Here is a 60,948-nt window from a genome sequence, read left to right as displayed (position 1 = left end):
TATGACAAAAGCTTTAGTATTAATAGTTGCCTGAATTCTGCACATTTTACTACTACAGTTGTGAACAAGAAGTCCAGAACTGCCTGAATTCTTCTCCTGAAGATCCACCGCAATGCGAAATTGAACCTGCAGAAAACGAATGGGGAACTGATTGGTACAGTACTTAATAGAGAGGGTTTATAATAAATAATCTTGACCAAAATACAACCATATCCCCCACAGAAGATGACAGGGTTAGATTTCTTGTTTCAGGAACAGTCCAACGCCGTTCGCTGTAATCTGCTCGCGTCCAAATTAATCCAGGAGGATGAGAGTGTGAGACAGACGACACATATAGATGGCCATGCAGCCCGTGGCCCGCTGCTCCGGCCCAAAGCCCGCTATTTTGGCCTGGTCCTAGCATGGCACGGTTCCCAGCGGGCTCGGGCCAGCCTGACCCAATGCTTAGGGCCGTGCCTGGGCTACTCCTTAGGCACGTCGGGTGACCCTGCCCGGCCCGCTAAATTTACTTAGGCCCGGTGTAGACCCACATCCCCTATCAAATAATATACACACCAGCTACAACTTACCCAGCAGAGTAGACCGACAGCCGCTCACGCTCCTAAAAAATACGAACACTCTTTCTTTATTGGTGGGGACCACCAGAACCTTATCACCTCACGTCTTCACCTCTTTTTTTTCTGCTGGGTCCAATAACCTTATCACTTCGGATTCAATGGCCTCACAGTTCAGTTCCAGTTCTTTCCATCCTTCCACCGCACTAGCACGTCTCTCATTTTCTCTCCTTTGATTTCTCTCAGATCCGAGCAAACCATGGACGAGCACTTGAGCAGCCAGGGGCAACCTCAACAGTGGTGTGCGGCCCTGCGGAGAAGTCGCGGAGGAGGAGGTTGGAGCCACACGCGGCCACACGGGCATGGCCTTGCGCTGCTGCGGCGCGTCCATGGCGTCGCCGCCTGCGGCGAGGAGGCGGTGGCGTGCGGCCCTAACGCGGTCGGCATGTGACAAGGAGGCACCGGTCGAAGGCTTCTCAGGGGTGAGCGCGCCGCTGCCGCGCGCCTCTCGCGGCTTGCATAGCTGTCCCTACCTCCCCTTCCCTGATCTCTCTCTCTCTGTTAGCATTATGTGGGCCTCGGGCTGGCCTGGCCCGTTGGCCGTGGCGTGCTTTTCGGGCCAGCCCGGTACGAAAAGTGGCCCGACAGGTTGTGTCTGGGCCGTTGGGCAGGCACGAAGCCTAGCAGCTTGTTCGGTTGGCTGGTTCGTGAAGAAGTACTGCTGGCTGATTTGTGTGAGAGAAAAATACTGTTCCAGCTGAAAATTTATGATCGTTTACGACAAGCCACAGCCAAACGAACAGGCTGTAGGTCGGCACGGTCCGGGAGGCACGACGTGTCGTGCTGGCCCAACCCACTGTGGGCCATGCCTGGCATGGGTCCGTGCCGGGAGGCCGGGCCGGCCCGTTGGACATGTATAACGAGTTAACGACACATGCACACTTGCACAGGGATCACGCCCGGTATATAAACGCGCAGGCGGTCCACCCACCGGCGACGGCGATCCGTGAACAATCGGTCGTCCGAGTTGGCATCTTTGGCCAAACCAGTATGATCGTCCAATCACAGATCTCCTCTCCCTCAGTTCCTCACCCTGTTCGCACACAATAAACAGCATTAGCCGGCTTAGGTGCCTCTCTTTCTAATCCCTCTCTCTTTTTCTCTCCGTCCCATTTCCCACTACCTGCTCCTGCTGCTTGCTTGTGCGGTGGGCGCTGCGGGCGGTGAGGAGCGGAGCGGAGCAGAGAGTTGAAGGGGATGAAGGAGGAGATGGTGGTCGGCCTGTCGGCGCCGGGGCCGGTGGGGAGGTGGGGCGCCGCGCCGCCGCAGGCGATGCTCGAGAGGATGAAGGACTACGGCCAGGAGGGCGCCTTCGCGCTCTGGGACGATCTCTCGCCCGAGGACCGGGAGCTCCTCGTCCGGGACATCGAGGTGAGGCAGCAATGCGCTCTTGGTTCCGGCTGTGCCGGGCCCAAAGATTTGGTTTTTAGTTTCTGCATAAACCTTTTTATTACGGGGTACGAATTCTGCGTAACGGCTTGGTTCTGCGTTGGAGTTCATGCATATAGATTTCGTTCTAAGCTGGAATTCTTTAGGAATGTTTTATTGATTTGGTTTCAAGCAGTTAAGTTAATACTTTTGGATAAGATAACTCGTTGCACTAATAGTTTCGTTATGTGTTTCTGGGCAATCCCCAGTTCCACTAATGTCCTTGAACTGTTTTTTCTTGTTCTGTCGGCAGATGGAAGTCTGCAGCATTTTTCTTCTTTCATCTTAACACTCTGACAGTTGCTAAATCACGCTCTGTGCTGTGTTCTTCAGAGTCTAGACCTTTCAAGGATCGATCGGATCATCCGGCGCTCCCTTGGATCACAAGGTGAGAGGTGGACGAATATTCATTGCTCCAATGTAGAAGGCTTTGTCACGTGAATCTTTAACTGGCATCCTTAGTTAGAGTTATGTGGTGTTCATCCCAATTACAGGCATCCCATTGCCTGCTGTCGAGCCCGTGCCAGAATCTAGCGTCTCCAAGGCGGAGGACAGGTCTCCTGAGGACAAAGAAAGATGGTGGAAGAAGGGGCTGAAAGCCATCTCGGAGGGGAAGCTGGCCGTTGTCCTTTTGGCCGGTGGTCAGGTACTCTGAATTCTGAGAAGTCTTCTTCTGTCTAGTATCTGGTATATATATACTTATGCACTGAATTGGGAAATAATATGTACATGGTATTTCTCCTAATGTTGCGTGCAGGGTACTCGACTGGGAAGCTCAGATCCTAAGGGATGTTTCAGTAAGTTGGTTTAACATGCTGAATCCTTGTATGTTAGTACTTAACTTCATATCTCACATGTGCAGTGTTATGGGTTTTCTTTTCCTATTTTGGAAACACAGAGAGTCAGAGATGCATGCTATTGTTGCTGTGAATTATTTCTTGCTTCATATGCAACATATTTTTTGGTCAACGACGACCACTATATTAGTATATTTCCCATGTTGTCTATTTTGCATCTATTTATGCCGTGGAATTTTATCAAAATGGCAAAAGTTGTATTTGCCTCCTTATCTTTGTTCATCCATTTTATGGTGTAATTGGCGTTTTCCTAAGATGTGATGTTCCATTCTGTATGATGGATAACATAACTTGCATTTTTTTTTTTTTTTGCCTCAGATATTGGACTTCCATCTGGAAAGTCACTTTTCCAACTCCAAGCTGAGCGTATTTTGTGTGTTCAAAAGCTGGCTGCTCAATCTAACGAAAGTAATAGTTTTTAATCCATCATATTTCTAGTTATTTATCTTTTCTTCGCTTCAGATTATATCACACTCAAATTGATAATAACCTGCAGGTCCGAGTAACACTGCGCCGATCCACTGGTATATAATGACAAGCCCCTTTACAGATGCTGCCACTCGCAAATTCTTTGAAACTCGTAGATATTTTGGCTTGGACCCTGACCAAGTAAGTGATACTACAAATTATTTGCCATGCTAACTATTCCATCGTATTTCAACAAAATGCACAAGCCTCCCAATTCATTATTAAGAGGTTTCTTTCCTGATTAGGCTTAAACCTTTTCTTGACAGGTGACATTTTTCCAACAAGGCACACTTCCATGCGTTTCTGCTGATGGTAGATTTATTATGGAGACACCATATAGGGTACAATCTTCTTCGACTTCTAAACTCTGCTTTGACCTTGTATAGTCAGGAGCCATAATTTTTTGTGTTTGCAACTTGATCTACGAGTTTGACTTGTGGAGTCCAATTGTTGAATTCAGATTTCATTTACAATTTTTTTTATACTGACTATTTTCCAATGCTAAGTTGTGACGTTCTTGTTGTCTTTGCTGCGCGTAAAACCAGGTAGCAAAGGCTCCTGATGGCAATGGTGGAGTTTATGCTGGTAATCCCCATAAAAAATGCAACTTCAATTGCATCATTTACTAAACAATTCTTTTAGATGATTAATTTGGCTATCATAACATCTCACAGCGCTGAAGTCCAAAAAGTTGTTGGAAGATACGGCTGCACGGGGTGTGAAATATGTAGATTGCTACGGAGTTGACAACGCACTGGTGAGGACATATGTTTTGAGATAAATCCTTGTGTTTTGTTTTCCTTTTCTTTTTCTGACCAGTGTCATGTTTATAGGTTCGAGTTGCAGATCCTACATTCTTAGGGTACTTCATTGACAAAGGTGTATCTTCTGCCGCCAAAGTGGTTAGGAAGGTACAGTCCAGTCTCATGCTTCAAACTGGTGGGCTACCATTGTCATATATAGCAATGCACCTCATTGATAGTCAATTGAATACTCAACAGGCTTATCCACAAGAGAATGTTGGGGTATTTGTTCAACGAGGTCGTGGTGGACCTCTCTCGGTGGTTGAGTACAGTGAAATGGATGCAGCTATGACTACTGAAATTAATCAATCAACAGGGCGACTTCGTTATTGTTGGAGCAATGTATGATTCTATCCTTCGCTTCTCATTCCCTTTCCTCCTCCCTCCCTCCAAAGTATAACAGTTGCATATTATCTTTTTTCCCCTTTTTGTATAGATCTGTCTGCACATGTTCACTCTGGACTTTTTGAATCAAGTGGCAAACAGCCTTGAGAAGGACAGTGTGTGAGTATTCTCTAGTTTGCCTTCTTTCAAATTTTTTTTTGGAAGGAAGTATTCTTTCAAAATTTTGCAAGTCAGTCCTCAACAATAGAATAGGCAACCGCATTAGTTATCTAGTTCCAAATGATGTTTTGTAACTCTTTCATGAGAGAGTGCCAAACTTAAAGCACACGGTAATTTTATAGAACTCTACTTTGTGGCATTTTAGTAATGTGTAAAAAACATGTCATGGGAAGTAATTTTACCTGGCAAGGATCGTGTCCGAAGGTACATTATATTATATTGTAGCACTAGAACCTGACATTTGTATATCCTGTGACCAGGTATCATCTAGCTGAGAAGAAGATTCCTTCCATCCATGGGTTTACAACAGGCCTGAAGCTTGAACAGTTTATATTCGATGCTTTCACTTATTCCCCATCCACGGCACTTTTTGAGGTTAGAATTTTTATCTAATCATAGTACGCATATTGTCTTATTTTTGTTTCTCATCAGGAGCAGGAAAAAACTTACCGGTGCATTTATGTTAAAATTCAGGTCATGCGGGAGGAGGAATTCGCACCAGTAAAGAATGCCAATGGCGCAACATATGACACCCCTGATAGCTCGAAGCTCATGCTCCTCCGCCTCCATAGCAGATGGGTAGTCGCCGCTGGTGGCTTCTTGACGCATTCTGTGCCCTTGTATATGACAGGTAATTTGCCATATTGGTGATTAAGCACTCTAGTGAACTTGGAAACAACATTGACTTATGCCTGTATCGTTTCTCTGATGATGCTTTCTTGCTTCCACTCATAGGCGTCGAAGTTTCTCCGCTTTCCTCCTACGCCGGAGAGAACCTGGAAGCAATCTGCCGTGGGCGAACATTCCATGCGCCGAGTGAGATATCGTTCTAGGTAGGCCTGTTCATGGCAGCAGCTGAGCAGCAGTTGTGTAACTGTAAAACAAACGGAAAGGATTGCAGGATGCGCATGTTTTCTTCTAGGCGTGAGATGGATGTGGATGGGCAGGTTGTTGTGTACTTGTATGTTCTATGCATGTTGTAATGTAGCATCTCGAACTCCAAGTTCATCTCGAGTTTTCTCCTCATCTCCTTGCAGTTCCATTTTTTGGTTCACCTGTGTTGCTCCTGTGTAGTGTAGATCGTTTCGAGGCCGTGTGGAATCAACGAAGCCTTTGGAATGCCCATATGGTCCATGACTCCGGCCATTCACATGTATCTGCAGACTGCAGTTGAGGCAGTCTTGCACGGAACCTGCAACTCTGGAGTCTGGACTGAAAAACCAATACCGTCCAGGATAGAGAAGCAGCAGCCTGCTCAAAACGGGAAGACCGTTCGTCCAAGCAGGCCACGGACCACGGTCACCAAAGAAGATTTCGTATCGCCAAATTTGATAGGCTGATCCGCAAGTTGCACAAAGTGTATGAGAGGATAGCACATGGCAGATTGGCAGGTACAAATGGTCTTGCGAACTGATCGAGATAAACACCTTTTCCCCTACTCTATTTCAAATATTTCCCATAAATGTATATGCGTCTGCTCTAGGCCTGTTCTAGGCAATGTATAGGTGTACAGATGTACAAATGTAAAGAACCATGAAGCTTCATTCTCAGTTCTCACATGATAGTTTAGGAAGCTGTACCTTCAGGGATATCAGTAGCTTCATTCTCACATACTAGTATAGGAAGCTGTACCTTTAGCGATCATATCAGTTCTGAAAGTCCAACAGAAATGGAAGGTCAATGATTTTACCTTTTTTTCCTCTGAAACAACACCATGGAAGACCCTACATATAAATGATGCAAACTCAAGCATAGAAAGAAATCAGCAATTATGAATTCCCATTTGCACTCACCAGTGCAAGAAAGATTCAGACGAGAGAAAGAAAATCAACAAGAACTCAAAGTAACATGCCTAACAACAGTGATCTACTTGGAAAAACCTCCTCAATGCGAGGAATCAAAACCACGAGACCGATACAGTCCATTTCCATATCTTCAATTATTAGCAACAGGTACACTTGTACAATGGTGTTTCCTCCGTAACGGTTATCACAACTAAGGTACAGTTCCACTTCATTTTGCAAAATTTTTCAAGATTTCCCGTTACATCGAATCTTTAGACGCATGCATGAAACATTAAATATAAATAAAAAATAAAACTAATTACACAGTTTAGACAAAATTCACGAGACGAATCTTTTAATCCTAATTAGACTATGATTGGACACTAATTACCAAATAACAACGAAAGTGTTATAGTACCATTTCGCCAAAAATTTTGCAAACTAAACAAGGCCTAAGAACAACACTAGCATGATTACCAATCCAATTCTGGCCCAATGTTAGTAAAGACGCTACCAGTTCCTTGCCATTTCAGATCACATTTACACTGTCATCACCACTCAACTTAGGCTGATATCAGATATTGTGCGGAACTCATATGCAACCTTCTTTGATTCCCAAGTCCCAATAGCCAAGATAAAGAGCAAGTGGAAGACTTGTATAAGCCAGGAGAACTTGTGGTGAATGTGCCTGCGCAGAAAGAAGTAATTCTAAAAAAAAAGGTAATTGCATTTCTCGAAACTAGAATGCAGTCGCTATTTTTTTAGATAAAAATATCTAATGAGGATTTTTCAAAGTAGTTATATCTTCCAACTGGCATGAGGAAAAAAATAAACAGGACACCTGCAATTGTCGCTAAGATAGGGTTTGTCCCTTCAACACTCGAAAAAAGAGCGAAATTTTTTAGTTTCAAATAAGGTTTTCTACTAAATTTCACAGGCTGGTGACCAATTTCCACAATATGACAGGCACAAATGATCTCCCTAACTGACCAATTAACGAGACAAGATCACACAGCATACAACATAAAGATGACAAACGAAAATATGCCAGGCAGAATTGCAAGAACTTTACGACCTCAGCTCTACTTCAGCAGTTGAGAGAATAATTACTGCCACTGCTTGCCAGACTCCGATGAATGCAGTAGAAACATTGCTAGATAACAATGGTCAACATAGGGCAAAGCATAGGAACACAGCCCAGACACATCAGCTGACATGAAACAATACAGATCTTAGCAAAACTTTGCACGACAAGGTACAATAAATAGTAACATGTTCAGATGATGGGACTTCATTGAGATGGGAACAATCTCCAAACCATAGTCGAAAAGCACCAGCCTAGCAGGGATTTTTTTGAACAAAAAAGACATCATTCTATAGACTACTCATAGAACATAGTCTAAATTCAGGCTGCGGTGAAAGCCTTCTTGCCAGCGGCAGCGGATCCAGCTGGAATGACTTTAACAACATTGAACCTCACAGTTTTTGACAGGGGCCTGTGCACAGACAGAAACATATGCTTCAGCAAAGAATCATGCTTGTTGATGCATAAGATCTTCAACTAAACTCAAAACATTTAGTATGTTCAATACGGTGGCAATTTCGTTTCATTGTTGAATGTAGTAGGATCTTGACAAACCAGGTAAGCTGGACTTGAAAGAGAACAAGTTATCGGACACAAGTATTACCTGCACTGGCCAATGATGACATGGTCACCTTCCTTCACACGGAAGCATGGGGAGATGTGAGCTGGAATGTTGGAGTGCCTCTTCTCATACCTGTAAGCACATGTAACTCATGTTATAGAAACAACGAAGTTCATTTGGAAGACAAAACATGAGTCTAGATTCCACGAACAGTCCACTTACCTCTGGTATTTCTTAACAAAGTGGAGGTAGTTCCTGCGAACAATGATGGTTCTGTTCATCTTAGCACTGTGGCATGTTCCAGCAATAATTCTGCCTCTGATAGAAACGGTTCCAGTGAATGGGCATTTCTTGTCAATGTAGGTCCCTGTGGGCAAAAAAATATTAAAGATGTTACGAATGCAAGAACAATCACTAAGAAATTAATTATTTTCATGTGCCATAGTACTTGGGATCATAACCTCATTGTTTTCAAAATAGGAATTGAAATTTGGAGCCAGACTACCAATTTAATTTAATTATTTAAGACAAAATATACTAAGCAGGAACAAAAAATCATTCAGAACAGGAAAGTAGTAAACAGGAAATGTTATCCTTCACCTTCTAAAACCAGGTACATCATATCAGAAGGAACATGACCTAATCACATGTTGGTGTTTTAAAATGAGGGATTGAAATCTAAGCATTTAGAACTCTAGTTCTTTCAGTATAAAGAGACAACCATTTGTCCTTAATTATCTCAAATAACAATGCCTGCCTTCAAACACTAGGACTTTGAAGATAGAGCTACAGATGAAGGAAACCATTTATACCTTCAATTGCTTCCCTGGGAGTCTTGAAGCCAAGGCCAATGCTCTTCCAGAATCGGTTGCCTCCTTTGCCTGGCTTCTTACCCTTGCCAGATTTCTTTGAGCTATAAAATTAAGAAGAAATCTACTGTCACGAAATGCATATGGAGAATAGAAAGCATGGAAGAAGCAAGAAACTCTCACCTGAGGAAAACCTTAGGCTGCTTGAGGAAAGCCTTCTCAGTCTAGAAACGGGATATAGATAGAAAACATTAGAACTACTCTGCAACTAGCTGGAAACTGCTGGAATTGCTTATACACATGAACAAACAAAAAACTTGGCAAATCCCTGACTACTGCAGTAAGTGCTGTGCTCTGAAATAATCAGAGTGACTATACTTACTGCTATAAATGCATCACATCAAAATGGGATCCCCATCAAAATAGCACATTAAACCTAGAAACTAGAACTGACACTGTATCATCAATAAAGGCTAAAACTGCATACAATGGAACTGCTGCGATAAAGTTTACACCGCAATGTCTCAGAATTCATTGTTGGTCACAAAACATAATTCCATGTACCACAATAATCACGTCCCTCTAATTACCAACTAGCAGAGTCGCAACATTACAAAATGATAAGTGAGATTGACAAGCCCTACCACATCTAGCCCAACTGAAACCTTGAAACCCCCGTCAAGTTCTTGTGTCCTTAACTATAAATCCTGGACAAACGCTTGACGAAGGATGCATCACTAGATTCTACCAATTTGCAGACCCCCACACGCTGACAAATATGCAATAATAAGAGGTCGATAAGATCGAAAACATAGATCCCAACAAACCAAAACTCACTAGCAGGCGCAGGCATCAGTACACGTGAGCAAACCAGATCAGGGACAAACAAACCAATCAACGCGAATGCGCTTCGCATATAAAACTGCCCCGAGCTAGTGACGGCGAGCGGCGAAGCAGAGGTCGTACACGGGAAGTAGCCCAGAAAGAGAACTACCTGTTCCGCCATGGCTGCGCGGTGTGCGTCGAGCGGCGAAGCGGCGGCGGCGGCGGCGCTCGGGGGCTGCGGAGCTGAGACTCGGAAGGAAGTGGCGGCGCGGCGGAAACCCTAGGGAGCAACTTATAGCTGAGCGAGAGGGGTTGGCTCGAAATTTGCAGAAGAGCCCCTGCATTTTCGTGCTACGTGCCCTCATACACCCCTATAGACTATAGAGCAAGTGTGAAGGCTGGCCCAAACGGCCTATTGTTCCCACGGCCCATATTCCCGTGGGCCTGGCCCGCTAAATTTCAGTTACTACAGCGTCCGTTCGCAGTGACGCCATGAATGGAGCCAGTGCAGACCCCGAGCTTTCGCTAGACTGTCCGATCTCACTGGCCGCTTAATCTCATCCGTCCGCTAGGAAGCCAAAGGCCACAAGAGATCTCCCTCCGTTCCCCTCCTGTCCGTCACTGCATATCTCCGGCTCGCCGTCGGCGTTGCCTCCTCTCCTCCTCCTCCTCCTTCGCCCGCTAGAGGCGCCCGAGCGACCTCACCGGTCGGTTTGCTGAAGTGACGTCGTCCAGGGTGGAACTGGTTGTGGCTTCCATTTCTGGTTCGAGCAGCCTTGGCCTCCGCGCCGGCAGTCACGGAGGTAAGTCCAGCGGAGTGAAGATCCACCTGGAATTCAATCGGTTTCTCGGATTGGAGACCTATGAATTCGATTCAGCCGGTTCTTTTCCACCGATTCGTTTTGTGTTGGAGATTTGTGAATAAGTCGTGTGGTGATCGATGTTTCGTTGCAGTCGTGCAGTTGAGTTGAGATGGCGAACATTCCCCCCTCCTTCGCCGGGGTCTCGCCGCCGTCCCCCTCTCCGATGGCTGGCAGCAGCAGCGGACCCGCCGTGGGCCAGGCAGCCAAGGATAAGAAGATGGCGTCGGCGGAGCAGCTGGTCCTGGAGCTCTGCGACCCTGAACTGCGCGAGAACGCGCTGCTTGAGCTCTCCAAGGTTGCCTCCACAGCTGTTGTAGCTCCCGCTCGTGGGGGATGATTTTCGCATAGTGATCTCTACGTTAGCAGTTGGATTTGTGTGTGAATTATCTCTTGTTGATTGTTGATGGAATTTTGTGCAATTCGATTTGTGTGATTTGTGCTTGTGAATTATGGTCGTGCAGGGTTGTGTCATGCTCAGCTGCAGGTCTTCTAGTTGGCAAAACCTTTTCAGACACTGCCAAATATCACTTGGAATCCAACATGCTCACACTGTCTGAATCGGCAAAAGGTTTTTTGAACATGGGTGTTCAGGGAACTGTCATGCCTAGTGTTACTCCATCACGAGCGCGGGTGGAGTCATACTCAGGTGCAGGTGTCCGACTTGGCAAAACACTTTTGGACATGGCCAAATTCACCCATAATCGAAAATGGGTATGGCTGTCCAAATCAGACAATGTTTTCAGGAAATAGGTGTCCGAGTAACTGCCACCCTTAGCGTTACTCCGTTGCAAGTGTAGGGTAGAGCCATACTCATATCCAGATGTCCGACTTGGCAAAACATTTGACATTGCCAAATACCCGTCCGTATCTGACACGTGTATGGCTGTCTGAATCGGACAAGATTTTCAGGACATGGGTGTCCGAGTAACTGCTGCTCTTAGTGTTACTCTGTTACGGGTGGCGATGGAGTCAAACTCAGGTGCCAGTTTATGAATTGGCAAAACACTATTGGACTTGCCAGATTCCACTTGTTCTCCAACACGTGTACAGCTGCCCAACTCGGGGAAGCTTTTATGACATGTGGCCCTCGTGACATTATCCAGTTTTGTCGGCCTAGTTACGTTTGTGCTGTTTTGTAGCCCTAGATACATTATGCTGTTTTGTCGCCCTAGATACGTTATGCTGTTTTGTTACCCTCGTTACGTTATGCTATTTTGTCGTATTCGATTATCCTAGTTTATTAGTGATTTGGTGTAAGAATTATTCCATGCATTGATTATTTTCTGATTGCTTTACTTGATTGAAAGACCTCAATTTTAGCTGTATGTCTTCAATTTTGATAATGGTCTCAGCTTGTAAGCAGTATCTTGGGCAGCAGTCATTCGAGATTTCCATTATGGGGCACATTTATTTATTTTTTGAATGAGCTTGCTTTGATTAGCTTATCCGTACTTCCGTAAATCTTATGTTGCTATTGCAAAATTAGTACCTTAGTTGTTAGACTATGAATGGATGCCCAGATAAGTGGCTTCAAATTTAGAGTACCATTTTGTTCTTAAAACTGAAATTAAATGATTGTATATTTGTACATTCAGTCGTTAACATGAAATAGCATCTTGCAAGGCAGAACTACTTGATATTTAAATGTATCCATTTTTCAGAAAAGGGAGATTTTTCAAGATCTTGCCCCGCTGCTTTGGCACTCGTTTGGCACAATTGCTGCTCTACTCCAGGTATGCATAGTTCCTGGCCCTTCAATAGATATGATTTTAATACCTGTAATGACAAAGGACTAGTAGCTAGGTTTGAGAATACTTTACACTTTTTGTTGTGTCCCCGTGATGAATCTGTTATTATGCTAAGTCATTTTTTGTCTTAATAGAAATCAGCATGGCATTGGTGGCCATAAGTAGTGCAACTTATTTCTGGTTTAACCCAGTCTTTCTAACTTGTTATGCTTGGTGACCTGGAAACATATGCAGGAGATTATATCTATTTACCCGTCACTCTCACCCCCCACACTGTCACCTGGAGCATCAAACCGAGTTTGCAATGCTCTTGCACTTCTGCAGGTGCGCCTTTTCAACTAACAGGAGCATAGCTCAATGTTTTGGCTTCTGGTTGCTGCTACTGTAAGGGTACACGTTTAGGTTTATGGCATACCTTTGTGTTTAACTTTTTTTTATCGATTTCATTAACTATTGCAGTGTGTTGCATCGCACCCTGAGACCAGGATCCTTTTCTTAAATGGTAACAAGCCATGCCCTTGCATAATATTGTTTAAATACACGGAAATGGTGTATTATTAAACCTACCTCCTGCCTCTTCCTCATTGTCTCAATTATGTATATGATAACTATTATTGACAAAATTTAAATTCTTTTCAGCTCATATTCCACTGTACCTGTACCCATTCCTCAACACTACCAGCAAAACGAGACCTTTTGAGTACCTAAGGCTTACTAGCTTGGGGGTCATTGGTGCTCTTGTCAAGGTAATTTTTCATTATTTGAGTACCTAGGTGCGTGCTATGTGATAAACAGATATGCTAGTTTTTCAATACAATTATCAGCGAAGATTCATGCAGTTCTCTTGTGCTGCTATGTGATTAGCACAATACAATGCACTTACCACTTAGTGTATTTGCCTTCAGTTTAATTAAATAATGAAATTGATCATGGAGAATCTGAACATAGCATGATAGCTACATCGTTACCTGAGACAAATCACAAGACGAAATAGCAGCTTTGTTATTTGTTGCATTGAGATGTTCTTTTATTGTCAATTTATCATGCAGCAGTAAGAACATATATGCTACCTTTTGGGCCGTTCCCTTCATTTTGTTAAAAAATACATAATGATATAATCAGTACTTACTTGCTTAGGAGTGTGGGTGTGTGTTGTAAGGGCTCTTGCCCCTTTTTCTTCTTAATACAAAGGTATGCAGCTCTTCTGCGTGTTCGAGAAAAAAAGTACTTACTTGCTCTAAAAATACCATTTCTGTAAATGAAAATTTTCTCTTTTTATTTTGGTAATAATGCAGGTTGACGATACTGAAGTCATCAGTTTTTTGCTGCAAACTGAAATAATTCCTCTGTGCTTGCGAACCATGGAGATGGGTAGTGAGCTATCCAAAACTGTATGTAGCTACCCATCTATTCTCATTCAAATATCAGCATTTATCTCTTCTGCTTAATACTGCAAAGGTGTAATAGGTTTTTTAGTATGTATTTTGTCATCTGAAGTTTATCTGGTGCACTACTACTTTGCTACCATCAGTTATCTCTAGAATATTCTTGGCCTGTACCAGCCTTCTCTCTGATAAGCCTAACTTTGTACAATTAATAAGCCTAAAAGGTGACTCATACAAGGAGCCTAGAAAAATGTTTGTCCATTCAGTGACTGTCCTAGACTTTTATCACTAGAACATACCATTCTGTTGATCCATGGTCGTTTCAGGGCCCCCACTGATGCATATTTGATTACAAGCTCTTTTTATGTGTGCGTGCGCGTGTGTGCGGGGGGTGGGGGGGGGCGGCGGTGGTTAAGCTTCTTTTGGTGGTTGTGATTGGTGTTGAATTTTAAGACTGCAATATGTCTCATGGACCACACAAGCTCTTGTTCACCTACATTTGTAGCCCTCGGTCACTAACTTATCTAAATATGCATATGTGAGTGGCTAGCAACAGGGTGTTGGTGTCTTGGGTTATTTATTCTCTTTTATTGTGTTTGAATGTTTTCCTGCACATTTGCAAAAAACATCTTAGATCTAGATCAATATCTAAATAAGATCAGATGTGAATTGTTAAATTTTCATAGTATCATGTATTGAAACATAGATCACATCAAGTTTCACTTTCATGTCCATGTGTATCAGTGGGGGCTCTTGATGTATTTCGTCAAGAACCAACAACCACACATGCTTGCTTTGGACTGAAAAGGTTTGTTGTTTATGCAGGTGGCAACTTTCATTGTCCAAAAGATTCTTCTAGATGATGTTGGGCTGCGCTACATTTGTGCCACTGCTGAGCGTTTCTTTGCTGTAGGCAGTGTTTTAGCAAACATGGTTGTTTCACTCGCTGATCAGCCCTCCACAAGGCTGCTGAAGCACATCATTCGTTGTTACCTCAGGCTGTCAGATAACCCTAGGTCTGTGCTATCATTCGTATTCTGCGAAGTTATTTTACACATGTGCCCCCAACAATATATGCAATCTGTTTAACTTTCCCTTTCTATGCAGGGCCTGTGCTGCATTGCAGAGCTGCCTTCCAGACATGCTCAAAGATGGGACATTCAATAACTGTCTTAGGGTGAGCCACGCTCTTACATCAGCTATCAGCAACTCAATATTGCAATCTTCCCTAACAAATGCCTGCAAAATTAATTTTTTTGAATAAATACTAAATATACCAACTTACTGGGACAGGATGATCCAGCGACAAGGCGCTGGCTCCAACAGCTCCTGCACAATGTGACAGGCGGAGGCATGGGAGTAGCTCCTCAACCAGGCATGGATCCCATGAACATGGGAATATGATATGCAGTTTAGACGTTGCAATTCACGTCAATAACATAGCACCTCTCAGTGAATTGCAACTAGAGAAGATCTGGCCACTGTCCAGAAGAAACTTAGTATGGTGTAGTCTGACTTTCTACCGGGGTAAAAATAGGAATGTTGTGTGGTATTGTCATAAGCAGTTAAGCTGATGTGCGCCTGTCTTGTAATGCTGTAGAAACAAGCTCAGCAGGCTGCTGCTTTTGTGTTCTTGCACCGGAGCTCTTGTGCGTTGACCCTTCAGAACTTGTGAACAAAGTAGGAAGAACCCGTCCCGTGAAGCTTTCTCGCTGTGCCGATCGGTCGTGATCTAATTGCTTTTGGATGATGTCGTAAGAAAGCATACCGAAAAAAAGAGTACGACGTGTGCTATATTTATCAGCGAGCATAGTGTTTACCAGTTTATGAGTTGCTTTTGTCTTTCTAATTGCGTCGTGTATCAAAGGGGACGGCTCTTAATTACGATCATAAATTTTCAGTTGGAACAGTATTTTTCTCTCACACAAATCAGCCAGCAGTACTTCTTCACGAATCAACAACGAGATGAACCAGCCAACTGAACAGGTTGACAATTGATTAATCGAGTAATTAATTTTTGTTTCCCGGGTACCGAGCAATTAATTAATCGCTCCAGTAATATAATAGTATATTCGTATGCCATTGAAGGGGCATGTTTGGGATGCATGAAGTGAAATAGTCAGGAACTGAATATGTTCAGTAAAATCCTTCGATATCATTACCCTTTTCTTCATTTTGCATCGAAACTTCCAAGTTTTCCTAGTAATCCTCCTAGCTGGATTTCAAGTTTTCAGCTTGAAAGTTGAACATAAAAGGTTCAGGTTAAATCTTAAACCAGAGAATTGTAGTTTGATTATGGTCTCTTTGGTACGGCTTCTAAGATGGCTCCGACTCAAAGAAGCCCTACCAAATAGGATACCAAAAACCGTTTTTTTTTTCTCTCTCAAGCCACCAACGAGCTAGAGCCCTCTTTGAACTAGAAGCCGGAGTCAAAAATTAGCTTTTATTGGCTCCTCTTAAAAATACTCTCTGAAGGCATTTTATCGAATGTTTTTTTTACAAAGTGCTTCAATTTCAATTAAAAAAAACTACTCCATTAGAAGAGCTCGTTTTAAAAGGACCGGAATCCCTGCAATACTGAACCTACAAACAAAAGAAGATGTGGGCTCTTAACTTGAATATAAACGGAAGTCGCACCTGGTGTCCTCAAGAGTAGGCTATCTTCTAAGTTATCTCATCTTCCATGAACTTAACACAATTCTAGCTGAATCTAGACCGATACTCAATGAACTATAATCTTCCCACTCATATATTAGAGGAACTAGCGCCCTGTTCGTTTGGGCTTGTTTGACTGATAAATCATAGCTGAAAGATAAGCCATGGCTGAAAGTACTGTTGGCTGATTTGGTATGAGAGAAAAATAATGTTCGTTGGCTGATAAGTTATGACTTATAAGCCGTAAACGAACATGCTGCTGTAGACTAGTACAGAGTCATTTGGAAAAACTATTCGATGAACTCATCGTTCCTTTAAACTGAACACCCACATAGAAAATGAGATGATAATGTTTCCTTAAGAGCGCAGAGGCACGAGCCAATAAGATTTTCACCATACACGAGGCTAAGATTTGGGCCATAGAGCCTCACCAATGCTACATACTAACTAGTTTATTGGCTTCAGCTAAAAGGAGTAGAATATAGCTCATGAAACTCCCTTGGATCTGGTACAAGTACTCAGGTTTATTTCTTGGGATCAACCTCTCTTTGCTACATGCACTGCAAACAATGCTTCCACTTTTCGATAGATGAAGCCATTGACTCTTGTGCATATGCTGCGAGGCCACTACTCATCACGATATGGATTCCAGGAGAAGATGTGAAGATACGGGTTATAGTCCACGGTGGTGTGTTAGGGCTAACAACGGAATTTGGAAAAGGAGGAAGAAAAACCAGACTACACCACGTCGGACCAGTGACTCACAACTCACAATCTTTCCTCCCACAGGCTTCGCTGCAGCTTTCAGAGCCACTCAAATCCCCTTCCCCTTCTCTACACACACGAACGCAAGCTCCCAAGAACGCATCCCCCATTGGATTTGGAAGCTTCTCCATGGGACACCGAGCCTCGTAGACGAAGCAGAGGAGACCAGAGAAATCGAAGAGCAAGGAAGCAAGAAGCAGGGAGCCATGGCGTTCCTCCTTCCCAAGCTCACAACGCCGTCAGGCCCGTCATGCAAGTTGCCCCCGAGTCCCCTCCTCAAGCCCCAGCTCGCCCAGCCGGGCCACGGCGGCGGCAAGATCCAAGGCTCCGGCTCTGGCGCTGCGCAGGTCGCGGCCCCGGGCCACCTCAGTCTCCTTCTCCTACTCAGCGCCCCGCAGCAGGCAGCAGACCCAGCGTCCAAGTCCACGGCGACCAAGAACCGGGGCAAGGGCGGCGGGGATCCGCAAAGGTCGGATTTTTACCTCAACCTCGGGACGGCGGTGCGCACGCTGCGGGACGACCTGCCCGACGTCTTCGACCGGGAACCCAACTACGATATCTACCGGTGGGTAAAAAGAGCCATTTTCCCTTTTGTGTTGCTATATTTTAGTTAATGTTGGGTTAGGCCTTTGAGAATCGATCACGATTGTTGTATGAATTGGATTAAGTTGGATTAGTATGCTAATTGCTGATCATAGAGAAGTTTCCGTGCTGCTAATTCTAGTTTGGTATTTCGGGGGATTGAGGTCAAACATAGAAATTGAGCAGCTAATGGTCACTTGGTGTTTACATAAATACAGGAGTAGTGGCCATCATGAAACATAATGGTGATTTTTCAGTGATGCCAGTCATAATTCTAGAAATGAAGTACACTAATTGTTTGCTTATTTCACCTAGCCTTCTAATAGAACTGATAATTTGTTATAACTCATGCAATATTTAGAACTGAGAATCAATAGATGAGCAACAAGTTTATTGCTTGGTTCTAAGACTAGGCTGTTATAGGGCAATGAGTGCAACAGTCATCATTTTTTTCATGACCGTCTATCAAGGCACATTTTTCATTAAGAGTGAAGAAGTTTTACAAGTGCTGTTAAGCCATAGCTTACTGCCCAGAGCTGAACAGACACCAACCTAACACCGAAAACAATTACAGACTATATGGCACACTAGTTTGTGGCAATGACAAATTCAGCACATGGGTGGCAATCTAGTCTTAGGATTGAGAGCCATTAGGGTTGTTTATGGCTGTGTCCTTTTTGCAGAGGTCAGAAGTGTGGTCAAGATAATTGTAACTGTATCAACTCTATGTAATGACCTTGAATTAATAAAATCCTTTCTTTGTCAAAACAACGAAGTTCAGCACAAAGGCAGATGCAAGTCATCATCAACGGTTTGCTATTAATTATCTCTGATAAGGACACTAGGCCTGAATTTTGCAATCTCTTGCAAGCTTATTCTTTGTAGGCATGCTTCTACATTCTGTAAAATGGAAACTGAAAATATTTTTTACATCTATTGCAGTGAGGACATCACATTTGTTGACCCACTAAACACTTTTCATGGGCTCGACAACTACAAGACTATCATCTGGGCACTTAGATTCCACGGGCGCCTACTATTCAGAGAAATTGGGCTTGATGTATCACGCATTTGGCAACTGACAGAGACTTCAATAGTTGTCCGGTGGGAGCTGTGGGGCACTCCACGTGTCCCATGGGAATCATATGGCTGCTTCAGTGGGACGTCGAGATACAAGGTTGACAGGAATGGGAAAATTTACGAGCACAAAGTCGACAACTTGGCATTGGACTTCCCACGATCAGTAGCGAAAGTGGGTAGCATTGCTGATATGGTAGTCGCCACACCGAGCCCCAATTTAACGTTTTGGAATGTGGTTGGGACAGGTGATGGTTGCTCATGGACAAAGCTTTATGAAGCCGTGGTGGAAGCTGTGGAACGGGAAGAACATAGTTCCACTGGCATTGGCGTTGGAGGTCTACCTGTCCCCTGCAGCTTCGGCTGCGGCTGTGGCTGCAGTTTTTGAACTGCAAACTACTGTAGCTTGAACTGCTGCAGCCGCAGCCACAGCTGCAGCCAGCTCAAGCGAATAGACCATCACTTGTTCATAGGATGGAATGAGCTCCAGGACTAGTTGCTTGGTGGTTCCTAGGAGAAATGTATAGAATATATATGGGCACATGAATCACGATACTACTAATATCTCTTTGTATATTGTAGCTATAGGGCAGTTAATTTAGATAAAACACATACTAGATGGCTATATTTGATTACCCTTGTGACATTGTCTCATACTGGGCGCTTTCACTGTTTTCTTATGCGATACATGGATTTTGAGTGTGATTTGTTCAATATTAGACACAGTTTAGGATGTAGAGGAAAATCAAACAACATCGGTAATTGAGGGAGGTCAAAATAAGACTTTTTCCCTCTTTAAATGTGTTGTGTTTGGTTGGCCGGAACATAAGTGGGATTTTTCTATCCTCATTAATAGAGGCAACCACGTCGTCTCAAATAAGTCATATTGTTGTTCCTCACAACAAGTGCAAAAGGGCCTATTTGAATAAATCATATTCAGTCTGTTCGCTTGTTAGTTTCAGCCAGGGCTTATCAACCAGACAACAGTGTTTTCCTCTCACAATAAACCAGCATCAGCCAGGCTTATCAACCCAGAAACCAACCAACGAACCGGCCGATTGTTGTTCCTCACAAGTGCAAAAGAACCTATTTGACAAAGCTTTTAGAGCAGTTTCTGGGCTGAATATAGGGAAAGCTATGCCAAACACTTTTTAACATAGAAATTTTTCAGGTTGATCTCATGAAATTATTCTCTAAAATGAATTAGGAGGCTGGAGCTATAAAAAAAACAGTGCCAAACACTTCTTAACAGAGAAGTGACTCATGTTGATTATGTGGAATTATTCTCTAAAATAAATTAGGAGGCTGGAGCTAAAAACAATCTTCTCCTGATTTTAGAGAATCATAGATAACCATTTCCAGTGCAGAATCACTTTTTACACAGAATCAGGAGCTAGATAAGCTCTACCAAACAGGCCTATTATAGCACTAAATACTTAGTCACATCGAAGCTACAGTAAACTCCGTGCACATGAAACGGTCTCAAAAACATTTTAGTAGTTTCTGGCTCGTTCCAGTCATATATGCGCTTAGAGGCAGCTCATTGGCTATCACTTAAAAATTATACTTGCACACTCAAATCATGCCTGCACAAAACACATGGATTGGAAGTCAAACAACAATGGTAGCCAACAGAGCAACAACGGCCAGCAACACTATACCAACAGAGGAGCAACTCTTTATACTCTCAGTGGTCCTCATTTTGCGTTCTCCACCTGCAAGAACTCAGACAGAATGCGGCTAAGTATTTTCAGTTCAAGCTATTGTACCGATACCGCTGTTGACCAATGACCAGCATCAATGGCAATATGGCAAAGCATCGAGTAACAGGCCTCACGGTTCATCCTAGATCACTAGAACTGAAATTTGACACTACAATTAACACTACTAGCTACCAAGCATCAGTACCTTGAGTGAGTTGAAGAGCAGTAATGGTGTTGACACTAAAACACACACCCGTTAGGCTTACCTTCTTTTTTCAGCCGGAACCGTGTTTTTTTCTCACAACAATTCAGTCAGAATAGTATTTTTCAGTCAGTTTCAGTCAAGTTTCAGCAAGCCGAATGGGGTTTGTACGAGCACGCCCACGAGCAGCTCGTAGAGGCGCTCCTTGCAGCATCCTAGCGAAAACCGAACTTCCCGTACGCTATATATCGACCACATTGTATCCTCGGGGCATATTTATAGGGTGGGTTGTTTATCTTCGAGTTAGATTCCAAATACATGAAGATTTACAATTAAAACCGACTCAAACTCGATCTAGACTGTCCAAACCGGACCATTCGGTATATTGTCACGGAGGAAATCTTCCAGCGGTCGTAATTCTTTCACTCGGATTCTAAATTGGACGTTCGATATGCATTTCGATTATTGTCTCGACAAGAGGGACACAACGGTGGAATCCAATCAATGATTTGAATATTCCCTAAACTGAATCATCTGGTATACAATTGGCTCCGTTCGCTGGTCTAAAATTTGGCTGAAACTGGCTGAAAACACGGTTCCGGCTGAATTGTTGTGAGAGAAAAACACTGTTCCGACTGAAAAAAGAAGTCAAACAAACCGAATATGGGGTAAGTCGAACAGGGCCACCCGAAACATCCGGTATTTTCATATTACATACAACTTGTCAATTTTGCTTGCGAACATATACCCTCTTATTTCTTTTTGGCAAGCTTGCATGCCAAAAAATACTCTTCTACGCCTCTATACCTAATACTAAAGAGGCAAAATATCTTGCCACAAAATTTTTCATCCATCACCTAATCTCCGCCGGATTCATGCTTAGATCGTCCACTTGTGATTTCCATGTCCAGGTCATACATCTATCTATCCCTTCCCTAATACTAAAGAGACAAAAATTTCTACCACCGTCCAACCTATTCATTGTGACTCGCGCCTGTTTTTTCCATGAAAGCGAGTTCGTGCCCTAAGCCAGACTGTCAGATTGTTTTTTTCTTTTTTTTCTGCCTGTCCACTAACACCCACGTCCGTTTTTTTTCCCCGTGGGAAGTGTTGCTGTCCACCCATTGTGCCCGGTTGTTTTTTCTTTTTTTCGTTTCCACTCTCCCCACGTTTAGTTCCGTGATTTTTCTTCTTCTTTTTATCTCTTTTTCTATAGATAGAAAAATAATAATAATAATAATAATAGTAGTATGTGTCGTTGATCTCTTTCTCGTTCCTAATTTAAATAGATATTTTCATCACCAATCGATCTAGATCAGCCGATGCTCCAACTAATCAACCTTAATAAATATAATAATTTGTTATCCTGTCTAATATCTATATACATATACTTCTATGCCTAATATATACCTAATATTATTAAAAAAGTCTATACCTAACACTAAAGAGGCAAAAATTTTGCCAATAATAATTTTTTATCCAACCTTCTACAAGATCCGTCACCTGCGATAATCTTTCTTCCGTCTAGTTTTTTCCATGTCCGTTCAGGACTTTTTCTCTTTTTCAATTCACAGCCACGACAACCTCCTCTTCACCGTTGCCTCCCCCTCCCCCCCCACCCCAACAACCTTTTCCTTTTTTGGTCGGCATCTGTTTTTTTTTTGTGTTCGTTCCTTTCTCTCTTTTTCCATTTGTTACTTTTCTTGTTTTTCATGATTTTTGAGCAGGCCTATGCGGCAACGCCTTGTGGTTCCATTTTTTTACTTTTCTTATTTTTCTTTTCCTCTTTCTCATTGCTGCAGTCTGTTTTTTTTCGTGTCCCTTTCATGATTTTTGAGCAGGCCTAGGCGGCAACACCTTGTGGCGGCACAAACTTGCGCACGCGTACGGGAGCAGGCGCGGGCGGCGGCTCCAAGCTATGCATGCTTGCACGCACATGCAAGAGGAGGCGCGGCCTCCTGCTCGAAGCAGAGAGGAGGCGCGGGCTCGCACGGGAGCAAGCACGGATAGTGCATGGGAGCAGGCACAAAGTTCGCAGCGGTGGCCTTAGAAGCCCTACGCGAAGGAGAAAGAGAGGATTTTGTCGTTGGTTCAAGCCACTTGGTCATAGCCGTTGTGGCAGTGTGCGGCTTTGCCGTCCACACTCATGCTGTCGGCAGTATAAAAGATTGTAGTCCTGTTGCAACGCACGGGCATATTTGCTAGTAATAATAAAGAGGCAAAATTTTCGGCCATTTTTTTTCGTCCATTTATTTTTTTCGTCTACTCTCCCCTAACTACCGGTAGTCTGAGAGTTTTCTTCCGTCTAGACTTATATATATAATAACTCGAACTCATACGGTTAGAATAGCTCTTATCTAATGTGATACGGAGTCTGATTCTAAAACATATTGGTCGTATCCTACTCTAATACGGGTCGTCGTTTGAAAAAGGTGCGTGAGCCAAAATTATATTAAGAGATTCATCTGTAGCACCCAAGAGTTCTGTCCGTCTCTCACTACTAATGTAGTATTGGATTGGGCTACGGAAGTTACGAAGAGAAATATACAGCTATAATCAGCTATCCCCTCTGTAACCTCAACGTTCGTTTAGCCTTGCATGTCCATGACGGATTAGAGTAGGCCCGTGCCTTTATAATAAGATTGAGACCAAATCAAAGTCTAGCCTCGAGAGCACATGGAGGCTGGCAACAACGAGGCGTGGTTCAAGAAGAGATGGCAACATACTAAAACAACTATATATGAGCAGCAAAAGGGTTTTTCGAATCATAAAAGAGTCTGTCGTCTTCAAACATTGCCGGATTCAATCGAAAGTCCTCGACGGCTTCACATGTTGTGTGTGTTGCATCCTCGCCACACAGCAGTTGCGGCCGTGCTGCCTCGCCGGCCCCTCTCGTGACAGCTCACAAAGGCACTCGGCGGTGGTGTGCTCTGCGCTGCGCGCCGTCTCTGGTTGAGAGCCATGCCACAGCCCCCTCGTCGCTCCTCCATCTGAAGACCTGGCCAGCCATGCCCGAGCATGGTTGGTGTCTCGCGCAGCCATTGTTTGCCGCGCCGGTCGCCGACAATGCTCATGTGCCGCTCGGCAGACGCGTGTCCTTGCTGGCCATGCCCTTGTAGGGCTGATGCCTCGCACAGACACTGTCCCACGCGTGCGCTCATGACCGCCCCATGGCTTCTCGTGTCCTCTTGCTCGGTGCTCGCTGGCCACGCCGCCCTTGCTGTTGCCTCGCCGGTCGCCCCACGGCTTGCTGTGGCTTGGTGTGCTTTGTGTGTGGATGATCTGGATGTTGACATTGAGCTTTGGGTGTGCAGGTCCATGTGAACGAACTGGATGGGGCCATGGGGGAGAGGGACGACGTACCACAGAAGATAGACAAAGACGGTGCAGTGAATGGACAGAATTTAATAGGGGCTCAGGTAAATAAACTTGCACCGGTGAAGTAGTATATAATATATTCGTCGGAATATTTAGTCTACTCACAGCTGTTAAAATATCACGGATGGCACAAACAAAGAATATGGAGAGATGCTATACCAGCGGCCTTAGCACTTGTGCATTAATACTTACATGCCACTCATGCCTGCTTCACCGTCAACTACTAACGGATTATACTAGACGGGAAATTTTAGTTGCATCAAAGTTGGCAACAAAAATGTGTATTTAAAAGTGGTTTAACCAAAACCAATATAATCTATCAAAAGACACCTACATTTATTGCATGTTTATTATTACTTGTTAAAAAATACATAAAACATACATAGTATATGATTATATGATTGTAGTGTATTCATTTGAATCCACCCGTAGCCAAGCACGGGCATTTTTCCTAGTCTATATCAAATTGAATAAGTGCAATAATGAACATAAGATTGACCACATACGTGATCCATGGATTATATACCAAAAACAAGGTAGCCAAAATAAAGTTTTAACGAACATAGCACTACACGTGTATGAATGAGGTAAATCTTTTTAACACGTTGCATTATGGGTATAATGTTCTATGTATGCAGAGAGAAAGAAGAGACGATGTAAGACACGAACGAAGCTATGGTTCATCGCTTCATGAAAAATGCAAAAACATAAATTTAGTGATGAAGATTAGAGATGATGTATCGTGTTTCCTTTCCTCGTATCGTACTTTTTCTTGAAAGCTGGAAACTGAGTCATAAATCATCTGTTCGCTTTTTTAGGCAATTGGATTATCAAGGGTGTTCAAAACTCAAAGCCAAAAAGTTATTTTTGCCTAGATTCATATTATTTGTATATGTTTACAATATTTCATTTTGTAAATATATTTACTAGTTTTTGTTTTGTTTAAGCTTTTTGCCACTTTAATTTCTCCATCTCTCGCATGGGCATCTCCCGTGGCACACAAGTGACACAACACAACAGTGGCAACGAGGCTCGCCTCCCCGTAGAACGTCCATAGCAATTGCTGTATGCAGACGGCTCATCATCTCTACTATAATCGATCAGTCGAAATTATATCAGGTCTCCTCACAAAAACGTCCCCCGCTGAGAGCCTCCGACCATTGCGCACTCAGAAAAATGCACACAAGAATTCGGCATCATTAAAATCAAGGGCTAATCAAATACCTTAACCAAATCCTCACAAAAACGTCCCCCGCTGAGAGCCTCCGACCATTGCGCACTCAGAAAAATGCACACAAGAATTCGGCATCATTAAAATCAAGGGCTAATCAAATACCTTAACCAAATCCAATGACCATGATTCGACGTGGGATGCTAGGCTTCTCACCCCGCCTTCTCATCCCCGCACCCTGCTCGCACTTCAACGTTGTGTCCGCCATTCAACGCTCCATCGAAACCAATCATCATCACCGAAACAAAAAAAAACGACGTTCGAAACCTTCCTGGCCGCCGCCGCGGAAACCTTCCAATCATCCCGATAGCCCACGCCCACGCCCTTCGGGGTCGGTGCTGCGGAGGAAGCCACGGAGGGGAGGACGAAGCTGCACCGATCGCCCACGACCTTCACGCGTGCGAGTGCGAGCTTCATATTTTCCCCTGCGGTCGGTGTTATTTTTGCATTTTTTTCGCAGTGGGCCTGCGCCCCTTCATATCCCTGCTGTGTTGTTCTTCGTACATACGCATAGCGGCGGCGGCGGCCGGCGGCACTGCGGCAGGCGCTGGACGACGAGAAGCACTACAACAGCACACGTGAGTCAATGACTCCTCTGTAATACGTCTCAAAATCTTCATTTAGGCTGTTCGTTTAGTCATGTTTTTATTTTTGTCTCCCAATCTCTCCTAGCCTCTTAGGGCTAGAGACTCACATCACGCATCAGCTGTGGGTGTGGCTCACGCGTAGGGTGCAGCAAGCAAGCTAACACTCAGTTCGGACCGCCGTAGCAACATCAGGTCCTCATTGGTTCCTGATACTTGTCACCGTCGAGTGGACGGCAGTGGGCGCCCACGACGGCGCGATCCTTCAGCCGTTTGAGCTTGTTTAGCTTATAAGTCATAGCTGAAAGTATTGTTGGCTAGTTTGGTGAGAGAGAAAAAATATTATTCGTTGACTGATAAGTCATGGCTTATAAGCCAAATACGACCAAGCGAACAGGCTGCTTGTCACCGTCGGCGACATTGCCCAGATACTTAATTATAAGTGCAAATCTCTCAGATATCCCATAAATATTAGTCACTAAAATTTACAATAGCATCTTTGGAAATAAAAAAACAGAGATTACATAAAAGCACCGTAACTATTTTTATCGTCTTCATCTGGTATACTTAATTAAAAAATACTAGATGCATATTATTCACAGGTACTAGAGATTACATGGTGCTGAATACCAGCTTTGGCTATCTGTACAAGGGGCAGATCCGTTACATGATACTATCTTGGTATACTTAATTAAAAAAAAACTAGATACGCCAGTGCTATAGCAGGCCACTAGCGTGAGGAAATCCTACAGCCCGCAGCTACTACAAGCTGAAGATCCTCACGGGTACTTCGCAATGTCTACGCCCGAAGATACACACGATGCGCTAAGCGATATCACCAACATCGTAGGTATGCTTTCGGTATGTATTTATACAATACTTTTGGGTGTCTTTGTGATTTCCAATATATATCCAACCGCCCACTTTAGATGATGCCTCGTGGAAGAGGAAAGAAAGAAACATGCGGCAATGGATTCGTCGAGCTGAGATGTCCAATGAACAAAGAGAAGAAATGAACAAAAAAAAAAACATGAATACATGCGTGACTACCAAGCACAGAAGAAAGATGCATCCCAAAATAGTGGCACTTCCTATGCTTTGACTGAAACAATGCCCACAACAACACCCACAGGTACTTAATCTCTTCGATACTTTCTTTTTTCTATATAATATAAAACCAACTTTTGTACAACTGACAAAAAAAATATATGCAGGTACTAATTACTCTGAGATGGACCAAATCACGTCAATTATATTGGACAAGGAAAATATCCCACTAGATGCACATAGGAATGATATACATGTTGGCATTGGTAGAGCGACCACAGACACAGGTATACTTTGAGTTTATTAATTAATTAATTAAGTATTAGTAAATTTTTTTCTATATAATATAAAACCAACTTTTGTACAACTGACAAAAATATATGCAGGTACTAATTACTCTAAGATGGACCAAATCACACCAATTATACTGGACAATGAAAATATCCCACCAGATGCACACGGGAATCATAAGTTCATAACCATGTTGGCATTGGCACCACGACCACAACAAGCAGTGCACTATCTGTGGCCAACGGTAAAGACCACCTAGGTAACTTCAAGTTTATTGTATAAAAATAACTTATTTTAATCTCTACTATAATATATGCCTGGCCCCACAAACGAGACTTGCAGACATAGCTAATGATAAGATGGACGAAAGGAACGCACAACAACGGAAACGAAGGGAAGAGAGTAAAAGGAGACACCTGGAGTACCAACGTCAATACCGAGCACGAAAGAAGGCTGAATTGCAAAATATTAGCACCACAGCTGTTGTGGCTCAAATAGGGCTGACATCCTCACCCGCAGGTGAGAAATATCTACAACCTATGCATTTCATCCCTATGCATTTCGTCCACCGCCTAATATATCATGAACCTCCGTTCATATGTCAAGGTGCGAATTTTAGAACTGAATTATCGACTATAGTGGAAAATGATGAGTCAGCAGAGCCCATAGATTAGCTACATAGAAATGATAATTATGTGCCAAGGCATAGAGGCCCACGTACGGATCTTTCTCGACCATTACCTACTTCCGGCGAGGCAGGTCAGCGCATCAACCACATCCTTGATTTTTTTCTCTATTAAATAAAACTATCGTCATATTTTTTATTGTGCTTATATATATTATATAATATTATATATCTATGCAGAATTTCATTTGCATCAGCTGCATGGCAACCATGTAAGTGGCGACAACAAGGGGGGGGGGGGTGAATTCGACCCTGAACTATTCGAACCAACATATAATGGAGAAGACGGTGATAAAGCTGGCATGGACGCCAGCCATGGATTGCACAACGAACTTATACGATGATGATGGAAACATTCATCGACATATACGTAAGGTACCACAACGACATCTATATGTCATCTCTAATTTCTTGAGTGATTATATACGTCTTTACATGAAGCATATATTTATCTCTATTATATAGCAAAAGTGCTCGAGTGCTGGCCTAACATGGAGTACAAAATTAAAGATTGCAACAATGTAGTACTCCTTTATATTTTATATTATATTTTATTTAGCACTTATAGTCTGTGTCTATGTTTTTGGATTCTACTGTCATATTATCGAGATGGACTATACACTTTATTCATAATGGACATGCAAAAAAACTGCACATTATGGATCCACTCCCAGATGATGTATGTTACAAGGGTTATGATCAAATCATGCCATATATAACCACATTTCACACTATTACTAAAAGGTTCAGTCTCGCCATGAAACTGACAAATTCTAAGTGGAATGTGAATATTTATTATTGGAAGCGAAAATTCCCGGCATGTGTTACAAAAGTTTCAAAAAATAAAGGCGGATAATCACTTATAATAAGTTTCATCTTTCTTATCATAAAATAGTTATTTGATTTATGTACAATAAATAAACAAATGCTCTTCTCTAGGAAATTAAGAGTCTTCCTTGTATACAATTTCATGAAGTTATGGGATGGAGTAAGATTGTCACCGATCAACACTGTAAGCATATATTCTCTAACTATATTCAGTACACTACATAAAAAATTAATAATTTAACTTATTATCTACCATGCACAGCTATCAATTTCATTGAGGATGGAACTCTTGGCGGACATTCTGAAGAGCCGTGCAAACGAATGTTTTGACAGCTTCTCTAAAGATCTCTAAGTCATGATTAAGGACTAGACAGAATGTAACTTAGATAGTTAATATGAGAAATAACTTTACTATGCCTTCTTATGCAAAAGTGTTTCCGGGATTGTATACATGCTCAAATACAATTGTGTAAAAATTTGCTCAAATACAATTGTGTAAAAATTAAACTATGAAAAAAAAACATTGGTTGTTTTCATGTACATCCTCAAGATAAAACCGTGGCGTTAGCACGTATATTATACTAGTGGGCTTTAGCGCCATAATCGGGTGTTTAAATCCAGGAGCTAAAGTTTATAGGTGTCACATCGAGTATCACATAGAAGAGTTTGGATAGTAATAATAAAACAAATTACATAAGTCCTTGGTAATTCATTAGACGAATTTATTAAGCCTAATTAATTCGTCATTAGCAAATATTTACCGTAGCACCACATTGTCAAATCATGAACTAATGAGGTTTAAAAAATTCGTCTCGTAAATTGGTCGTAATATGTTCAATTAGTTATTTTTAATCTATATTTAATACTCCATATATATATCTAAACATTCAATGTGATATGAACTGAGGTGGAAACAAACAAATCTAAATGGGTCGAAGAGGGTCCAAAATGGTCATGGAAACCTGTGAAGGCCCACTGCTCTTCACCAAGACGCAAGAACTCGCCGCTGCTGCCAGTCTCCAGGACGCTGCGGCGCCGCCAATCCCCTGCGTGTTGCCCTCTCCCGCCGGCGTTTGCAATCTGCGCCATCCTTTCGTCACCACGCCACGAGCTCCTGTCTCTTTTCCTCTGTCACTTGAGACCTGAGTTTGGTAACTCCCTGAGCTCGACCACTGATACACAGTCCCGTCGGAGTTGCTCTGAGTCTAACCTGAGTTTGAGAGTTGGTTAGGATGCTTCCTTTTTCTCGCCTTCGTTTTTGAATCGAGGATAATTCGATTCCGAGACGGATTTTAACCGGTTATATAAACAACTGTGTGACAGAAGAAGAGGAGAGAGAGGAGGGCGGTGATCGAGTCCGACGGGTGAGCAATCGAACATGTCCAAGCGGCCGCGCGACGACGACCACGAACCTGAGAGGCTAGGAGCAGGGAATCGGCCTTCGAATAGGCCTTGCTTGGGTCGCTGCTCTGCCCATCTGTCTGAATCTGCCATGTCGGCGATGCAGCATCTGTACGTTGTGGTGGACGACTGGGAGAGAGGCTACAGCGTCCACAGGTTCGACGCGGACCCAAACGCCGGCGGCGGCATGGACGCCGCCCGCCCGGTCGTCCGCATGGAGGCGCTGTTAGCCAAACTGTCGCACAGGATATCATGTAATCTTTTGTTACTTAGTTAAGATATGCATTAGCTAGGATAGTGGGTGGATCTGATTCTTAGGTGTACAAGATCAGATCAGGCCCAGAGTCCATGGTCGACCCGCGTCATGCTGTCCACGGCGTACACGGCGCGCACCGCTGTGCAACGGCGCGGCGCACTTTGTTCGGATGACGCGGGGCGGGTCGTATGTACCCAGGTCTGTATCTAGACACTATATATTCATGAATATAGAGACCAGGCAAGCTGCGTTGCGGGCAGCAACATAATACTTTGTCTTCTCGCGAGTTCATTCGATCTGCTCTAGATCTTGCTCTTGCTGCGGTCACCGCATCGTCGCCGGCGTTCACGTTCAAGCTAGGGAACAACTATCGGTTCCATCAAGTGGCATCAGAGCCGAGAGGTCGTCGGAGGAGCGGTGTTCGTCCGAGAGGAGAAGGAGAGTTCGTTTGGTGGTTGGTCCACCGCATCCGAAGAAGAAGTCGTGAACGCCATCAACCGCCATGGGCAGCAGCGGTGAAAAGAAGGAAGAGCTGATGGAGAGGGCGTGGAATCAGGCGTCAGGAAACCTGGTATGGCTGATGTTAACCCGATCCAATTACCAAGAGTGGTCGGCTCATGTGCAATGCAATCTCGAAGCTATGTACTTGTGGGACGCAGTTGAATCTGACAAGGTCGAGCAACGTCGAGATCGGCTCGCTCTGGGCGCCATGATCCGTGGTGTCCCTCCTGAGATGCACTCAATGTTGTTGAACAAGAAGTCAGCCAAGGAGGCCTGGGAGGCGATCAAGTCGATGCGTCTGGGTGCAGATAGGGTGAAAGAGGTGAATGCACAGAAACTGCTAGCAGAGTTTGAAGCAATCTCGTTCAAATCGGGCGAGACAATTGAAGACTTCGCAGTGAGAATTGGTAAAATTGCAACCGATCTCAAAGGCCTAGGGGAGACGAGTGTTGATGATGCTCGTGTCGTGAAGAAATTCCTCAGAGTTGTGCCACCTCGTTATAATCAAGTTGCAGTCACGATTGAGATGTTTTGTGGTCTCAAGACCTTGTCGGTGGAAGAATTAGTCGGTCGTTTGCGTGCAACAGAAGATCGGTTTGAGCCCGTCGTGGAGGAAGTGACCAACAAGCAAGGGCAACTCATGATGACGGAGGAAGATTGGGCGGCGAAGCATAAGGCTCGGATGGTGACAGATTCGTCATCATCAGGAGGCAAGGGTGGCGGTAATGGCCAGTATGCCAAGAAGAACAAGTTCGGGGGGCAAGGAGGCAACAACGGTGGAAACCGTGATTCTCGTGACTCTGGTGGCAAGGAAGGCACGCCACGACGCAAGGGACGTTGCAACAAGTGTAAAGTTTATGGCCATTGGGCCAGAGAATGCAAGAAGGCAGGCAAGGAGGTGACAGATGTAGTCCATCATGCCAATGCCGACGCTGATGCACAGCCAGCACTTCTTGTCGCACAGGTTTGTAACCTGGTGCGAACCACCAATGTGACGTCTCCCCATGTGTTCTTGAATCAAGAATGCGTGATCCTGTCAGATTATGAGGAAGGGTCGTGGGTGCTGGACACTGGAGCGACAAACCATATGACGGGATGTAGGGCTGCACTAGCTAGCCTTGACGAGACGGTTAAGGGAGCAGTCAGATTTGGTGATGGGTCCAAGGTTGAGATCTGTGGGATCGGGGCAGTGACGATCGCTAGCAGAAACCAGGATCATCGCGTGCTCTCTGAGGTGTATTATATCCCGTCCTTGAAGTGTAATATCGTCAGTCTCGGTCAGCTGGAGGAAGGAGGGTGTCGTGTCGAGATCGAACATGGCATCATGAAGGTGTTCGAGCGCCCTCAGCAAGGGATCCAAGACCGAGGTGTGTTGATCAAGGCAGAACGCAAGAATCGGCTCTACATCATGAAGGTGAAGCTGACGACACCTGTATGCTTGGTGTCAAAGATGAACGACGTCGCGTGGCTCTGGCACGCTCGGTATGGACACTTGAATTTTAGGTCTCTACATGAGCTCGGTGCTAGGGAGATGGTTGTGGGCATGCCGGTGATACGGCGTGTCGAGCAAGTCTGTGACGGATGCGCGTTGGGCAAGCAGCATCGCACACCCTTCCCCAAGGCTTCGGCGTATCGTGCATCCGAGGTGCTCGAGTTGGTGCATGCTGATCTGTGTGGGCATGTCACCCCGCCCACACCAGGAGGGAAATCGTTTTTCCTCCTCATCGTCGACGATCATAGCCGCTATATGTGGCTAGAACTGATGGCCACCAAAGATGAAGCACTGCTGTACTTCAATAGGTTCAAGACGGCGGTGGAGTTGGAATCAGGGAGCAAGCTCAGAGCGTTCTATTCAGATCGTGGTGGGGAATTTAATTCCGACGCGTTTGTGACTTTTTGCCAGGATCATGGGATCAAGCACAATACGACCACATTGTATACTCCGCAGCAGAATGGAGTAGTGGAGCGACGTAATCAGACCGTAGTCGAGATGGCACGGTGTATGCTGAAAAGCATGAGCGTTCCAGCTCGTTTTTGGGGAGAAGCAGTCCGGGTGGCAGTCTATTTGCTAAACCGTTCGCCCACGAAGAGCCTAAGTGGCAAGACACCGTATGAAGTTTGGTATGGCAAGAAACCAGGAGTCAAGCATCTTCGCACATTTTGCTGCGTAGCTTATGTGAAGCGAGTCGGTCATGGGATCAGCAAACTTTCTGATAGGTTAGTGCCAGGGGTGTTCCTCGGTTATGAAACGGGGACAAAGGGCTATCGAGTGTATGATCCGATGAAGGATAAATTGATGGTGAGCCGTGACATAATCTTCGATGAGCAGATGGCCTAGAATTGGGAGGGAAAGGCAAGCAGGACGCAGGAGCAGACGGAGACGGCTGCACCTGAAACCTTTTCAGTTCAGTACTTTGACAGTACTGTTCCCGGTCTGACAGTAGGACCTGAAGCAGACGACGGGGTGTTTTCAGAAAACGGTCAGGGGGAACCGGCCTCGCCTGCTGCCTCAATTCCATCCGAAGGGGGTGCCACACCTCCACACACGCCACCACATCAGCAGATACAATGGGCAACTCCTCCCACGCATGACAGTGATTTCTCTGATGAGGTACCACTTCGGTATAGGACTATTCCCAATCTGTTAGATATGACAGATGAGGTGCAGGGGTTCGAGTACAGTGGGCTCTGTTTGGTTGCTGCCGAAGAGCCAAGGACAATAGAGGATGCTATGTTAGAAGAGTGTTGGAGGAAGGCAATGGAGTTGGAGATGACGGCAAATGAAGACAACAGAACCTGGGTTGTCAGTGATCTCCCTCCTAAACAAAAAGCAATTGGCTTAAAATGGGTTTTCAAAGTCAAGAAGGACCTAGATGGAAACATTGTCAAGCACAAAGCACGATTGGTTGCAAAAGGTTATGCTCAGCGTCAGGGAGTGGACTTCGATGAAGTGTTTGCTCCAGTTGCTAGAATTGAAACTGTAAGAGTGTTGTTGGCACTTGCAGCTCATGGTGGTTGGGAAGTTCATCATATGGACGTGAAATCTGCTTTTCTCAACGGTGATCTGACTGAAACTGTCTATGTGCAACAACCTCCAGGTTTTGTTGTTGGCAAAGGTGACAAGGTTCTCAAGTTGAAAAAGGCCTTGTATGGTCTTAGGCAAGCACCTCGAGCATGGGACTCAAAGCTTGACAAGGAGCTTATGCTCTCGGTTTTGTTAAGAGCAAGTTGGATAATGCTGTTTATAGGAGGAGCGGCAGGAACTCTTTCCTTCTTGTGGGAGTATATGTGGATGATTTGATTATCTCAGGTCCTAGTGTTGACGAGATCAGAAAGTTCAGATCAGAGATGATGAAGAAATTCAGGATGAGCGATTTGGGGCTTCTCAGCTATTACTTAGGGATCAAAGTAAAGCAAGGAGAGGGACATATTACTCTAAGTCAAGGTGCATATGCTCTCAAGATACTTGAAGGGGCAGGCATGAAGAACTGTAACTCCTATGACACACCTATGGAGTGCAGGCTCAAGCTCATCAAGAAGAAGGAAGGGGATGCAGTGGATCCAACAGCGTACCGCAGCATAATTGGTAGCCTCAGGTACATTGTTAATACTCGACCAGACTTAGCATATGCTGTCGGAGTGGTGAGTAGGTACATGGAGGCACCAGGAAAGGAACATTGGGCAGCTATGAAGCATATTCTGAGATACTTGAAGGGTACAACAGGATATGGCTGCAGATATGAGAAGGGAGCAGAGCTGAAACCAATGCTACTTGGATTCAGCGACAGTGACTTTGCAGGAGACGTTGAGGATAGGAAAAGCACTACGGGTGTTGTTTATTTCCTCGGCAATAGCTTGGTCACATGGTCATCACAAAAACAGAAGACTGTGGTGCTCTCATCTTGTGAAGCTGAGTATGTAGCAGCGGCAGCAGCGGCTTGTCAGGGTGTTTGGTTGAGCCGGCTAATTGCAGATATGATGGGAACAAAAGAGGCACCAGTGAAGCTACTCATGGATAACATGTCCGCAATAGCGCTAAGCAGGAATCCGGTACATCACGATCGAAGTAAGCATATCGATACAAAATTTCACTTCATCCGTGAGTGTATTGAGGAGGGCAAGGTGGAGGTTGATCATGTTGGGACTGCCGGGCAGCTCGCCGACATATTCACCAAGTCGCTGGGGCGCGTGAGATTTGTGGAACTCAAGAGTGCTCTTGGAGTGGTGCAGGTGCAACAGATTTGAGGGGTGATTTGTTAGCCAAACTGTCGCACAAGATATCATGTAATCTTTTGTTACTTAGCTAGTTAAGATATGCATTAGCTAGGATAGTGGGTGGATCTGATTCTTAGGTGTACAAGATCAGATCAGGCCCAGAGTCCATGGTCGACCCGCGTCATGCCGTCCACGGCATACACAGCACGCACCGCTGTGCAACGGCGCGACGCACTTTGTTCGGATGACGTGGGGCGGGTCGTATGTACCTAGGTCTGTATCTAGACACTATATATACATGAATATAGAGACCAGTCAAGCTGCGTTGCGGACAGCAACATAATACTTTGTCTTCTCGCGAGTTCATTCGATCTGCTCTAGATCTTGCTCTTGCTGCGGTCACCGCATCGTCGCCGGCGTTCACGTTCAGGCCAGGGAACAACTATCGGTTCCATCAGGCGCTGCACCCGCACTCGTGGTCCTTCGCCGCGCACGGGCGCAAGATCTTGGCGATGCAGCCACCGGAGTACAGCCCCGACATCCCCGTGTTCGACACCGAGACGATGGGGATGGCGGTGTGGCCTCACCCGCAGAGCTCTCTACACGGGGACTTCGGAAGCCGGCCCCTGTACATCTCCGCCGGCGGCAGGCTCCTGGCGTTCGTCTACCCCTTCGACGAGATGCTCGGCCCCGAGCTGCCGCAGCCCACCGACGGGTCGTGGTCGTGGGCCAGCATCGAGCCGCCGCCGCCGTTCGTGTCCAGCGTCGTCAGCGGCTACGCGGTGCACCCGGACCCACCGTGTTCGTGTCCGTCAAGGACTGGAGGCCCGACATCCCCGGCAAGATCTGCTCGCACTACCTCGACTGCCGGCAGAGCACCTTCACCTTCGACATGGAGCGCCACGAGTGGACCCACGTCGGCGAGTGGCTCCTGCCGTTCAAAGGCCAGGCGCACTACGACCGCGAGCTGGACGCCTGGGTCGGGCTCGATCTGCCTCTACAAGCAAGGGGCCGGGCGCGTCTGCTGCTGCGACGTCCCGGCCGTCCCGCCCCACGACGATGCCAGTGGCGGTGGCGGCGGGGAGACCACCATGCCCGCCTGGAAGCTCGGGCAGGACGTGTTGTTCGAAACGACGGACACCCGCCAACATCTGGGCGCCACGCTCGTGTACATGGGCGATAGCAGATTCTGCATGGTCGAGAGGCAGGACTGCGACGCGTACGCGCGCACCCGCGTGCTGAAGATGACCCGCTTCTTGCTCAAGTACGACAAGGACGGAGAGCCGTGTGTCGCTGCCACCCGACATCGCGCTTACGCATCCTTCTCGTATGAGGTGGCGCATCAACGTGTTGACCGTGTACAAAACCCTGTGGCATTTTGTATATACGGCCTGTTCGTTCGTTGGTTTTAGCCCGATCAAGTTTATCAGTCATAATATAATATTTTTCTCTCACAATAAACCAGCATCAGTCGAATTTATCAGTCCAGAAACCAATCAGCGAGTGATAGGTTCGTCTGTGCACATCGAGTTTAGTCATCCTCCGTTCGTTCCATCCATTTTGTGTATAATATATTAAATGTGGCAAATATCAGCAAAATATCCTTCGCCCTGTTTGGAAGTCACGTGATGCTTTTCACATGTTGTAATTATATATATTACACTTACAACACTCGTAACGTAAAAACCAGGAGCGGTATCTATGTTGCTCTGTATCAAGAAACTATCTTCCACAGCGTAACTTTTTTTTCGTTGGGTCTTTCCAATTATTCCTGCCTCCTTCCCTCGAATCCTATGCTCCTGCTACCAGGGCGCTGTTTGTTCCATGCTCCGCGATGGCTTTGCCTAGCCCACTAACGCGGGCACCCGCAATGCTTAAGATACCGGCTCCAAGATAACTTCTCTAATAGTACTAACTTTTAGCACATAATTTTTAACATAGATAGTCATATATGACACTTTTATGTAACCTTAAAATGTGTGCAAAAACTTCGCTCTTAATCAAAAGCTAGTTTTGCTCTTTCTTCTATTAAAATATGAAAAAAATGCTTAGAGCTAGCTTAAGAGTTGATTGTTGGAGCTGCCCTGATGTCTCCTGCTTGTTGCTGTTGCACTTGCAGAGAGAAAAAAAGACCATGTTTTTCTTTTGTTTTCAGTAGTCCTAGCGTCCGGACGCCTGCGCCTGCACTCTGTCTCCCACCGCGCACCTGCACCCTGCGCCCGCCTACACAGGGCCCGCGCTGCCCAACTGCGTGTGGAGAGTCCTCGCTCGCGCCCCTCCGCTTCTCACGTGCATGCACGTGGCCAGCACGGCGATGACTACAACAGGTGGTTACGCTAGCATCCAGAAGAGGGGAAGGGGCGGCGAATGCCTAGCCGACGTCGGGACGGGGTGGAGGAGACACCGAGGCAAAGGTGAGGCAACAGAAAATAAAGGACAGAGATGCAATACCCAATCTACTTTTAAAACATCCGGATGCAACACTTGTAACATACGACTGAAGGCAGATGAAACACATGAAACATACATCTGAAACACTAGCTGTAACACCAGATCTACTTTTGAAAAGATCCACTTGCAACATACGTACGAAACAGCTAAAACATTCAAAACATGTGTATGAAACACTTGCAAAAAACAGTTGAAAATACTTCATATGTGTGAAAACATATGCAACATCCAGATGAAATACTTGCAAACACACGTATGGAAAAACGAGATGAAACATTTGGAACATAAACTTGAAACATACGTGTATACCCACTGCAACATGTGCGATATTCCGATCTACTTTAGCAACGTCAAGATGAAACACTTGCAGCATCCAGATGAAACATCTGAAACACTTGAAACATACTCTTGCAACATGGGCTTTGCTTGGACGAATGGAGGCATGCTGGCGCGGAGGTCGACAGCGGCGCATGGACCTCGCTGTGCGGCAGCGGCATGGGAAACTCGTCGGCGGGCGCGGCATCACACGAATCTCGCCCCCCTCGTCTGCTTGCTAGAGCATCCGTCATGGAGGCTCTTCGGCTCGGTGGAGGTGGCCGCGGCTCACCAGCTCGGTGGAGGCGGTCGCGGCGAGCAGACCGGCCACGGCGAGGAGGCAGCGCGGTGGAAGCGGGCGAGGCAGGTGGGCCCGGTGGGGAATGCGGCGTGGAGGAGGAAGTGCGGGGAGGCAGCGCGGAGGAGGCCGTAGAAGATGGGGCACGGCGCGGCTGGGCGTGGCGCTGGGGGACCGACGGCAGCGAGGCGGAGTGGGGTGGGCGGATGAGCAAGACGACGTAGGGAGAAAACGACGCAGCGAGCATCGGGGCGCGTAAAACGGGACGAGCAGATAAGGTCATTTGTTGAGCGGCACGTGCCGGAGGGAGCATACGGAAGCATTCGTCCGTCAAGACGTCTTAATTGTATGATTTTGTTTTTCTATATATCACTAGTTTCCTCTTTTGCTACAGGATTTACTTGCTACCGGATCTGAGAGCTCCAGCAGGTTTACTTGCTCGACCAGGCCACCGGGCTGCGGTTGACACAGCCGCTGCCGCATGCGTTCATGGCCCAGCAGCACGGGGACGTACGAGCTCCGCATCGGCGGCCGCACGTGCGAGCTCTGACCGGCGGCCACGCGAGCTCTCACCAGATGGGTCGGCGCACGGGATCTGCAAAGAAGAGATGGAAACCATGCGGGCTCTCTCAACGCGACAATCTCTAGTTTCTTCCCCCTCAGTTTTGCTCATAGACATCATTTCTAAATAAGATCAATTGTATCATGCGCGGTTGATAATCATTGGAGCAGCAGTGTAGAAGTTGTTAGGATTCGAATCTAAGTCTAATTAGAAGACCTAGATCGGTCGAGCATTCTACAATCGAACTTACCAAGATCGCGTCCCCGTTGCCACGCGTTGTTCAGATTCGAATCTAAGTCTAATTAGAAGACCTAGATCGGTCGAGCATTCTACAATCAAACTTACCAAGATCGCGTCCCCGTTGCCACCACGGCGTGGCAACGGCAGGAGTGCAGTGCAGCTTGATTCGGTGAAGTATGAATGCTCATGGATGTTCTTAGATATATATGACATCATTGTCCTTTTTTTTCTTCGTTTAACTATTCGTCTGTTCTATAGAAAAATCTACTGATTAATAAAATATTTTCAGCCATTGGAGAAAAAATCAACATATAATATATTTATAAGAACGGAGATACTCCCTCCGTCTAAAGAACAATGAAATTATAGGAACCGTGTCGGTCAAACAGGCTCAAATTTAACTAAATTTATAGTGAATAATATTAACATTTATATCTTTAAATAAATTTATTACGAAGATATATTTTATAACTAATGTAATGTATTAATTTTATCTCATGGGTGTTAGTACTTTTTATATATTTTTAATTAAAGTTTAAACTATTTGATTTTTTAAAACATGAGAATTGTATTCTCTCGTGGAGGAAGTGAGCAGTAATAGTCAGCGAGACGTGTCAACCGTCGTACTTCTTCCCATGCTCTCATGTGCACGCTGGATGTTGTTGCCTCTGCCAGCATTGTCGATGCCGTATTTTTAAAATTTCCGGCACCACCTCTCGGCCTCTCCCCCAGCACTATTTCTATCCCATAAATCCAATCCGCCGCCCTTCGATCAGCATAGAGAGCAGCGTACTTCCATAGCATCTTGACCAAACGCGAGTTAGGCCCCAGCGTCGCCTCTTGCGGGGGACATTTAACTTTTTGCCATTCCGACGGTACTCCTTCGTTTGTCATCTTTATATGCGTTCCTATATATTTGCTATCGTAAATAGTAACCCTCCTACGTTTTTGTCATTCTTGCTGAGGTGACAGCCGGATGGGCACGCCAGCATGGCAGAGAGCCTGAGAAGGCCTATAAAACATGCGAAATGACCTATATACCCCTGCTGCTTCTCTCCCTCCAATCGCTGACGTGTGGGCCCCACATGTTAGCTTCGTCTTCAACCCCCCGCCATCACCCGCTCAGCATCGGCGGCGGCACGTATAGCGCCATCCCGTCCTCGACATGTGGGTGATGGCGCCGTTCAGACCTAATAAAATAAATAAAGCAGCACCATAGACACACGCCTATATATACTGAAAAGATTATAAGAGTAGCACAATGCATTCAGGCATGGTCTTTTTTTGCCAGAACAGCGACCCTATGTATAATCAAAATAAATGCGTACACACAGAAAATGAATTCAAGGGATCAGAGGTATAATCAAAATGAATACAATACGAAGACCAAGCAAGCTTATGGAGGAAGAAATGGAGCAAATCATGTATTTACAGAAGCGCTATCCATTCACAGATGTACGGATACGCTAAACTAATATGGAGATGGGGTTAATGGGGAGAATCACGTGTACCATCATAAACAAGAAGCAGATTTGGGGGAAAGAACAACATCTTTTACAAATCCAAGGCACACGGGTGTTCCCGTTGCAAGAAAACGAATGGATCTATATTCATCTGTGCATCAATACGTAATAAATGGAGAGATGGGGATGGAGGGAAGCACCTGAATTCCTCACCCCGCAGTACAAATGAGAGGAGGGAAACAGAGGAGATTGCAATGGGACCAACACAGAGGAGAGGAATGACCTTGCTTCACCTGGGAGACGCCACGAATGGAGCAGGGGGCGCCACTGTGCACGGACAGAGGGGACTACAGGGGATGGCCGGTGACGGAGAGGCGGAACTTGAGGTCGGCGCCGCCGCCGCGCTGGGGGCCCACCATCGCCCCGCCTGTGCGGCGCGAGGGGGCATGGACGAGGAGAAGGACGGCGGCCGCCGCGTGGAGGCCAGCCACCGCGGAGGTCTGCTCACGCCGCCGCCCTGCCCGCGTAGGGGGAGATGGGGAGAGAGGGAGGGGAAGAGAAGAGACTGCCTGGACTCACCCGTGCGGGGGACGGAATGGTGTTGTACGTGCCGCCGTCGATGCTGAGCGGGTGATGGCGAGGGTTGAAGACGAAGCTGACATGTGGAGCCCACGCGTCAGCGATTGGAGGAAGAGAAGCAGCAGGGGTACATAGGTCATTTTGCATGCTCTGTAGGTCTTCCCAGTCTCCCTGCCACGCTGGCGTGCCCATCTGGTGTGCCACCTCAGCAAAAGTGGCAAAAACGTAGGAGGGTTACTGTTTTACGATGATAAATGTGTAGGAGCACATATAAAGATGGCAAACGGAGGAGTGTCATCGGTAAGGATGGCAAAAAGTTAAAAATCCCCCGTTGCGGCGACACGGGCAGCACGCAGCTCCGCCGCCGCGCTAGGGCCCTCCATCTCCCCTATTGCCTTGTTGCCGCCAGAGCTTGTGGCTGGCAGTCCATGCTACTGTGAGGACGGCGGCGGCAGGGCTGCCTTGTCTCCGTGACTTTTCTTCTCGAGCCCGATGTTGTTTCAAGCGGCGACGACGGTCCAACCAGCGGGCTCGGTTCCGGTGTGGTCGCGGCCAGATCCTTGGCCTTGGGGTCTGGATCCACTGCCCCTTTGGCCGGATCGGTGGTCTACGCTCCTCGGTGGCACGACAGCGGCACTACGGGCGACGGTGGACATGACGCAACGTGGTGGCCGGATCTAGTCCAGTGGAGCCTGCCGACGTCCTTGCAAGTTAGCGACGTGGTGGGCGATAGCGGTTGCGGGCGGTTCGGCGCTGAGGTGGGCGGTAGCTACGGGTCCAACGGCGCGGAGGTGCGACGACGGCGGCTCCTTCGGCTCCACCGCGTCCTCCTCCTCGTCGTCCGTGGTGCAGGGGCAAGGCGGATGTGGCTAGACTCGCGGTCGTGGCTGCGGAGGCCGAGGACACGACCGAGGGTGTGGTGCTGAAGCCTGGGCGGCAGTGGCCCGGCCTGTTGGCGGAGGTGGCGCAGCTCTATGAGAGGCTGCTCTGCAGGGGTTTCCTCGTTCCTTGCTGGAGCTTCCCGTGGTGGCCGACGTTCGTCAGGTTGACGATGGTTTCGACGATCAGTGCTGCATCAAATTGCACTAGGTTGGATGTGCATCTTGGCTACGACAGCGGCAACTGACCTACGATGACTCATCTCGGCCATTGCTACGACGTCTGGCCTCAATTAGCGATGGTCAATTTTGGCGGGGTCGTAGTGGCTCATTTGCTTGGCGAGGTGCGTTGGTTACGTTGGTGGCAACAATGGTTTCCTACTGCTATCGGGGGAGTATAGCGGAATGGTTCGGTTGCGGCGCTCGGTACAAGTGGTTAGTGGAGCGGCGTGCTTCCTCCGGGGGGCGATCTACAGAGGGTTGGTATCTTTTGGTTGGCTACGGTCTACGCCGACTGGCGCGGTTGTGACTGGCCACACATGCCTATGGCTGGCTCGCCACCGCTGTGACAACCAATGGATGGCGGCTCGTTGAAGATGGCGGCTTGTGCGGGGATGCTCGTGGTTTCTCTAGTCGCTTGTGGGGCGTTGATGTGCAGCGGCATTGGCGACGCTCTTTGCCTGGTGCATGAACAAGATGTGGCTTCCCTCGGTGGCCGGTGCCTTGTAGTATGAAGGCGGGCCTAGTGGGCTGGCATGGCGGCGGCAGGTCACACTTGCCTGTGACCTTGTCAGTGCCATAGCGATCTCCTACAAGCAGTGGGTGGTTGTGGTCGTCCATGGTGTGACTAGTTTAGGTTGGGTGTCGGGGGTTATCGGGCGAAGGCCCTGCTAGGCCCTTGGCTTTGGCCGACAATGGTGACGCCTTTGGCAGCATGTTCCTCATTGGAGGCATTGTCGTGAGGCTCCCCTTACCCTCTAGGAGTTGGGTTAAAAAACCTTGGTTCTCCATTTGGCTGTGACGACATCCATGGATGTCGTTCCCTTTCTTGGAGGCATCGCTACGGAAAACCTACTCCCCCTACTAGTTTACATCGCTTGTGCGCTATGGTGTGAAGAGTGTCATTTGATAGCCTATGCTTCCGTGGTTTGTGGGCTGTGTTTCTCGCGACAGTGGTATTGTTGTTGCCTCCTTCATGAGATTGTTGTTTTTTTGTCATGTATTGTATTTGCTTCTTTTCTATTAACTAGGTAGCGTGCCCGTGCATTGTTATGGGATAACTAACAATTTATACTAAAAACACATGGATCACACGATAAGATAACAATACTGTTAAATTAAATACCAACGTTAAAGTGACATTTAATCCAAAAAGAAAAATTTATGAATTTAACACAGTCACGAAGTGCGCGGCGTCGTAGGCTCACAAACTCTAGAGCTTCCAGAGATTGGGTCGAATCCAACCTAGAGCCTCGGAACCCTGCATCTTCTCCTAGACGGGCTTCACTTCGGATGCGCCGGTAGCAATATCAACGATCTCCAGTCGATGGACCAAGTCGTATGGATCCCCATACAATGGCTCAGACACGTAGATTTTGTTCTCCTTGTACTTGGATACACTTGTTCCACTGAAGCTTTCATTGAAATATTTAGACACGAACAGTGTCTAATCACCGATGTCCCTCACCCTGGACCACTCCGACGTACGGTCGTGGAGGTTGCACTTGTAGATCACGTTGCTATAGGTGAAGCTCTATGTCTCGTGGAATATGCTCACCATGGCACCCACAATGTGCAGCTCATCGTTTGATTCCAGGTAGCTGCGGTGGCAGAGCCCCGTAGGTGGCCACAGCGATGGCAGCAGCGTCGTGGTTGGAGTAGCGCCGGTGGCGTTGCTGCTGCAGATGGAGATTTCTCCAGTGCAGTCGATCGCCGAGAACATGTCTTGGCAGTAGACGATGGACCCCACGGAGAACTCTAGTTTAGTGTCGAGCAGCGTCCATGCGCTGTCGACTCCAACCCGGCAGAACGCGACCTCCGTGGAGCACCCAAGCATGGCCATGGCCACGCACTCGCGGCCGGCAGCGTCAGGCGATGCCGAGAGCATGATCTCACGGAAGAACATGTCCCTCATGTCTTCTAGCTTGATGGCTCTGCCTGCGGCATCCGCGTCCCCGTAGCCATTGGTGGGATGGAGGACCCACCGGCCGTGGACCCTAGACACGTGTTTCGATGAGGACGCCGCCGCGACGTGTTCACCTGCTGGCGGGAGCTCAACGCGGGGGCACGGGCACCGGCGAATGGATTCAGCAGCGTCACGGACGCCGCCTCGTCCATGAGCGCCAGCCACCCACACGAGGAGCCACACACCACCTTGCCGCGCACGTCGGGTAGCGTCTTGGACAAGACCTTCTTCTCCGGGACGCAGTAGTAGCCGACGCGGTCCGAGTCGGGGTCGAACGGGAGCAACAGGAGCGGCCCGAAGGTCGCGAACGGGACGGCGACGCGCCATGGGGAGCAAACGGATCGGAAGGATGCCGCGTCGTGGCCTGATGCGAGACGCTGCCCGATGGACTTGAGGAGATCCTCTGGCAGGCTGGATCTCTAGTCAGAGAGAGGTAGGGATCTTCTCTTGGGATTGGGAGGCTGATCCATGGAAGACAGATGACATCAACTATGGTTCACGCAAGAAACAGCAAGCGAGAGCGATGGAACACGTGAGCGTGAAACCAAATGAATGGAGGAAAAAGTTGTCCCTTTTGCAAATACAAAGAGGGAAAGTAATTAAATGTAGGCAGATTTGGTAAGGTTCTCAGAAATGGAAAGATGTTCCTTTTGTGTTAATTCTCTTTCCTTCTGCTGATTGCCATGTATGCTGGTGCATGCAAACATGCAATGTGTATATGGATAGCACAATAATTTTCTACTTCCTATTTTACCGTGATTCCTCTATCACATGACAGGCAATATTCAATCAAGAAAATGTCGTGGGATCGCAGACGTGGACAGACGGATGAACCAAAACAAATATCGCACAAAAAAAAATGTTCACACTTTATTTTTTAGTTGTAGGGGATAATGCCCGGCATACTTGTGTCGATGGCTCTTCGAAACATTGTTCTTGTACGTATCAGGCGGTGGCCTCCATTTTGCTCCATCTCGGCATTCTGTTCCTTCGCTTCAAGTTGCTCTCAGAATCTGAAGTGAAGTCAGATGTCACTGCACTGCTGATTCCTGCAGCACTAGCTCACCATCATTTACTTTGTTTCTCGCAGACCACCATCTCCCCATGAGCACAATGACATTTCCCTGTACGTTGGCCTCCCCAGACAAAAAAAAAAAAAAAAAACGGAGAGGGAGGGGGCCATTCAGTCCGAACCTATTCCAGATCCAACATGCATGGGTCGTCAAAACACTTTGTGAAAAAAGAGACATGCAATCCTCATCAAACCGGCAACACATCATGTTGGATTATGGATAATATATGAATCTACCGGTCATCGAATTTAAATACATTCATGTCATGAAGTTGTAGTACGTACTTTCAACTGTATCAACATCCCTAGAACAAATCATTCCACAAATCAAGAGGTTAGCAACAGTGCAAGAAACCGTGTCTCTCCTTCCCCCCCAGGCCCCCAGGTCGCTCTCCCCTGAGGGGCGACTCAGGCGGCACTTCTCCACCACAGTCGTCATGCCATCCCTCGCGTCCCCCTGGCCTGGCCGCCGCTGGAGCTCGACGTCGGTGGCCCGATGGAGGGCAAGAACCATGGCGGCTGGGTTTCGTTTTTCTTCCTCCCTCACTCTCTCCCGTGGTGCACCTGTGCTAGTTCCGGCGTTCTTCGTGAGGGGCATCGACCGGTGACGCTTCCTGTCCGGGGCAGGCGGATCCATCCTTTCCCCGCCCAAATCTGCCTCGCGGTTGCCGGAGCGGGTCTCCTCTCTCCCGTGGGGCTACTGTGCAGATGGCCGGCGCGCTCTTCGCAGGGGCCTCGACCGACGGCGCATACAATCCTGAGGCGGGCAGATCCAACTTCCCCCTTCCCAGATCTGCCCCCTCCATGCATTTTAGCTGGAGCGGGTCTAGGGTAGAGTACCCCTGCCTTCACTGACGTCGGTGGCGGCAGTCCGATCCGCAGCTCCTTTCAGGCCTGGTAGGGCTGGGACTGGATGCGGCGGTGGCGGCCAGCCTTGGCTTCCATGATCGGGGCCGGCACTCCTCTGCTGGATTCGACGTGCTGACGGTGAAAGTTTATAGCAGGGGTTGCTGGAGGCTCTGCACGGCAAGGGATTGATGCTGGGACTGCTCGGCACGGGTTGGGATGGTGGTGGGTTGGGCGACCAGGATTTCTTCTAATCTTGGCCCTCTTCTCCTTGCCACCTGCCTTCCCCCATGCTTGGGCTGGTTTCCTAGGGTCAGGCTACCTCAGTGGGTCTCCTGCGGCGGCGGTGTGTGGAGGTTGCATGAGGTTAGGGCGAAAGCTTGGACGATGACGTTTGTGAACGTCGTGCCCTCCTTGGAGGCGTTCTTTTCTACCTCTCCTCCTACTGTGCTAGATTTTGCAGGTGAAAACCTTCTCTCGACGGGCTAGCTTAGCTTGTCGACTCTCTCTTGGCATCGTTTTCTTCTTAAAGGCTTTGCTAGGTGATCCATTTACCGTTGTGGACCCTTTGTCATTTGTCAAGGCGCTTCCCCAAGGGTGATGATGCTCGGTGCTCCAAAGGTGATCGTGCTCGGTTCTCCAAGTTGTTGTTTTCTAGTTGAGGTGTCCTAGTTGGGTCATTTCTTCGGCTAAGTTGTTGATAGTTGGGTAGTTGTTATTAGTTGGGTCGATTTGATCGAGTTGCAAGTGTGGCATGAGTTGTGACAGTTGTACCAAAGTTGTGTAGGAGGAGTGGGGTACTCTCCTCAATTGTATGGTTTTTCTGGTCTAGTTTCCATTAAAAAAACTAGGCTGACACTTGCCTTTTTTCTTTCTTCGTCTAATAGAAATTGTGACAAAGCTTTTGTCATCCTTTCTAAAAAAAAGTGATGATTTCTTTACAGCAGAACAGATTCCAAACATGCACCACCCTTGCCAAGGTCATAAGCAGATACGCTCTCTCCATGCAGGCTATACCTACAGAGGCTAGTGATGCATCATCTTATACTGAAGAGGATGCCGAGGCCTGGCAAAGAATTACCCAACAAAGAGTCACTGCGTCAGAGAAAAACAACTATAGGAATAAACAATAGAAGAGTCAACTATTGAAATAAACAATAGAGGTGGCAGTTGAATAACTGGCTTATTTTTTATAACTAAAAAAAATATAAATATTTTTAGTATAATATTTGTTTTGATTCATCCTCTGTCCACGTCTGCGTTTCCGCACCCGTCGCTGCCTTGGTCTGCCTTCCCCTGCGATCCCCCCGCCACCAGCGCCATTATAGCAGGGCACCCCCGCCTTCGGTCCTCTCTCCCGGGACAAAGTGCCGGACCCCCGCGCCGCCCCAGCCTCCCTCCGCACCGCACCGTCCGTCCAGCGTCCCCCTCTACCGGAGCCTAGGGAGCGGAGGCGGGCCGGCGGGTGGCCATGGACATCGACTGCATCTCGTTGCCCGCCGCCGCCGCCGCAGTCGCCCGGCCCTGGATCCACGGCGCACCCCCGCCTTCGGTCCTCTCTCCCGGGACAAAGTGCCGGACCCCAGCGCCGCCCCAGCCTCTATCCGCACCGCACCGTCCATCCAACGTCCCCCTCTACCGGAGCCCAGGGAGCAGAGGTGGGCCGGCGGGCGGCCATGGACGTCAACTAGATCCGCCGCCGTCGGTGCCCATCCTGAAGGTCCACGCCGCCACCCGCACCATCCCGACGCCCACGGCCTCCGCCTCCGATGACGACGACCTCGATGCCCACGGCTGCGGCCACTGCTGCACCGTGGCTCGCACCCGCGCCGGAGGCGGAGCTAACCCTCGACACCGTACCTGCGGCCGCCACTCCCCGCCTCCACTTCGGCCCCCGCAGGCAGCAGCACATCCGCTTCCCCTCCCTCCGCCTCCTATGCGTCCGTACGTCATCCCTGCTTCCCTCCCTTCATCAACGTGTAATGTGTTGAGGCTGCGCTGGATCTCGCCGGATAGCGGAGCTGCGGAGTGGAAGGCGAGTCATGTTCCGGTGGCAACTGGCAAGTGGCTCGCGCACGTCGGCGTCGCTCCTCCATTTTTCGTGAGACAGAGGAGATCCCTGGCAACAAAGGTACTAATGAGATTGACTTGGTCTTTTCTGATTTGAATCATGTGCATTTGTGCGTGTATTGAGTATAGAAGGGAAGTACATGCTAGAGATTACAGAAGTACCTAGCTGAGAAGTACGTACCAGATATTAGAGAAATATGGAGCTCCGAGAAATACACCTAGCTAGCTGCCTGCTCCTCCGATTGAAATACTAGAGAGAGATTTGTCGGTGTTTTGGAACCGGGGGTCCCTCAACCAACGAGTGAATTTGTGCTGCGTGCCCCTAATCCCGGATGGTGATGCAAAGAGACACGAGGTTTATACTGGTTCAGGCAATCAAGGCCCTACGTCCAGTCTGAGAGATCGATCCTCTGTTCCTTGCACCGGAGTGCTCGTAGTAGGGGGTTACAAGCTAGCTGAGAGAGGGAGCTAGCCCCAGGTCTCGGCGAGGGTGGTACGGGCTGCTTGAGGCGTTGTTCTCAAGCAGCGTAGGAGTGTGTAGTTCTATCGGTGTGTTCGTCTTTTTTTCCCCTCCCTAAGAGGCCCAAGTCCTCTCCTTTTATAGTTGAAGGGAGGACGAGGGCTGTACATGTATCACTATACGACGTCGTGCCAATAGGAGTGGCACGTCCAAACCCTGTGGCCCGTTCCGGTGGCGGCGTGGCCGTAGGAGTGATCCGTCCTTGGAATCTGGAGCGGCGTGGTTGTCCTATCAGGTCCTGTGCGTCGTGGGAGCCCTGGGAATATCTCGGAGCGGACGTGGCGGCGAACGTGCAAGCCCCGGTGGACAGATTGTGCGCGAGGCTGAGGCCTGGTCGGTGCCGAGGCTTGTACTGCGGTGGGGGGGTCTCGGCAGGCACGAACCCCGAGATTGCCGAGGCCCCGGTGTACAGTGCCGAGGCCTTGAGCGGGCGGCGGGTCGTGGGTGCAGCGTTAGGACACAGTGGCCGGTAACCCCCGTCATACCCTGTCCCAGGCGCTGATCGTGGACACAGTGCTGGGACACAGTTGCCGGTAACCCCCGCCGTGCCCTGTCCCAGCCGGTACGGCGCTGATGCGACTTCGGGTCGTGTCGGCCATTCTGTGACGTTGAGCCGCTGTCCGGCTGAGATTGCGGGAGTGGTTGAAAGTATTAATGAGACGTGACGCGCTGTCGGGAGGGTCGACCGAGGCGGGGGGCGACGGACCACGGACAAGCCGGCCTCGAGCGATACAGAGAATGAGGCCTCGCGCGAGACGGAGATCAGGCTCCTTGCCGAGGCCTCGCGTGAGAGGCCTCGCGCGATATGGAGAACGCGCTTCCTGCCGAGGCCTTCCGTGGAGAGCCTCGGGCGGGGCGGAGACGGCGTTCCTTGCCGAGGCCTTCCCCGGGGAGCCTCGCGCGAAGCGGAGTTGGCGTCAGGATGCCGAGACCTCCTGCTCTATAAATGGGGGTGGCGTGTCCGAGCCCTGTAGCCGGCCACTGTTGTGGTATGGTCGATGGAGTGCCCCCATCCTTGTCGTGCAGAAGTGACGCGCCGGTCGTACTTGATCTTGTGCGTCGTGGGGCTCCAGTACAGCTTGATGCAGGACATGGCGGGCGATGTGCTGGTCATCGTGCGATGACGTCGTAGGGAGCTGTGGCTCTGCAGATGCCGAGGCCGAGCCATCGTGGGGGGCTTGGCGGACATGGATCCTCAGGCTGCCGAGCCCCTAAAGCAAACTGCCGAGGCCTTGGAGGGAATTATTGGTCCTGGGCACTGATTCCGAGGCCACAGTATCCCAGACGTGGCTCCCCACGCTGCGTTGTTCTCGGAGCAGGAGTTGGCAGCACAGTGAGGCATGGGCGTCAACCATGTGCATAGTGGTTAGCACAGTGGCGGGTAACCTCTGCCCAGTCCTGCCTCCTGTCCCGTCGGCCATTCCGCTGTACTGTGCCGAGCATGCGGCCGATGTCAGGGGCAGCAGTTGGCTGAGTTAATGCGATACGACGTTTTGTCAGAGGGACGGGTGAAGGAAGAGGCAGCGGAGTGCTGCCGAGCCCGCCTCGCGCGAGACGGAGGGTCGGCGGCCCGGCCGAGGCCTGCGACGAGAGGGGGTCGGCCGAGGCCTTTGGTGGGGGATCGCCCGAGGTCAGCGGTGAGGGGGCCTCGGGCGAGTCGGAGAATCGGCTGAGGCCAGCGGTGTTTAGCCGGTTTCGACTTTTACGAAGTCTAAGTAGTCGTTTTTTGGTTCTTGCTTAGGGTACCCCTTCTCACGGTATCCGACAGTAGCCCCCGAGCCTTGGGGGGAGTGGAGGCACTCCCCCTGAGGTTCTGACGAGAATTGGCTCTTGATAGTTCCTGTTGGGATGGTGCTTTGTACTCGAGGTTTCGGTGGGTGCGCGCGAGCGCACCCACCGGGTGTAGCCCCCGAGGCCCTGGAGGAGTGATTTCACTTCTTCAGGGGCTTTTTTCTCTCTCGAGTGAGGGGTTTTCATTGTGTTTGCCGGGCCCGTGGGTGTGAGTTCGGATCACAGGGCCTCGACGATGCTGCGGAAAGAGCCCCTTAGCCTCCGCCTGGAGCGAGAGGGCCGTCAGGGGTTCCCCCAGCTTTTTGTACGACCCTCGTGCTTCCTTTTCGCTCGGAAGGAGGGGTGGAAGATGCCACGCTACCCTCGGTGGGCGCGAGCGACGTCATTTCCGGTGAGCTGTTATCGGGTAAGTCCGAGTGGAGGCCCATACCCCATTCGCTGGGGGTTGGCTAGCGGTCCGGAGACGCGCTCCAAGAGTACCGGCGGGTTTCTCTAGTGGGTGCCGAGGCCGTTCGCTGGGCCTCGGTGGCTCGGTGCCTCCCTATGGTGGGATCCCATTCGGAGACCTCCCTGCCGGTCTCGGACACGACACAGGGCGCGCTCGTACAGGCTCGCCCGTAGTCGTCCCTGACTCTTTTGCCATGGGGCAGCTGTCGAAACCCCTGGGGGCCCAGCCTTCGAACCCCTAGACCGTAACGGGCTCGGGTCGCTTGTCTTTATCTTGGGTGCAGGAAGAGCCCCCGAGCCTCCGCACAGAGCGAGAGGGCGGTCAGGGGTCCTCCCGACTTTTTTTGTCCGTCCCCCGCACGTCCTTTTCGCTCGGACGGGGGCTGTTTGCCGAGCCCACTCGTGTGTGAGCCTGAGCCGCTGGGTCTCGGCAAAGTTGCAGGAGGAGCCCCCGAGTCTCTCGCACGGAGCGAGAGAGCGGTCAGAGGTCCCCCTGGCTTTTGGTTCGCCCCTCGTGCGTGAGGGTCTGTCTGCCGAGCCCCCCTCGGGTGCGAGCCTAGGTCGCGGGGTCTTGGCGAAGTTGCAGAAGGAGCTCCCTAGCCTCTGCACGGAGCAAGAGGGCCGTCAGGAGATCTTCTGGCTTTTTGAACGACCCTCGCGCTTCCTTTTCGCTCGGAAGGAGGGTTTGTTTTGCCGAGCCCCCTCGTGTGCGAGCCCAAGTCGCTGGGCCTCGGCAATGGTTTGTAGGAAGAGTCCCTTAGCCTCTGCATGGAGCAAGAGGGCCGTCGGGGATTCTCCTGACTTTTTATTCGACCCTCGTGCTTCCTTTTCGCTCGGAAGGAGGGGTGGAATGTGCCGCGCTACCCTCGGTGGGCGCGAGCGATGGCACTTCCGGTGAGCTGTTATCGGGTAAGTCCGAGTGGAGGCCCGTACCCCGTTCGCTGGGGGTCGGCTAGCAGTCCGGAGACGTGCTCCAAGAGTACCAGAGGGTTTCTCTAGTGGGTGCCGAGGCCGTTCGCTGGGCCTCGGTGGCTCGGTGCCTCCCTATGGTGGGATCCCATTCGGAGACCTCCCTACCGGTCTCGGACACGACACAGGGCGTCCCAAGCGTTTCGCTTGCTTGGGCCTCGGCCTCGTATAGGCTCGCCCGTAGTCGCCCCTGACTCTGTTGCCCTGGGGCGGCTGTCGAAACCCCTAAGGGCCCAGCCTTCGAACCCCTGGACCGTAGCGGGCTCGGTGCCCAGTTCCTTTGCCTGAAAGGAAACGGGGGGGGGGGGTTATTTCTCTCCCTACGACTAATAACGGCAGGCGCGTCTTTTGAGGCGGCTTTTTCGGGGAGGTGAAACGGCGCCTGCTGCTGCTGTGGTTGGACGCGACGTGGCGTCAGCCGATGGGACGTACCTGCACGCACGATTAATGAGGAGGGAGTGGGCGCGTGGGCGGTAAGACCGGATCTGGATAACCGCGCCGGATTTTTTGGGGGAAACTTCCCCGATTTCGTCGCCCGGTGGTTTCGTCTCGTCCCTGCATAAATACGCAAAGAGCCTCGCCCTCCCCCTTCTTACCTTTTCCGCATTCGCTTTTGCTGCCTTTGTGCCGTTGCTGAGAGCATAGAGCGCCGGGGAGGAGAAGGGCGAGAGCGAGAGACTGAAAGAAAGAGAGAGAGATTACCGCCGTAGCAGCGACCTCCACCGCGCAATGGCTGGTGGTCCCGTCATCCTCCCGGTGGATCCCTGGGAGCGGTCTGACGTCATCGAGGAGAAGCTACAGTCGCTCGTGGAGGCCAGTCTTCTTCGCCCGATCACCGACCCTGACGAGCCGGAGTGGATTGCTCCGGGGAACGAGTCAGAGCCGAGGCCGCGCGACGGCTACGTGGTGAGCTTCGTCGTCTTCCACGAGCGAGGCCTCGGGTCGCCGGTGGATAAGTTTATGCGGGCGCTCCCACACTACTACGGCGTGGAGCTTCACAATTTCAGCCCCAACTCCATCGCGCAGGCGGCCATCTTCGTCGCCGTCTGTGAGGGGTACTTGGGGATCGCTCCCCACTGGGAGTTGTGGCTCCACTTGTTCCGAGCGACGTTCACCACCAAGCCGGGGGGAATGAGGGGGGCTCGGAAGGTGCAGAGGGCCGGCGGCTGCACCCTTCATGTGCGCCAAGACCGGCAGTCCCTCTACATCCCGGCCTAGCTGTCGTCGTCCAACCGTCGTTGGTACGACGGCTGGTTCTACCTCCGCAATGACGACGGAGGACTTCCTCCTTATACCGGGCGGGTTGTAGAGAGTCAACCAGAGAAATGGGGATACGGCGTTATCAAGGTTGATCAGCCTAGGCTGGAGCCGCTCTTGCGGGCCTTGGGGAAGCTGCGTGACCACGGCCTTTCGGCGGCCGTGCTCGTGGCGGCCTTTCACCGCCGGAGGGTGTTGCCGCTGATGGCCCGGCGGCGGTGGCTATTCGAGATGACCCCGAGCGACCCGATTGCCGGTGTCAAGATGTCCGCCTTCGCCCTTACCGACGACGAGACCCTGCGTCGGGTGAGAGAGGCAGTAGACGGGAAGCCGAAGATCGACGATTTGATGCCGTTCCCGATGCGCCCGTCGCGGGGGTACATTTCACTGGTGAGTTGGGTGTTGCCGATGCTTTCGCGGCCTTCTTGTTTTCCGCTTTTTTGTCTGTTGTTTTACTTCATCGTTCCTGCAGGGGATAAGAGACGTGCGAGACTCCCCGCCGCCCGTTCCCGAGGACGCCTGGCTGCGAGCCGTGAACAGGGCGCGTGCCGAGGAGGAGAAGAAGAAGAAAGATGCCAAGGAGGCGAAGCGCATGAAGAAGCTCCTCGCGCGCGAAAAGCTGGACGCCCGTCGCCGGCGTTAGAAGCTCGACGGTCTCCCGTTGGAGCCGTCTCCCTCATCGTCGGTGTCGGATTCTTCGGGCGACGACAGCGGGCGCGAGGTGGGACGGCCTGCCTGGAACACCTCCCCGACATTAGGGAGATGGTGCCCGGGGCGCCGGCAAGGAGCCTGACGCTCCTAGGAGGAGGAGGTGTCCCGGGGCCGGTGGCGGCCTGTCCCGGGGCCGAGGCCGACACGCCCGAGGCCCGGGTGTCGGAGGAGCGTGCCGTCAGCCCGATGGGTTCGACGGTGGAGGTGGAGCGAGTGACGGTGGGGGCGACCCCATTGTCTTCGCGAAGGGTCGAGGAGGTGCCGGGGTCCGGCGGAGGCCAGCTGGCATCGGTGGACACCGAGGCTGCGCTGCTGTCGCCACCGCCGCCGTTGCAGAGGAGGCTGGCGGTGTCGAAGCGGCTGCATCCCCGTTCGCGGTAAGCGTCTTTTCTGGTGGAGTCCGTAGTACTTCTTGTTTGCCCCTTGGTCGCATGCTGACCTTGGGAGTGTCTTTGCTTCCAGCCAGAAGCATCTGGTGGAAGATCCTGCCTTGGCGCCCTGTAAGGCGCTCAAGGTGAACGTTAGCTCCTCCGCCCATCAGGCAGCGGAGGCGCAGGCTGGCATGTAGCGTGGCGCGGCGTCGGGCGGGGCCGTTTCGGAGGAGGCGGCTGCCCAGGAAAAGGGTGCCGAGGCAGCCGCGGAGCGAGTGGAGGAGGGGGAGCCCACGTCTCGCGATGTCGTGAGTCTTGGGGCGGAGGAGGCTGGGGCGTCCACCATTGCCGAGGCCATTGAGGGTGAGGCCAGAGCCCCCAAGACCTCCGAAGTCAGGGCGGTGGACGCCGGGGCCACCGAGGTAGAGATGGCGGAGGCCAGAGCCCCTGGATCCGTTGAGGCTGAGGCGATGGAGGTGGAGACGGAGCAAGTTTTGGCGCCGCCCCTGGTTCAGACAATCTCATCTGATGATTCCTCCCAAGGGAAGGAGGCGGCGGACGTCGAGGCACCCAGTACCGCGGAGCAGCTAGTCCTAGATCCCGCCGAGGGGAGTTCGGCCCTTGCCCGGCTACGGCCTGAGCCCCATGGGTGGAACTTCCCGTGTGTTTTCTGGCGGAACCGGGCTGATCCCGAGGGGGAGCCTGTGTTCGCCCTTGAAGATGTCGCAGAGGGGGGGCGGTGGGATACCCTCGAGCAGTACCGCCAACTGGCAGTGCGGTCGCTGCAGACAGCGATGACTATTATGGGAAGGGACTTGCCCGGTGTCACCCAGGTAAGTACTTTCCTCTCCCATGCCACGTTGTTTTCTCTCCGAGCCCCCTCGCAATGTTTGACGTGCGTTTTTTGTTTTGCCTCTTTAGGAGCTCGAGACCCGATCCCTTGGGAAATCGGTATTCCTACGAAGGGAGAGGGATATCTGGGACCAGCTCCGGCGACAGAAGGGCCTGCTCGCCGATGCTCAGGGGCTTTTGTCGACGCGGAGTGCAGAAGTGGAGGACCTCCGCCTTCATTGTGCTGACATTCAGGCCGAGTTGGCCACGGCTAAAGAGCAGTCTGCCCCTCTGGTAGCGAAGATCAAGGAACTGGAGGAGGAGCGAGATGCCTTCAGGTCTCGGGCCCAAGAAGCGACGGCCTCTGCCAAGGCCATAGCCGGGCAGCTGGGTGCGGAGCAGAGCGAGCATCAGCTGATGAAAGTCACCTTGGCCGAGGCTACCAAGGCGGCCGAGGCCTCTCGGGTCGAGGCCTTAGACTGGAAGAGCAAGGCCGAGGGTAAGTTCCGCCGAATCGTGCTCTTTGTTCTATTTGTTCTGGTTCGCGTTTGACTCCTGACCCCTCGTTGCGACGTAGATCTGGAGAAAGAGGCCTCCCAGGCGGCCGAGGCCTCCGTCGCAGCGCAAGCGGCGCTGGATGTTGAGGTCTGGGAGCACGAGGCGCTGCGCAGCGCAGTCCGTACCGCCTGTGAGGCCCTGGATGTCGAGGGGGTCCAATCGGCCAGCTCCCTTGGGAGCCGCCTGATTGCGTTGAGCGGCCGCGTCCACGAGAGGCTCCGGGGGGCGTTGCACACGGGCGTCAAGCGCGCCCTAGCCGTCGTCTCCTCGCACTACGCTATCAACCTCGAGGCTGTCAGCGATGGCTATGTGTTGCCAGAAGATGACGAGGAAGCTGATGCAGAGGTCGCGAAGCTGTTGGAGGCGGCCGAGGCACCTGGCACAGCGCTGGCTAGTCTATTTGAAGAAGAGGTGGTCCCTCCCGCGCCGGCCGCCGATCCTTGAGCTTTGACCTGGGCCAAAAGGGGCCATGTAACCAAATTGAGTTAGTTGCCGTATCGTGACGTTTTTGTGGCCGTCGAGGCCTTTAAAGTATTTGCGTACGTGGGTCTTTTAACCATTTTCTATTCTACTTCCGAGCCTGTGCCCTCTGTCTCGATCTTGGGAACCCGCAAAGAAATCCCTCGGAACCTAAGCCGTCCTTCGGCGAAGGGTGGTGAGGGAGCCGCCGTAGCCCAGAGGCGTAGGCCGTTCTCACGACTCGACCGGCCCTTTAGCCTCGAGACAAGCTTTTGGTCTTTGGGTTTCTTGTGTGGGTCCCGTCGGAGCGCGAGAGAGTTTGGCGTAGAAATTTTTTGAAAGACCATTAACAAACGGTGTTCGGGACTTAGGGGGTTCCCCCTTTTTAGCCCCCGAGGGAGGCTCGGCTTTGCAGAGGCAGAGCCGAGTCTCCCTTATAGCGCTATTGTGACGTCGAGCCCCTATTGATAGACAAGCTCTCTGTACAGAACTTCCTCGGAGCCTACGTTGTCCTTTGGGTGAAAAGGTGGTGAGGGAGCTGCCGTAGCCCGGAGGCGTAGGCAGTTCTCACGGCTCGGCCGGCCTTTTCGCCTTTGAGACGATCGTACTGTCCTTAGGTTCTATACAATCGACTTGTCTATAAGGGGGGTTCCTCGAAAGATTATAACAACTAAGAACGCTTCTTTATTGTATTTCGAGAAACAATGTAAATGACGTTTGGAAATTTAAGGGTAGAAACGACGTAGCTGTTCTATGTTCCAAGCATTGGTGAAGATTTCGCCCTTCTCGTTGGCTAACTTGTAGGTCCCGGGCTTCAGCACTTGAGCGACGATGTACGGCCCTTCCCAGGGTGGGGTCAGCTTGTGGCGGCCCTTGTTGCTCTGCCTCAGTCTTAGCACCAGGTCGCCCACCTTCAGGTCTCGGCTTTGGACGCGCCGGGCTTGGTAGCGTTGTAGGGCTTGCTGGTACCTGGCTGAGTGTAGCAGCGCGACGTCTCGGGCTTCCTCTAGTTGGTCGAGGGCGTCTTCGCGGGCGGTGCGGTTGCTTTGCTCGTTGTACGCCTGTAGCCTCGGGGAACCGTATTCTAAGTCAGTGGGGAGGATGGCCTCGGCTCCATAGACCAGGAAGAACGGTGTGAATCCCGTGGCTCGGCTCGGGGTGTTTCGTAGGCTCCAGATGACTGACGGGAGTTCGTCAAGCCATTTCTTGCCAAACTTCTTCAACCGGTTGAATATTCTTGGCTTAAGGCCTTGTAGGATCATGCCGTTGGCACGTTCTACTTGGCCGTTCGTCCTTGGGTGTCCTACGGCCGACCAGGCCACCCAGATGTGGTGGTCGTCGCAGAACGTTAGGAACTTGCGACCGGTGAATTGTGTCCCATTGTCAGTGATGATGGTGTTAGGAACCCCGAACCTGTGGATGATGTCCGTAAAGAACAGCACCGCTTGCTCGGATTTGATCTGAGTGATCGGACGAGCCTCGATCCATTTGGAGAATTTGTCGATGGCTACCAGCAGATGGGTATAGCCCCCGGGTGCCTTCTGCAGAGGCCCAACCATGTCCAGCCCCCACACAGCGAATGGCCATGTGATGGGGATGGTTTGGAGGGCTTGGGCCGGGAGGTGCGTCTATCGAGCGTAGTACTAGCATCCCTCGTAGGAGCGTACTAGCTTCGTGGCGTCGGCCACCGTCGTTGGCCAATAGAAACCTTGGCGGAAGGCGTTACCCACGAGCGCCCGAGGCGCCGCGTGGTGCCTGCAGACTCCCGCGTGCAAGTCCCAAAGTAGGGAGTGGCCAGCCTCGGTGGTGATGCATCGTTGGAGAATACCCGATGGGCTACGCCTATACAACTTGCCGTCGCAGAGGACGTAAGTCTTGGCTTGTCGCGCAAGCCGCCAGGCCTCGGTTCTGTCCGCAGGAAGCTCTCCTCGAACGAGGCGATCAAGGAAAGGGACTCGCTAGTCCGTTCCTTGGTCGGCCTTGGGAGGCTCTGCGTCAATCGCCATGGCCTCGGGCTCGGCTGGTGGGGTCTCGGTGGCAGAGGGGGCCTCGGGCCCTGCGTTGGGCTCGGTCGATATGCCCTCTTCCATCGCCGAGGCGTAGTTGATGGATGGCTTGTGGAGGTCTCTGGCGAAGATGTTCGGGGGGACCGGGGCCCGTGCCGACGCCATCTTTGCCAGTTCGTCCGCGGCCTCGTTGAAATTTCGCGCGACGTGGTTGAGTTCGAGACCGTCGAACTTGTCCTCCAGGCGACGTACTATCACACAGTATGCCTTCATTTTGGGGTCATGGCAGCTTGACTCTTTCATCACCTGATCGACGACGAGCTGGGAATCACCCCGTACGTCGAGACGTCGTACTCCAAGTTCGATGGCGATTTGCAGGCCATTGACGAGGGCATCGTATTCGGCGACATTGTTGGAGGCGGCGAAGTGAAGCCGAATCATGTAGCGCATGTGTACTCCGAGGGGCGAGACCAGGAGTAGGCCCGCGCCAGCCCCAGTCTTCATCAGAGACCCGTCGAAGTACATGGTCCAGCATTCTGATTGGATCTGAACGGGTGGCAGCTGTGTGTCGGTCCATTCGGCTACAAAGTCGGACAGGACCTGTGATTTGATCGCTTTCCGAGGCGCGAAAGACAAGGTTTCCCCCATGAGTTCGACAGCCCACTTGGCTATTCTACCCGAGGCCTCCCGATTTTGGATTATCTCTCCTAGAGGAAAAGACGACACCACAGTCACCGGGTGGGACTCGAAGTAGTGACGCAGCTTGCGTCGAGCCAAGACTACGGTGTAAACTAGCTTCTGGATGTGGGGGTAACGCGTCTTAGTCTCGGAGAGCACTTCGCTGATGAAGTAAACAGGTCATTGAACGGGTAGAGCATGTCCCTTCTCCTGCCTCTCGACTACTACGGCCGCGCTGACCACTTGGGTCATCGCGGTGACGTAGAGTAATAGGTGCTCGCCCTCGGTGGGCGGAACCAGGACGGGGGGGGGGGGGTTGGTGAGCAGCGCTTTGAGCCTGGCGAGGGCTTCCTCGGCCTCGGTGGTCCAAGAAAAGCGCTCGGACTTTCTCAAGAGGCGGTACAGGGGCAGGCCTTTTTCGCCGAGGCGCGAGATGAAGCGGCTTAGGGCCGCAAGGCATCCCATGACCCTCTGCACCCCTTTGAGGTCTCGGATCGGGCCCATGTTGGTCACGGCCGAGACCTTCTCCGGGTTGGCCTCGATTCCACGTTCCGAGACTATGAATCCTAAGAGCATGCCTCGGGGAACCCCGAAGACACACTTCTCAGGGTTGAGCTTGATGCCCTTCTCTCTGAGACATGTGAAGGAAACCTCCAAGTCGCCGACGAGATCACCGGCCTTCCTAGACTTGACTACAATGTCATCTACGTAGGCCTCGACGGTTCGCCCGATGTGTTCACCAAAGACTTGGATCATGCACCGTTGGTAAGTAGCCCCTGTGTTTCTGAGGCCGAACGACATGGTTATGTAGCAGTACATGCCAAATGGAGTGATGAAAGAAGTCACGAGCTGGTCGGACTCTTTCATCTTGATTTGGTGGTAACCGGAATATGCATCAAGGAAGGAGAGGGTTTCGCATCCTGCAGTGGAGTCGACGATTTGGTCAATTCGTGGTAGTGGGAATGGGACTTTTGGGCATGCTTTATTTAGACCAGTGTAGTCCACGCACATCCTCCACTTGCCACTTTTCTTCCTGACTAATACAGGGTTAGCCAACCACTCTGGATGGAATACTTCCTTGATGAACCCGGCTGCCATGAGATTCTGCACTTCTTCGCCGATGGCCCTGCGCTTCTCCTTGTCAAATCGGCGCAGGCGCTGCTTTGCCGGCCTGGAGCCTGCCCGGATATCTAAGGCGTGCTCGGCGACCTCCCTTGGTATGCCTGGCATGTCCGAGGGACTCCACGCGAACATATCGACGTTCGCACAGAGGAAGTCGACGAGCACGGCCTCCTATTTGCTGTCGAGGGTGGCGCTGATCTTTAGTCCTCGGCCGTCGGGGACGGCGGGATCGACGGGGACGAGCTTGACGGCCTCCGCGGGCTTAAAGGTCCCGGCGCGCCGCTTGGTGTCGGGAACCTCGCTACCAAGCTAGTCGAGATCGGCGATGAGGGTCTCGGCCTCCACGATGGCCTCAGCGTACTCGATGCACTCGACGTCGCAGTCGTATGCATGTTCGTACGTGGACTCGACGGTGATGATGCCGTTGGGGCCTGGCATCTTGAGCTTGAGGTAGGTGTAGTTGGGGACCGCCATGAACTTGGCGTAGCACGGGCGCCCACTGTTTGCCTAAACGGCCGTTTAGCCCGTTTACACACCGTTTAAACGCTACACAGTGGTACACCGTTTCCGTTTAATTGGTTGTTTTGACCGTTTAAACGGCCGTTTTCCCGTTTAAACACCCGTTTGCCCGAATAATGGGCTAAACGGTAGGTAACCGACTGTTTACCGTTTAGCGTTTAGGATAACACTGCGGGCGCCCCAAGATGGCATGGTAAGCCCCCTTGAATCCAACCACCTCGAAGGTGAGGACCTCCTTGCGGTAGTTGGAGGGAGTGCCAAAGCAGACGGGTAAGTCGATGCGCCTGAGGGGTCGTGTGCGCTTTCCTGGCACGACGCCATGGAAGGGTGCGGAACCGCCTTGGAGCCATGACTGGTCGAGCTCCAGGAGCTCTAGAGTGTTGACATAGAGGATGTTGAGGCCGCTGCCTCCGTCCATGAGCACTTTGGTGAGCCGGGTGTTGCCGATGATCGGGTCGACGACAAGCGGGTACTGCCCGGGGTTTGGAACATAATCGGGGTGGTCATCCTGATCAAAGGTGATTGCCTCCTGAGACCAATCGAGATACCGGGGGG

The 60,948-nt window shown here is 49.6% G+C and overlaps 4 protein-coding genes across 6 annotated transcripts; 3 read left to right on the top strand and 1 right to left on the bottom strand.

The window, feature by feature from the left end:
* The first annotated feature begins 706 nt into the window (after window positions 1–706).
* On the top strand, window positions 707–5,760 carry LOC136491422 (UDP-N-acetylglucosamine diphosphorylase 1-like). 2 transcript variants are annotated; one of them, XM_066487705.1, is made up of 16 exons: window positions 898–1,036; window positions 1,505–1,985; window positions 2,376–2,430; window positions 2,537–2,688; window positions 2,800–2,839; window positions 3,218–3,307; window positions 3,396–3,508; window positions 3,634–3,708; window positions 3,913–3,952; window positions 4,042–4,124; window positions 4,201–4,278; window positions 4,369–4,512; window positions 4,607–4,674; window positions 4,995–5,109; window positions 5,209–5,365; window positions 5,470–5,760. In XM_066487705.1, exons 2-16 carry the CDS (start codon window positions 1,812–1,814, stop codon window positions 5,565–5,567), a joined length of 1,482 nt encoding a protein of 493 aa, XP_066343802.1. In that variant the 5' UTR covers window positions 898–1,036; window positions 1,505–1,811; the 3' UTR covers window positions 5,568–5,760. The 2 variants fall into 2 exon arrangements, with proteins under 2 accessions (XP_066343803.1, XP_066343802.1); XM_066487706.1 differs by lacking the exon at window positions 1,505–1,985 and having other exon boundaries at window positions 707–1,036.
* Window positions 5,761–7,729: 1,969 nt separating this feature from the next.
* On the bottom strand, window positions 7,730–10,083 carry LOC136493659 (small ribosomal subunit protein uS17). Its single transcript, XM_066489761.1, has 6 exons — window positions 9,968–10,083; window positions 9,157–9,197; window positions 8,977–9,077; window positions 8,387–8,531; window positions 8,207–8,296; window positions 7,730–8,014 (listed from the first exon to the last, which is right to left on the bottom strand). Exons 1-6 carry the CDS (start codon window positions 9,977–9,979, stop codon window positions 7,924–7,926), a joined length of 480 nt encoding a protein of 159 aa, XP_066345858.1. The 5' UTR covers window positions 9,980–10,083; the 3' UTR covers window positions 7,730–7,923.
* A 262-nt stretch (window positions 10,084–10,345) lies between these two features.
* On the top strand, window positions 10,346–15,364 carry LOC136493658 (uncharacterized). 2 transcript variants are annotated; one of them, XM_066489760.1, is made up of 10 exons: window positions 10,346–10,601; window positions 10,761–10,956; window positions 12,323–12,394; window positions 12,644–12,733; window positions 12,869–12,911; window positions 13,049–13,155; window positions 13,705–13,800; window positions 14,620–14,810; window positions 14,902–14,971; window positions 15,088–15,364. In XM_066489760.1, exons 2-10 carry the CDS (start codon window positions 10,771–10,773, stop codon window positions 15,196–15,198), a joined length of 966 nt encoding a protein of 321 aa, XP_066345857.1. In that variant the 5' UTR covers window positions 10,346–10,601; window positions 10,761–10,770; the 3' UTR covers window positions 15,199–15,364. The 2 variants fall into 2 exon arrangements, with proteins under 2 accessions (XP_066345857.1, XP_066345856.1); XM_066489759.1 differs by having other exon boundaries at window positions 10,349–10,601; window positions 10,753–10,956.
* A 1,913-nt stretch (window positions 15,365–17,277) lies between these two features.
* LOC136493656 (uncharacterized) lies at window positions 17,278–19,498 on the top strand. Its single transcript, XM_066489758.1, has 2 exons — window positions 17,278–17,779; window positions 18,739–19,498. Exons 1-2 carry the CDS (start codon window positions 17,421–17,423, stop codon window positions 19,259–19,261), a joined length of 882 nt encoding a protein of 293 aa, XP_066345855.1. The 5' UTR covers window positions 17,278–17,420; the 3' UTR covers window positions 19,262–19,498.
* Window positions 19,499–60,948: the final 41,450 nt, after the last annotated feature.

This window comes from Miscanthus floridulus, chromosome 11 (genome assembly GCF_019320115.1).
Source record: "Miscanthus floridulus cultivar M001 chromosome 11, ASM1932011v1, whole genome shotgun sequence".
Taxonomy (NCBI): domain Eukaryota; kingdom Viridiplantae; phylum Streptophyta; class Magnoliopsida; order Poales; family Poaceae; genus Miscanthus; species Miscanthus floridulus.
Note: the sequence above shows the minus strand (reverse complement) of the source record. Positions and strands in the feature narration are given on the sequence as shown.

What these genes read in the sequence shown, in the direction of transcription:
- LOC136491422 (XM_066487705.1), top strand. Translation starts at nt 1,812, where the DNA reads ATGAAGGAGGAGATGGTGGTCGGCCTGTCGGCGCCGGGGCCGGTGGGG. An exon ending in GCGCTCCCTTGGATCACAAG is followed by an intron (nt 2,431 to 2,536) that starts GTGAGAGGTGGA and finishes TCCCAATTACAG; the next exon opens with GCATCCCATTGCCTGCTGTC. An exon ending in CATCCACGGCACTTTTTGAG is followed by an intron (nt 5,110 to 5,208) that starts GTTAGAATTTTT and finishes GTTAAAATTCAG; the next exon opens with GTCATGCGGGAGGAGGAATT.
- LOC136493659 (XM_066489761.1), bottom strand. An exon ending in CAGCCTAAGGTTTTCCTCAG is followed by an intron (nt 9,078 to 9,156) that starts GTGAGAGTTTCT and finishes TTAATTTTATAG; the next exon opens with CTCAAAGAAATCTGGCAAGG. An exon ending in TCCCAGGGAAGCAATTGAAG is followed by an intron (nt 8,532 to 8,976) that starts GTATAAATGGTT and finishes TTTTGCCCACAG; the next exon opens with GGACCTACATTGACAAGAAA.
- LOC136493656 (XM_066489758.1), top strand. Translation starts at nt 17,421, where the DNA reads ATGGCGTTCCTCCTTCCCAAGCTCACAACGCCGTCAGGCCCGTCATGC. An exon ending in CCCAACTACGATATCTACCG is followed by an intron (nt 17,780 to 18,738) that starts GTGGGTAAAAAG and finishes CATCTATTGCAG; the next exon opens with TGAGGACATCACATTTGTTG.
- LOC136493658 (XM_066489760.1), top strand. Translation starts at nt 10,771, where the DNA reads ATGGCGAACATTCCCCCCTCCTTCGCCGGGGTCTCGCCGCCGTCCCCC. An exon ending in CGCTGCTTGAGCTCTCCAAG is followed by an intron (nt 10,957 to 12,322) that starts GTTGCCTCCACA and finishes TCCATTTTTCAG; the next exon opens with AAAAGGGAGATTTTTCAAGA. An exon ending in CAGGATCCTTTTCTTAAATG is followed by an intron (nt 12,912 to 13,048) that starts GTAACAAGCCAT and finishes AATTCTTTTCAG; the next exon opens with CTCATATTCCACTGTACCTG.